The sequence below is a fragment of the Myxocyprinus asiaticus genome, chromosome 5 (genome assembly GCF_019703515.2).
Source record: "Myxocyprinus asiaticus isolate MX2 ecotype Aquarium Trade chromosome 5, UBuf_Myxa_2, whole genome shotgun sequence".
In the NCBI taxonomy this organism is placed as follows: Eukaryota; Metazoa; Chordata; class Actinopteri; order Cypriniformes; family Catostomidae; genus Myxocyprinus; species Myxocyprinus asiaticus.
In genome coordinates this window covers 7,445,468-7,507,100 of record NC_059348.1, presented here as the reverse complement: position 1 = coordinate 7,507,100, position 61,633 = coordinate 7,445,468, and the positions used below count along the sequence as shown (strand labels likewise).

Sequence of the window (61,633 nt, the reverse complement as noted above, 5' to 3'; positions counted from 1 at the left end):
AGTAATGCATTGGCCGGGAAATGGACCTGGGCCAACTGCTTGGAAGTAGGGCTGCCCAGATATATAAAAATTAAATCGGAAATAAAAAAAATAAGATGAAAAAATAAAAAAGCTGTTCTGTGCTTCACAACTCCATTTCGTCAAGTCAAATTTATTTGTATAGTGCTTTTCACAACAGGCATTGTTTGAAAGCAGCTGTACATGAAATTATGCTATAACAGAAAATGAATGAAAATAATACCAATATTAGTTATATATGTTTAGAACTATTAGTGGTTAAAATTGGTAAACTGAAATTGGTAAGTGTTGTGGGTCAATGGTTAAACAAATTGATTTTGTATGAACTATAAGTTTTAATGTTAATGTCCTCTAAGTCATCCTGAATTAATGGAGGAAATACACGTAGATGCATTGTCCTTTGATTTTGGCCGACGAAGGCTTTTGTTAGTGGTTAATTCATTTTCTATGTAGTTCTTTTTTCTTTTTTTTTTTAAGAGAGTGTTGTCCCTCCTTTGACCAAGTTAATATAGGTTTCATTCAGTGAGGAGCATCGCAGTCTGGCTGGAAGCTTATGGCAGGTCATTTTGGTGAACTCCACCCTGAGCCCATGCTTCAGACAATGGCTCATGTAGAATCCCATGTCTCTGAGTTTGCATCAATTCATCCTCTGTGAAGTCTGTCTTAGTAGATTGAAGTGAAGTCTGGCTGGCACATGCTGCAGTTGGTCATCATCACTCAGCGACACAGTGGGAGTTGGACATCAGGCAGGACCGGAGATGGACCTGGCAGGCTCTGGTAACCACAGGGAAACAGGGAGGATGAAACAGAATTAAATTAGCACCATTCACTTTAAAGCAGGGTTAAAGAATAGGAAAAGTGTTTCCGGTTCCGGCAGACCTAACTAAAGCAGCATAACTATGAACTGAGTGATAAATTAGGTGAATGCCTGGCTGAATAGATAAATCTAGATAGAGGGTGTCTGAGTTCCGAACACTGCTTGTAAGTCTCCCTCCTGAAGAGACTCTCCCAGCCACTTGGTGGCGCCATCGGCTATAGTCACCAATTATGTTATCTATTATGTTGATTTGTGTCACCTGTGTCTAGCCCTACTTAAGTGTGCCTGTTTGTTCCTTTTGTGTTCAGTCTTGAGCCTTTTTTGTATGGGCCACTTGAGTTACATAAGCCAATTCTCTAGTGCTTTCCTTTGCCTTTTGCTGACTTTGTTTTTTATGCCTAATTTCCTGTACCTGGTGCCTGCACTTTAAGATTATTTGATTCAGCATCCTAAAGCCTCCTTGTGTAACCTCTCCTGCGCGTGGGTCCAATAATTGTCTGCTATCCAGAGTATCTCAGGGGTAGGAGAACCATCACCTTAACTGGGAGACAAGGGTTTGATTTCCATCTGAGAAAACCTGTTATGCTGCTAGGAACACTATTCCATAGTTTAGGAGCCAAATATGAAAATTATCTCCCTCCTTTTGTGGATTTTGATATTCTAGGTATTGTAGCGTGATGGATCATAGCGTGATAGAAGGTCACTTAAGTACTTTGGCGCTAGACCATTTAAATCTTTGTGAGTAATTAACAGAATTTTAAAATGAATATGAAACTTAACAGGTAGCCAATGTAACAACGATAAAATGAGGCTGATAATGATCATATTTCTTGGTTCTAATTAGAACTCTAGCTGCTGATTTTTGAACCAACTGAAGTTTATTTATTAAACCTACAGGACATCCACCTAGTAATGCATTTCAATAATCTAGTCTTGAGGTCATGAACGCATGAATTAGTTTTTAGGCATCAGAAACCGAGAGCATGTGTTGTGTATATAATAATTAGTACCTCTGTTTTATTGGAATTGAGTAGAAGGACATTTCTAGCATTCCACACTTTGATATAATTTATACACTCTGTTAATTTGGAAAATTGTAAAATTTTGTCGGGTTTCGAAAAATATAAAGTTGGGTATCATCTGTATAACAGTTAATACCAAAAAAAATTAAATTCTCGTGCTCAGAATAACAGATGTGATCCACACTGTTCAATACCACACTGTTTTATGGCAGATATTTAAATGAACTCTTCATGTACGCCATTAGAATTACTTCATCCGATGTACATGGTTTAATTTAATGTTAACTCATGTCCATTAGAGAGAGTCAGTGGAATAGTGGCATCAGACAAACATAGCAAATCTGATTATTATTTATAATACATGCTCATATGAAATGAAGCCTGGCATCATCTTAACTTGTTTTATGATGGAAACATCACCCTATAACTTAATTTATTTTATAATTATTCTTGAATACACTATATTTTATGATGATACTACTAATTAAAAGACAAAATCTGTGGTCTATTAATTTGTTGTTATATATTATGTGAATTGTTATTTCAAAATATGAGCCTATATTTGTAATATAAATTATTCTCAAAAAACTCTTAGCCATGCAGTAGAAATAATTAGACAAATGAACTGATGTATGATGTAATCTTATTTTTCCTGATAACATGAGCAAATAACTGTATTATTACAAGTATTCTTAAATTAGTTTGTAATGGTTCAGACTAATGGCACTTTTCCACTGCACGTTACGGTTCGACTCGACTATGCTCGCTTTACTTTTCCGAGCTTGCTTTCCCACTGCAGTTTAGTGCAGCCTCACCATGGGTGGGATTATAGGCTGATCGTCATAGTTGCGTCGCCCCATCCAGCTCTCGTTGGATCCTCTCCTCGACTACTTAGGAGAGGAACGTCTGCACCTCGTTTATTGACCAAGGTGTGGTTTTGCACACAGCCATTTCTTATTACAATTCAAAAGTCATGTGAACAAATGACACTGCTATCGCTGTTGCTAACTTTAAAACTAGCGGGTTGATGTCCCGTGTCGCAAATCTAGTGACGCTGGTAGTGACGATTCTCTCTGACCAGTCAGCGATCTGCAGGGTTTTGACGTCACATTTAGTATAGGCTCGGCTCGCTTGGAACCTCTACCGAGGTGGTACTAAAAAAAGTACCAGGTACTATCCACAGTGGAAAACCCCCAAAAAGCGAGCAGAGTCGAGTTGAGTCGAGCCGTACCGCGCAGTGGAAAAGCCCCATAAGACTTCTCAAAAAGAAAAAAGCCATCATGTCATATCAATGCTGCTGCTAGACTTTTGACTGGTGTATGTAAAAGTGATCATATTTATCTGATTTTAATTTCTCTTTATTGGCTGCCACTCCCTTACAGAACTGATTTGAAAATATTACTTTTTTTTTTCAAGACTTTAAACACACTGGCACCTTCCTTTCCCTCTGTCTGACCTGTGTGTATACACAATCCTGTTAGATCTCTAAGGTCATCAGATCATAGACTTTTTTACTGTTCCCAGGTCTAGATTGAAACTGAGGGACAACTGTGCTTTTGCAGTACAGTGATGTGAAAAATAATTTGCTCCCTTCCTGATTTCTTCAATTTTTGTGTATTTTTCATACTAAATTGTTTTAGATCTTCAAATGAGATATAACATAAAACAAAACACAAAATACAGTTTTCATATATATATATATATATTGAAGCAAAAATTTATCCAACAATTATACCCATGTGAAACATTAACTTGTGGCAACTTTAATAGCAACAACTGCAACCAAACGCTTCCGATAAATGTATCGTAGGAAGCGTAGTTCTAGCGGGAAGACTAGCAGCTGTACATCATCATACCATTAGCTAGGTAGCTCCTAGCCAATCACATGTAAACCATTGCTATATAAGTCTGCTCACAATCTATCACATTGCTGTTTCAGTGTGCTAACACGGCAACATCATTCTATAGCACTGTCTGATGTCGAGTCCAAATCATTCCCCGACTAGCTAAAATTCAGCTATGGACACGGACATATTCACTGCTCCTCAGGGGTGGAAAGAGTACTGAAAAATCATACTCAGGTAGAAGTACTGTTACTTCCCAAAAAATGTAGTGTGAGTAGAGTAAAAGTAGCTGTCCTAAAAACTACTCATATAAGAGTAAAAGAGTAGCTCATTTAAAAGTACTCATGAGTAGTACGTATTGAGTACCGAGTTGCAAAACCTATGCCCCATTATAATGAACACTGTATGCCAACTTTTAAAATACATCACTTATCTATGATAAACACTACATGAATCTGATTCCAAAAAATAAAAGGGAGACATGATAACAAATGAAAATATTAAAAAGTTATTTTCAATACACTGATCACCATTTTAGATCGTAATGTATGAAACAATTACATTAAAATCAGTTTATGTGTAGGGTCTAAATTTCCCTTAATGCCGACAAAGCGGCATTATTGTTGAGCATAAAACATGTTCAAAACAATGCAAGGAATGCAAAAAAATGCTAAATAAGCAGGATCACTTGGCACGTCATGTCCTGCACAATAGAGGAGGTAGAACAGGCATGGGAAAATTGTTTGGTACAGGGGCTACATCATGCTTAGAAAGGAATAATTCACCCAAAAATGAAAATTCTCTCATAATTTACTCACCCTCATGCCATCCTGGATGTGTATGACTTTCTTTCTTCTTCTGAACACAAATTAAGATTTTTAGAATAATATCTCCGCTCTTTTGGTCCATACAATGAAAGTGAATCGGTGCTAAAATATTGAAGCTCCACAAATCACATAAATCAGCATAAAAGTAGTCTAATCCATGTGCCTCCAGTGGTTTAATCCATGTCTTCAGAAGCGATATGATAGATGTGGTGAGAAACAGATCAATATTTAATTCCTTTTTGACTATTAATTCTCCTCCCTGCTCAGTCAATCTCCACTTTAACTTTCACTTTCTTCTTGTGTTTTTGGTGATTCACATTCTTTATGCATATCGCCACCTACTGGGCAGAGAGAAGAATTTCTAGCAAAAATGGACTTAAATATTGATCTGTTTCTCACCCACACCTGTCATATCAATTCTGAAGTCATGGATTAAACCACTGGAGTTGTATGTATTACTTTTATGCTGCTTTGATGTGCTTTTTGGAGTGTCAAAATTTTGGCACCCCTTCACTTACGTTGAATGGACCTACAGAGCTTAAATATTCTTCTAAAAATCTTAATTTGTGTTCTGAAGAAAGAAAGTCATAAACAGATGGCATGAGGGTGAGTAAATTATAAGAGAATTTTCATTTTTGTGTGAACTATTTCTTTAAGTAGCACATGGGGGGCCACACTGTCCTCCTTTTGAGATACAGTGTTCAACATTGATTTAGTTCTTGTATCTTTTAAGCCCAGCAATAGTTGTGTTCTCATTCTAATGCATGATGCACAATTTTCTGAAGTTTGTGACTGGTGGAATGTTCTGTCTTAAGTATTGCTCTGCAAATGTTGATCTTTATAAAGGCTAAGCATAATTATAAATTATTTTATCATCTCTACTTTCCTGGTAATTTATTATAAATAATTAACACAATCTCTGCATCTGGGGTCGGTATTATTAAAAAACGAACAATATTTAAAAATACATATATTATTAAAAATGTCACTGTTTTATTCTATTACATTAATACTTTTAAAGCTACTCAAAAGTAGTGAGTGGTTTTCTCGTTTCCTTGTTATTGTTGTTTGATTAAAAGACTTTATATGACATAGCCTACTAGTGCTCAATTCGGTATGTACACTTCAAGTCCAACATTTTGATGCAAATACGCTTTTTGTCCCACTGTTTAAATTCACTTTAGACATAAACGACTGCGTTTACATTAAATCCTCACCAAGACGGGCACTGGCGGAATTATAAAGTGTATTTGACCATTTAGGCGCGAACCCGCAATAGTGCTCTTGGAACACATGCGCATGTAAAGCGTACAAACTAGTGATGGGCATTCTAGCTCTTTTCAGTGAGCCGGCTCGTTCGGCTCAGCTCACCAAAAAGAGCTGTCTCTTTTGGCTCCCAAACGGCTCTTTAAAAAAAAAGTCTTGTATATTTTCCAGGTCAAACAGCTTGCGATAGTTTGACTATGATTGGCGTTAAAAACAATTCTAATTATTAAATGAAATCATACTCTATCTTAACCACAATGTATTTAAAAATGCACTGGTTTGCATTTGCATTTAAAGTATAACTTTTTAATGTATATAAACAAAGTGCATATAAATCTAACCATTCAAAACGAATACAATCTGAACAGCATAATAGAATATTGCACCATGTCAAAGAAAAATAAATAACAATTTGCAAAACTGCAGCATCCCACAAACTGAAATACATTTTAAAAAGAAGGATGCTATTACACATGTGCATTTAAAGTATAACTTTTCTAATGTATGTAAACAAAGTGTATATAAATGTAACAATTCAAAACGAATACAATCTGAACAACATAATAAGTTGGCTCCGCCCTCCCTCAGGCATCTTTGGTTCATTGTTTGACACTGTGTGTCTGATTGACAGGAACAACAGGTGAGGCTGTTAGTCTGAGCAGACAGTTAGAACGAATGTGTGTGCGCTTGAGCATTTAGGCCTATCCCAGCTAACAAAAAAAGGTCCTCAGAACGTCCCCTAAATGGCCTCTACGAATGTCCCACGAACGTCCATGTGTAGGGTCCTCTTGCCGTCCTCCGGACGTTCAAGTGGACGTTCACAGGACGTCCATTCGGGACGTTTAGGAGACGTTCACAGGACGTCCATTCAGGACGTTTAGGGGACGTTCACAGAGGACATTTAGGGGACGTTCTGAGGACCTTTTTTGTTAGCTGGGACTTTCACTTAATGTCCTTTGAACGTCATTTATTTTTACTTCTCGGCTAACCAAAGAAAAAAGACATGTGAGAAATTGTAAGGAACAAAGTACGTTTATTTTATTTTGAACAATTGTAAAGGTGCTGTGCTCTTTCTGTGTGTGTGTGTCAGGCAAACACGCTTATAGCAGTTGTGTGTGTGTGTCTCTGGTTGTCAGCTGTGGGGTTATTCCGATGGCAATTCTTCCCGTTGGCTTCAAACCTAAAACAACGAAATGAACACATTCAGTAGTGTTATGATTTGATATGTCTAAAATGTTGTCTTGCAATAAAAGCCCTAACAATCTTTTTAAAGGTGAGGGAGACAAAATTCTGCGTTAAAACTGAAAGCATGCCCTCAAGTCTTTTTCAACCTAATATTTTAATTTGTTCTTGTTTATGTCATCATAATTGCCGTGAACAGTTCGCTTAAACGTTAAAGTGGGTAAACTTGGACAGCTTTTAACCATTGTGTATATGTGTAAATGCAAACATCATACTGCTCGATCTCATGAGCTCATAATGTAACTCATAAAGTAGCTTCGTTTCCATGGCGAATTTGTCACACCCATCTCAGATACAGCTAGAGAGATCATGTACTCAGCGTACCAAAAATAAGCTCTATGTTTTACTGTGACATCAAGTAAGTTGTCTTATGACATATATTGATTGTTTTTATTATGATCTGTGATATCATTGTGATATTATTGTTTGCAGCGTAAAGCGAAATAAACGTTTTGTTAATTAAGCGTGACTTTTGGTACTCGATTACGCGCACATTTGCGCTTTTCATCCTGATCAAACTGGTTAAACTTGTCCCCCGCCAATCAGTTTTATAGCCTATATTATATGTAAAGTGTTCTGCAGCTACTTGTTTAAGGTTGAAACAATTGTGTCACTGGCTTATGCAGTGTGTGTATAGTGTAAAAGCAAACGCTAAAATATATTGCTCGATCTCTTTAGAGACGAAGCTCAGCCATGTAGGCTTACAAATAAAAATAACTAGAGTAATTGAGCTAATAATCTAGTGTCGTTTCCAGTGCGACCTTGTCACAGGGGCATCTCAGTCACAGATCAGAGATCATCAGCTCAGCGCATGAAAATGGCCTCTATTCATGTTTTACTGTGACATCAAGTAATATAACTTGACATATGTTGATCTGTTTATGATCTTTGATATTGTTGTGATATTATTGCCCGCAGCGTAAAGCGAAAGAAACGTTTTGTTAATTACGCGCTACATTTGGAACTCCATTACGCATTTGATCATCCGGATCAAAGTGGATAAGTTTGCGACGCATGACCCAAAGCTATAATAACGACAAACAGATACAAATTATAATATATTGTGTAAAAAGTAGATCTCTTAGTGCAGTCTCCACTAAATGTTCACTGATATAAAATGTTGTTTGTGCCGGCTGCCTTTGAATGCAAGTACTTTTGTTTGATTAGTATTCCATATTAACCATTTTATAGACTATCATGTATGTACAGTGTTTTGCCATCCATCCATCCATAATGCACTCACCTGATTAGCTGTTTTTGCACGATCTGGTGCATGTTTTAGGGTCACAGCAATCATTTCCTCCACACACTGGGATTTTTGGTGTGGGTATGCCTTACTACAGGCACCTTGATTCAATACAGAGATCACAGTTATTAAAACTAGAACTCAGATGTAGAAAGTTCTATTCCAAAAGCGTCAAACATTAATATTGTTTTCAAAATAGACCATTAACTGCTATGAATATTTATGTACTGAGAACTAACAACTTTTACATTTACAATGTCATTCTAATTTACAACCTATTTACATTTCAAATAATTTTTGAGATCTTGGGGATTGACACAGACACATTATTAGTCATTAGTGGCAAGTTACGTATGACGACATCATTGATAAGGAGGTGCTGAAATTTAAGTTTTCCCTTTCTCCCTTTGTAACTGTACTGTCCCCATAAGGAGTTATCTCCAATTTTTTTCAGCATCCTCCTAATTCCACCTCCCAAGCTGCCTCCAGATAACGAATCTACAAACAAAAACAATCAGTAATTAAACACAAGAGTAAATGGTTTTTAAATTATTACAGGTTAACAATAATGTTGCTTGTGTTATGGCACATACCATCTTCTTTCGAAAGTCAGGATCTTTCAGCTTATTACACAGCTCTTCTAATTCCTCCACAGGAAAACATATGAAAGTAAATCATAGTGACCTTACCTTCATCAGTCTCCTCAGCTGAAAAAAAAAAAAAAAAACATTAACAGAAATTTGAATGTTTTTGACATTTCTAAATGTATAGGCCTTCCTAAATTAGGTCATTTTTGCACAGCATAGAAAGGGGGTTCTCTGTATTCTTTAGATTATCATCTTACATTTTGTTATAATAAAATATTCAACAGTTGAATAGTTTTTAACTTTCTACTTACACTCAGGTGCAATTGCTGTTGATCTTGACCTTTTATTTATTTTATTCGCTCTCAAACTGGAAATCTCATCTTCAGGGCCAAAAGAAATAGGGCAAGAAATAAGTATTTGATATCAGTTAGAAACCGATGCAAAATGGTCCTGTTCTGAATCATTTATACCCACTGTTTAACCTCATATTTAACAATGAATGCAATGAGTGACATAATAATAATTTCACCTTGAGGTGATTCACTGTCCTCTTGAACTGTAAAACAAAATGAGCATTTAAAGAAAATATGTATAGACAACATGCATTTTGGCTTTCCTTGATCATTCCATCTTCATTTGTTTTATATGAATACTTATAGTGTTGTGTCTGTTGTGCCCTTCTGGGCTTGCTGGGCTGGAATTCTTCTGCAAGAAACAAAAGTTAAAACTGCAATTGTCTTTCAATGTAAAGAACCTTACCTTATTTACAGTGTCAGCACAGATCTGATACCTCTAAATCGTCTTGGTGGGATGATCTTTCGTACACTATTTTCATCAACCTGAGAGGTTTCCAGTGCTTTTTGGGCCCGATATCTTGCCATGTTGTTACTGTCTGTTCTCAAAATAGCACAACTTTTGCTTAATATACATTATATAAACATTTATATTTTAGGAATGGTTGCCGGTATTTGTTGAGATTAAAAAGAACCTTGGTAGATGTTTGTCTGGAATGGCAAATTTTTTGACCGTGTTCCCAGCATTTGAATTAGGCCAATAGCAAAACAATATCTTTCAGACAGAAACAATAATGTTTGTTTAATTTTTTATATGCATGTAGTTGACCTTGTTTAATGTTTATCATTTGTTTTATAAAAAACATATGGACTAAATCCTACCCCATCATTCCACTCTAACCACAAGGATGGTGCCACCTCAACCTCATTTTGCTCAATGAAATGGAGCACAACATAGTGCAGATAAACCTGTAAGTAAAGTTCAGATAGATCTGTAAGTTCAGCTTGCAATACACACATGAATTGTACAAAATTACCTATTAATAGACAACCATTGGCTACTTTCTCTAACCTCATGCTTAAACTGTGTTTTCCAAATTTTATTTTATTTTATTTTTTTTAACTGGAAACATCTAGGTTGTTTTTGGCCTTGTTTTCTACATGCATGGTCCAATTTTCAAAAGGACATATGGCGCTGGAGAGCAAGTCACTAGAAGAAGGGAGAAAGCTGTAGGAGGCAGAGATTCATGGGGTAAAGCTTCAGGAGGCAGAGACTCAGGGAGCGAAAGGAATACTTCAAGGAATAGTTCAAGGTGAACTACTCCATTTATGTACATTTTGTCACACCCTAGAAAGTATGAAGTATGGACACCACAATTCTGATCCCATGGTTTTCCTCCACGATGAATGCCCTCCTCTGAAGTGACTTTCTGTCTAGACAAAGCATTTGAGAATGCCTAATGTTAGTCATGTATGTTCCATACAGACGGGAATCACATGGTGTCATCAGATATGGCTGTAAATTTGTGTACACCTTGCATAACACTGTGCTGTCCACTTCTTCTGACACCACCTCGCAACATTGTTCAGGGCTTAACACAAACACATTGTTTGGGCACTTGAATGACATCAACTTTTCCTTGTTTTCTATCTTCGACTTTGATGTTTCCTCCAGACGATTTGCAACTTGTGCTAAAACATTTTTCCCAGAGCGGACCAGTTTCTTCATCTGATGAAGATAGCTCTCAAACTTGAATGCACTGCAGTTGTCAAGGCTGCCAAAGTTTTGGGCATCTTCTGCAAGGTGCAGCAAGGAATGGACATTGTAAACTAAAAATGTCTCCCCATATAGCTCCCGTCCTCTCTCCACAAAATATTTCAGCAGCTGGTTTGCATAAGGCCCTTGTGCCTTTGTAAGATCTGGGCTCACTAAAATGCAAAGAGCTGTGCTGAAACACAAGAAATGTTCATACAGCTGATCTTGTAGAACTCCCTTCAGAACAATCTTCCCTGTGTACAGAGCAAACTGTCTGAACTCTGTTGCTTTCCAACGTTCAATTTCCTGCAAGCCCCTTGGTTTCCTGGCAAAGCAGTCAGGAATAGATTTCTTTAGTGTCACCAGCCTCTCGCTTACACGGGTCACATCTCCTGATGACATCCGGAAATCTCTTCTGCCTCTTGTCCACAACAGCAGCAACTTTTTCATTACCCCAAGACAGCTCTGGTGCATATAATCTATGGGGAATGATTTGATCATGTCAATTGGGAGGACAGAGAAGGGTGAGATCTGCTCTTCTTGATGGTGTTCAGGTAGCCAGCACTCCCTGAATGATTAATCTGTCCTCATGATCAGGTTATTTGTTTCAGGATATATCATCCGACCATACCAGGATCCCCTCTGGTTGCACCTATCACACCCATAGTATCCAGAAAACTGCTTTACACACTTGACCATAGCTTTTGCTGGAGCATCACAGGTAACACATCTTAGTTGGATGTTTAAGCATTTGCCTCCCCAGGTCAGACCATCCTGGATTAGTTCTGCCAATTCCTGAACAGTGTCATTGACAAAGTTTAGAGTTTTGGGTTTGGATGCAGCAGTAGATATGCACAGGGGGAAAATGCATTCTGGTGACAAGTTTATGGAACAGAGAACTGGCCAGAGGGATAGGTTTGAGCTTTTGAATAATGGCAGCCCATCAACGTTTATGGAGAGGTCAAGTGACTGCAGATGGTCTGTCACAGCTGCAGGATATTTGCTCAGATGTTTTGAGAGCTGATCTGCCACTTTAAACTGTACACTCTCAACACCATCTTTGGTAGTATGTTCATAATGGTTCTCGTTTCCAAAGAGTGTCCTTGCAGTATGGGGGAATTCTGCATGCCCATGTCTTTTAAGGATGTTTAAGAGAGCATCCAAAGCATTATGTTTAACTTGAAACATACATGCCCATTCTGAAAGTTCTTTCCTGAGCGTGGGTGTCATATCTTGTTCGCTCTCAGAACTTGACAAGGCTGGATCTGAAAACATGTTAAGATTATCCACCTCAAAGTGCTGGTTGTGATTAAGGCTGTCACTTTCAGCAATGCTGGCCATCTCAACTGAACTGATCATTTCTTTGTTGGCTGCCTTCTTTTGTGCCCTTGACACTCTAGCCCAGATTTTGTTGTACTGCCTCTTACGCTCTTTGGACGTCATCAAGCTACTGTACTGGTGTCTCTGCCAATAATTCAATAAATTACGTTTTTCAATACATTTCCAGATTTAATTTGTTTTTCTCAAACTACCAGTATCAACCATATAACATAATTTGATTTGGTGCTGAACTTACCTTTTTGGAGGACATATTTGCCAGAAGTATAAAGGCTGAGAAAACAGAAATAAACATAAGTTAATATATATACATCAAATTATTTAAAACAGGATAAATTAAGAAGCTGCTTAAATGTTGTTACTCAGTACCCCATACTGTTACAAGTGCTTTTGCTTTTATTAAAGATTAAGTTGGATGTTTACTTGAATATCGTGTTTATATTAAATGTAATAAATGACATTTTTTGTGACAAAGCATATAAAACTAAACTCGTAACACATGGTTTTGTTTTCAAGTAAACAATTTGTAAAATTTTCCTAGTAAGAATTTTTCATTTAAATATAAATTTAATTAATTTAAATTTGAATGTAGTATTGTATAAAGGTTTAAAGATAATTCCAAAATGAAATGTATTTATACATAAATCCAGGCTGAATCAACAGGCAACACAGGCTACACCCAACTGTGAAGAATAAGTTCATGAACTACATATTTCTACAAACACAGGTGAATTATTATTGAGATTTGCCCAAAAGTTACTTGCATTTACGATCCGCTTAAATGACTACTTTTCAGTGTGTTTGCCAGGGTATTCAAAACTATACTCCATTTTGATTAAACTCCAGTACAATAGGTGGCGGCATGCATATAGTGTGCTGCCCGCCAGTATACCCACAGGAGAACAGGAAGTTGGGCCATATCCGCCTATAATATGCACACAGCATGGCTGGCAGACTACGGGGACAGAAAACCATTTGAAAGGTAAGATTTTTTTTTGTTGTTGCATAATTTAAACGTTAAAATGTGTTTAATTGTCACGACAGTAAATGTTTGCTTTTCTATTATTTAAGACTCAATTCTTTCGACAGATTGTGCGTCAGGAGCTAGAAATATAACTTATCTCGTGCACTTCACCCGCAGCGTCTATAGCATATATATATATATATATATATATATATATATATATATATATATATATATATATATATCTAAAGGTTAATATATTAATACTTTTACTCACCACAAATGTAACTGTATTTGCCCAGTTGTCGTGGAGACAGTGGTGTAATCTAAAAATCTCTAATATACGAGAACTACAAACCTTAACCTACGATACCTAATGAACTACACTACGCAAACACTTAATCAAATATAGCAAGTAAATATAGCTACAAACCTTGTATAAACTAACAAATCTTATAAACAAACACTTAAGAATAGCTTATATATACACACACAATCTAACTGTACACTGAATAAACTACGTCCTTCAGTACGTGCACAGTACAGATGTCCCTTAACAGCCAGGCAGAGCTTAGCACAGAGAGGCCGAACTTCATCTGTCTGCTGGTTTTATTGACAAGATGACGTCATCGGTCGTAGGCCACTTTTGACCAATGGCGTTTGAGACTGGGTGGGACTTCGCATCCAGTTGTGAATTTGTGAAGGATCCTAGGAAACTGAGTTCAATGTCTCTCCTTTGATCATAGAACAAAGGGCCATGCGGTCTCTGCTGCCATTTTGAGTGGGCCAAGGCCCTACATCTACAAACAACATTCTCACATAAGTGTTCTTTTTTTCCAGGTGGGAGAGAGCAGTGTGTATTGTAGATGCAATGGCATCATCAGTGGAGCGGTTGTTGCAGTAAGCAAACTGCAATGGTCCAGTGATGGAGGCAGCACAGAGCAGATGTAATCTCTGATTAGTCTCTCAAAGCATTTGCTGATGATGGGGGTCAGAGCAACAGGATGCCAGTCATTAAGCAAGTGATTTTGGATTGCTTTGGAACAGGCACAATGGTGGACATTTTAAAGCATGTGGGGACTACAGACAAAGAGAGGGAAAGATTGAAAATATCCGTAAAAACACCAGCCAGTTGGTTCACACACGCTCTGATGACGCGGCCCGGAATGCCATCTGGACCCGCGGCTTTGCAGATATTCACCCGTCGGAAGGATCGGGTTACATCCGCTACAGAGACGGAGAGTGAACTAACCTCTGTAGCTTCGGCTGCGAGAGCTCTCTAGAGGACGGTGTTATTTCCCTCGAAACGAGCATAAGACATGTTCCGATCTCTCCAGGCCACAGGCGAACCAGTGCACAGAACATCTCTGGAAGCCCGCCTTCCCTTCCCAACGACACCGTCACTTCATCTCAACTTCTGCCCATATCATACAAACCCATGGGGAGTAAACAATCAGCAAACCTGGATCTTCATCCATATCTCATTCACTTTGGAGATCGCATCCACCTCAATCGGAATGTACGACCCGGCGTGGAAGGAGTGCGCTCCTCGCCAAGTCTGTCAAAATCATCGGCTCAGGCAGCAGCTGATTTCAATCAGAAATAAGCAAAATTCTCAATCATATCCATCAAATGCATTCAGATTATAGTCATAGGTCTAGGCCTTCTGTTGCCTATGCTGTCTGTTCATCATAACACATCTGCATCAAAATCAAAATCAAAAGGCAATATTTCAGGTCAACAGCGCATTCGCTGCGCTGCAAACTCTCATAGTAACGGCAGGCAATCACGCGTTCACAGCGTGATCGCCATGAGGGTAACTTGGTTAAGGTTCACTCGCATATCATTCAACGTGTTGCATGCCCGAGTGTTCCCCATCGGGGAATTAAGATCATTATTCAGGCATGTCATGATGTACAGTTCTCATTGTACAGGGTCTCATCACTCCATTCAGTAAGATATCCCTGTTTTATAGGACGCTCTTCGCTCTAAATCACATAGCAGGCGAATTCCAATACAAGGTATCATCCCTATCTATGCCCTACTCACTATGAAAGACAGAGCTCACGATGTGGGCACTCTGAAGGGAGCATGGCATCACAGTTTAAATGTAGCCTTCACTAAATTCTTGTGAAAGAGTCCTTTGTGAAATGATTAACTTCTTCTTTTGTTCAGAACAACATTTCGAGCAGTGTCCCCTTCCCGAGCACCTTCAAGAGCACATTAATGCCGCTTTGGAAAATGCAGTGTTTTCTTACTTTATACATCTACTTCCACGTTCTCCATCGGAAGCACCACTGTTGTGGCACGCCTCTGACACCTAGCGGTAGGCTCTGCACTGCATTCCCTTATTCATCAGATAATTTCATTACCAGCGTAATGCATTTTGCGCCTTATATGATCAGGTCATACAGGGGGGTGATTCCTATTTCACAGCATATTTACATTTTATTTCTCATTCAGGCATCATTAAAGTGCAGAAATTTGTATCGTATGTGTCTTCATAAATCATTCACGTTGTTCACCTTTCGGCAAAGATATTCCAAACAACGCCGCCCTCGTCGGAGGGTTCATAATCAAATGTTTTTTATCTTCAACAAAGATACTGCACAACAATGCTGGCCTAACGTAGGGCCTCATACCATGTTGTTCAGCAAAGATTCTGCACAACCAGGAGCTCCTCGACGGAGGTCCAAAAACTGTACTTGAGGACAAGGACAAAAAAATTGCACTTAAGGACAAAATAAAACTCAAGGACCCCCCCCCCCAAAAAAAAATCTATCATACCTTCTTTCATAAAAGCCAACAGTAAATGCAAGCAAGGCTTTTCCTACTACAAAGGTATTGCGCAACTATGCCAGGGATACGGAATATTTCATGCCAAGTGTCAATTCTAGATATTCACATCACATTTCTCGTCTCTAGATTGAACGCCAAACACAAGACCTGTTTCATAACCTGACCGGATCTTCTCTTTTGGGGTAGGTTCCTAGCCCCTGCCTCCTATCTCCGGCAGGATCTTATGGTTCCGAGTACAACTTTTTCGGACCACCAGATGGGACTTATGCCAAAGAGAGACATTCAATTCCTTTTTTTTTTTTAAATGTTTTTACAATGAATTGTAAACACACACATATATATATATATATATATATATATATATATATATATATATATATATATATATATATAAAATCAACATTTAAACCCCACAAACCCCCTCCCTGACCCCGCCCCCCCAAAAAATATATACACACATACATACATACATACACACGTAATAATCATACAAACTATAATACACTACTCTCTCCACACCCCACCCGAGAGCCCTCCAAAAACTCCAAATACCTGCCCCATTTCCGAACAAACTTATCCAAGCCACCCTGTCTTCCAGATGACACCTCCTCATAAGCTGCCACCCTCCCCACCTCCGTGTACCACTCCGGATATGGGGGCGCACCAGCTGACCTCCAACACCTCAAAATAACCTGCCTGGCGATCATCACACATGTCAGAACCCAATTCCCTATATGGCCATCCCCCACATCGATGACCGCCCCATCGCCCAGAACACAAAGTCTGGGGCAAAATGAAACCTGAGTGCCCACCACGTCGCACACAAAATTCTGAACCTTCGACCAGAAGTTTTGGATCTCGACACACCACCAAAAAACATGGGCCATATCTCCATCCTCCAATTGGCATCTCCAGCAGGTGGGTGTGTCTTTAAGACCGAGCCTATACAGTCTAGAGGGGGTCCAATAAAATCTATGCAAAATTTTGAATTGTATAAGACGCACCCTTGCATCACTAGATGCAGACTTAACGTTTTTAAGAATCTTAGCCCACACTCCTTCCTCCAATGCCAAGTTGAAATCTTTCTCCCATACTCTCTTGAGAGAAGTTAAGGCTCCGTCCCCCATACTCTGAATTAATAGGGAGTAGTACACTGATGCCTCATGACCTTTTCCAAAAGCCGAATTCACCACTCCCAAAGCATCTGCCTCCTTAGGGGGGTGTGTGCTACTCCCAAAAATAGTGCAAAGCAGGTGGCGCAGTTGTAAATACCTATAAAACTGAGGTCTGGGGATCCCAAAATGTTGGACCAAGTTTTCAAATGATCTCAACACACCACCTTCATATAGGTCACCGAGTGTAGCAACCCCCCTCACAATCCACTCCGGCCAGCAGAAAGGAGACTTGCCAATACACAGTCTTGGGTTCTGCCATATGCTCGAGGCAGCATTTAAATAAGTGTCCAATTTAAACAATCTGGACACTTTAGTCCATACCGAGTGTAAATGCGAAATAACAGGGTGTAACTTAACTTTTCCGATTAGTTTGATAGAGATGCTTTGTAATGGTGAAATAGGGGCAAGAACTGCCTGTTCAATAACAAACCAGGGAGGGGCTCTCTCAGGTGGAAGTGACCAATGAGCCAAATGTCTGAGACTGAATGCATAGTAATAAAATAAAATCTTGGGTAGGCCTAGCCCTCCTTTGTCTATCGGCCTATGTAACTTATTAAAATGCAATCTGGGATGTTTACCATTCCAAATGAAGGACTTCGCTATGCTATCAAATTCCTTGAAATAAGAGAGGGGGACATCTACAGGGAGAGATTGTTGCAGGTAGTTAAATTTTGGAATACAATTCATTTTAATAAGATTAACCTTCCCAATCATCGATAAATGTAATGAAGCCCACCTGCCCACATCGCTCGAAAACTTTATTTTAAAACTTTAATTATTTAAAAAACTTTATTTATTAAAGGGTCAAAATGAACACTAACTATGAGACGCCTGATGTTATCAGAAGAGCTGCGGCCCCGAATAAACCCCACCTGATCTATATGTATAAGAGATGTCATAACTTTACTTAATCGATTAGCCAAAATTTTTGACAATATTTTTACATCTAGTTGGATCAGGGAAATTGGACGGTAACTTTTACACTCGCTTGGATCTTTGTCCTTTTTAAGAATCAGACTGATCTGGGCTTGTGTCATGGTTGGAGGAAGCTTTCCATTCTTTAATGATTCAGTATAAACTTCTAACAAAAGTGGAGCCAGTTCTGTAGCATAAGATCTAAAAAAATTCTGCAGCAAAACCATCTGGCCCCGGAGCCTTGCTAGTAGGTAGGGACTTAATTACCTCGTCAAGCTCCTCCAAGGTTATCTCAGAGTTTTTTTGCTCAATCGTCAGTTTAGGAAGATCTAATGGTTCCACAAAGTTTCTAATATCTTCATCAGTAGACAAAGATGTGGAACTATAAAGATCAATATAGAACTCTTTAAAGGCATTATTAATATCAGTGGCTAAGGTAAATATTTCACCACCAGCAGATTTCACTGAGGGAATGGTAGAAAAAGACTCTCTCTGCTTTATATATCTAGCCAAAAGCTTCCCTGCTTTGTCACCCGACTCAAAGTATGACTGTCTTGCCCTGAATAACCAAAACTCCACTTTCCACGACAAAATAGTATTATATCTATATTTCAATCGGGTCAATTCTCTGAGGCCATCAGCTGACATACGGTGCTTCAGCTCTGCCTCTGCACTTTTAATATTTCCTTCCAACTCTATAAGTTCTCGTGCTTTGGAATTTTTGATGAATGAGGCATACTGTATGATCCGGCCCCTAAGAACTGCTTTAAGTTCCTCCCAAGCCACGCCCACAGAGGATACTGATGTTGGGCCTCATGTATTCAGATAGAAGACAAAGGCAGGCCTAACACAGTCATAAAAACCTAACTCAAGCCCCCAACTTCCAAGTCGTAAATCTTACTGAAAAAAATCGCGCCAAAATCAAACAAAGGGAGTCCAAAACAGACTACAAATCCATGAAGCCTTGCTTACTAAAGGATCGAACTCTCAACTCCTATTGGATGAGGCACACAACAGAACGTCACCTCAAACCATGACATCATCAGGAGTTGAAATACCTCTGAAATGCTTTCGTGAGTTGCTTCCAGCAACTTTGTTTGCAGCGTGTGGACGCAGCTCTTCGCTGCTCTCCTGTGCAACCTCGTGAAACTGTGGCCATACAATCTCCATCTCGCTGGACGAGTTGAGATTACTCTGTGTTCAACCGAACACTCTAACAGATCCGAAGACCGCCGAGCAATTCGCATCTTCATCCGTTTGCCTACAGAAGTGAAGAGATTAAAGATTTCTCTTCCATCTTCAATCAAGTCGACATTTCTGAGTTCTCCGCCAGCCCGCCGAGAATCAACAGCCGTACCGCCCGCCGACAGAGCGAGGAAATGGCCTCCTGTCATCACCCGAGCCTCAAGGAACCGGGTCAGAGTTAAAGGATGGAGGAAAACACATTCTACCTGTGTCCTCATGCGATTCAAGTAAGAGGTTTACGTCTGGGCAGAGATAGAATATTATAGTGTGTTATTCTTGTGTTTCAAGGTTTTTGCTTGTACAATTTACGGACTGCCATGTCCGCTCATTATTAATACTCAGGGTATTAATTATCACATTTGTTTTGCTGTATTGTGGTCCAACCAAATTGGATTGTTGTGCAATTTCGCCATCGCGAGTGAAACAGCAACTGAGTTCATCCATTAAAGAGTCAAATAACGCGGGACTTTTACGAGCCGTCCACCGCGTCTCTGAGTAATAAACTGACAGCTGTTTTCTCTCCCACTATTGCGAAATCGGCTTTAGGGCTGTCACTTAATCATCTCTCTCTCTCTCTCTCATACTAACCACACACCCACACCCACACACACACACCTTATGTGTTATAGGATTATATTTATTTCCATATCTAATCATATCACTGTTTAGTTTGTAGTTGTAAGTCGGAAGTTTCTTGACTGTATTGTATTAATTATTAATTGATATTACTGCATAAATAAACTTTGTTTATATTACAAAGAGAAGTGTTTTGGTTTGTTTTGCATACACCTGTGTCATGCTGACAGGATGTCAGTGCTCGGATTCAAACCTTCATTCATTGTTTTTTCCCCGAAAATCGATATTCTTCTGATGTCGATTTTCCTAAGAAAACATCTAATATTGAGACTGTTTTACTATTTGGTTATTAGTCCCTGATTCCAGGGTGGTGCCCCATCAATGTTAATCCTTATTAATATTCTATCGATTTTTGATAATTGATAATTATCTTTGATGGTTGTTGAATTTGAATGATCAATAAGCTAGTGTTAATTTTAATTAATGTTTCATTGATGTTAACAATTAACGATTATCTTTGATAATTGTTGATTTAAAGGATTAAAAAAAAGCTAACATTGATTCTCATCAATGTTCTATTGATTTTAGTAATTAATAATTATCTTTGATAATTATTAATTATTGCTAATAACCAAACTTGCTCCTAAACGTAGCACACTACATTTACTGGAGCCCCATATGAGGTTTTAATGAGTTAGATTCAATTGATTAATTTTAATATTAATTAATAACTACAAAAATAATTATTAATTATTTCTGATAGTAACACTGATCTAAACAACCAGTAAAGCCCTACACTGAGGACCAGTTGGTCTCCATATAAACATTGATTTCAGTCTTTAACATTTGTTGGAAATCAGGATTTTGCAGAAGGGATACATTAAGGCGCCAACTATATGATTTCTTTTTCTCTATATGTGGCATCACCTCTAAACTCACCAGGGCATGATCTGAGACTAAAATGTTTCCAACTGAGCAATCAACAACAAATGAAATTAGGGATTTGGATATTAAAAAAAAAAATCTATTCTAGAATAAATCTTATGGACTGATGAAAAAAATGTATAGTCCCTACCAGATGGGTTCAAAAGTCTCCAAATATCCGAAAGACCAAGATTTTTACACATCCTGTGAAGCGTCAGTGTTGCTCTAGGGGGCTTACACACTTTTGCTTCACTATGATCAAGGACTGAATCCATCAAAAGATTAAAGTCTCCTCCCAATATTATATCATGAGGGGTGCCAGCAGTTTGCAACATCCCTTCAAGATCTATAAAAAAGCCCTGATCATCAGAGTTAGGTGCGTAAATATTAGCCAAAATCAACCTTTGCCCTTGAATTTCAGCTAAAACAATAATTACTCTTCCTAATTTATCTTTAATCTGTTTGAGACATTTGAATTGTAAATGTTTATTAATCAATATAATGACTCCCTTGCTCTTACTTGTGCCAGCACTAAAGAAAGCATGTCCACCCAATATCTTCCCAAAATTTTCAGCTTCCTGCGGGGAGAGATGTGTTTCTTGAAGAAACACTATATCATATTTCTTACGTTTAAGAAAAGAAATAACCTTCCTTCTTTTTATGGGGTGCCCCATCCCATTTACATTCCATGTGGATTGAGATAGTACACTTATATTAACAACTGACACATTGATATAATAGAAAAAATAAATTGTGTGCCAAAAACAAAATTATGAACACCACATTCCCCATTAGTGAAACAATCAACCCCCAAACATCCCCGCGAACAAAACAAACAGAAAAAAGACTGGTGACAATCTGGCAACTGGCGACAATCTCTCTAAACTCAAAAGGTCCATGAATGCCCATGAGTCCCCACGACAACTTTGCCATCGGATTGCTCAATTTAATTACATAACAGAAAATACTTTGTGAAATAAACCCAGTCAATAGGAAGAATGAACACAAAGAACATGTAAATTCATTCACAGAACTGTCTCAAAGGTGTGATCTTCCACAAAACAAATTTCAGCTGATATAAAAACCATTCAGATTCCTCGGACAGACAAATTAATGTTCAGTGAGCTGGCTGTTATGAGTTCAACGGATGACGTAATCATTCCAATGTCTCGTAAAAAAAAAAAAAAAAAAAACCTTAACAAAACAAACCACAGCCAGCAGGAGGAATAAGCACGAAAAACGAACAGATGAATCAACAGCTGTTCCAAAGGAATGTTATTCAACAGAACAATCTCCAGCCGCTAGGCGGAACCAATACAAAAAGAAACAAAACCGGCATCCCGGTTCCCCCGGATGATCGAGTCAATTCACTCAGAGGCTGCATAAAAGTATACCATGACTTACACAATCCGTCAGATTTATAAATGACGTCCTTTGTGTGAGCATGTAGATATTTTGCAGTCATCCATAGTGTCCACTCTCAATCTGTCCGGGAACTTCAATGCAAATTTTTCTTTAAGGAAAGTGTTATTCACAAAACAAGCTCCAGCCACACGGCGGAGCCAACGCAAAAAACCTCAAATGTCACCCAGCTTCCTCAAGAGTAAGTACAGTGAGTCAGGCCCACTCACATGAGAAACATCCAATGGTTTACTCAGACATTGATTCTATAAAAGACATTGCCAGATTTGGACATGTGAATACTTTGCCACCGACCTTCATTTCTATTCTCAGTTTGGCCAGGAACATCAGAGCAAACGAGATCTTTTTCTGATGTAAGAGTTTCTTGCATTCCTTGAACCGATCGCGCTTCTCTCTTGTCGAACTCGCAAAGTCCGGGAACAAGAAAATATTATGGTTCTTCCAAGAAAGCTTCCCCTTGCTCCTCGCCTGGCGCAACACAAGATCTTTATCGGATGATCTCAGAAATCTGGCCAGAATCGATCTGGGCCTGTCTCCCTCAGCAGATCTCCGAGCCGGCACTCTGTGAGCTTGCTCGATTTCCAGCTTGTGGCCTGTTATGTCGAGCAGACTCGGGAAAAACTTGTCTAGGAATTTCACCATATCTCTGCCCTCCTCATGCTCAGGAATTCCAACAATTCGAACGTTATTCCTGCAGTTTCTATTCTCAAGATCTTCAATCTTGTCAAGGAGATGTTCCAAATCAACTTTGGTCACGGGCGGATTAGCGGTTAATTCCCTCTCTGAAGATTCCAGAAAATCGATTCGTTTTTCAACATCAGTCACTCTTGTAGCTAACTCAGAGAAGTTTGTTTCCATCGCCATAATCGATCGACGTATTACAGCGAGATCCTCCAAGTCAGCAAGAATCTTCGTCAACATCACCGACATGTTGGACAACTGATGCTGGATCTCCTCTCCCGCCGCTCCAACCAGATCGAGTCCCCGGTCTGTAGGCCTGTCGGGTCTTTCATCCTGAACACGCAAGTGTCTTTTAATGTCTCCAGAGCCCGAGGATTTTGACTTCTTTGCCATGTTTTGCAACAAAGGGCAAATAAGTAACTGGGTGTATAAAATTTCACCAGATTATAACATAAGAATAATCGAAAATTCAGCAAAGTGCGCAGAGCTCGTCGCTTACACGTCCGCTCCTTGCATGGCGTCACGTGACCTCCCAATTCCTGTTTTTATATTCATCAAATAAATGTAATCTAAAACTTTACTCAAATCTGCAAGTCTTCCTGATAAAAATGTAAGCGCAGTGTAGTTCTAGCGGGAAGACTAGCAGCTGTACATCATTGTGCCATTAGCTAGGTAACACCTAGCCAATCACATTGATTTATAAGTCTGCTCACAATCTGTCACATTGCTGTTTCAGTGTGCTAACACAGCAACCTCCATTACCCCACCGCCACCAGTTGAGTCCCGTCCTGCATGGGGGTAGACTCCTCGCCCCTGCCTCCTATCTCCGGCAGGATCTGATGGTTCCAAGTATAACTTCTTCGGACCACCAGACAGGTCTTACACCAAAGAGAGACATTACATTCCTGTTTTTATATTCATCAAATAAATGTAATCTAAAACTTAACTCAAATCTGCGAGTCTTCCTGATAGAACTGGTGTTACGGTCCTGTCAGTCTGTCCCCTGCTGGCATCTCTTTTTCTTTTGTTGTGTATGTGTGTGTGTTTTTGTGTCATGTTCGCAGGTGAAAGCTGGGCTGATGAGTGATTGGTAACACCGGCGCACAGTTTTCCAGTCTATATAACCCGCTTCCTTTCTGGTGATTGTTGAGTCTCTTTCCACTCTGGGCTCCATTTAACGTGCACTACTTGTACTAGTTTATTACGATTCCCTTTTGCTCAAGCAATTTTTGTGGTTTGGCAAGGTGTGTGTTGTCTAATAAAAATGTCGCTATTTTTGTAATTGTACTCGTCTCCTCCATTTTTTTGTTGTGTGGCTGAACACTGGAGATCAGTCTTTCACAGTGCTGTGGTGGACATTTTTCCCACTCTTCTTTGCAGAACTGCTTTAGTTCAGCCACATTGAAGGATTTTCCATCATGAACTGCTCGTTTAAGGTCCTGCCACAGCATCCCAATAGGGTTCAAGTCAGGACTTTGACTAGGCCTTTCCAAAAATTTTATTTTGTTTCTTTTTAGCCATTCAGAGGTGGACTTACTCCTATGCTTTGGATCATTGTCATGTTGCATAATCCAGTTGCACTTGAACTTCAACTCACGGACTGATAGAGAGAGCAGAATTCATGTTTCCCTCAATTATTGCAAGTCGCACTGGCCCTGAAGCAGCAAAGCATCCCCACACCAACACACTACCACCACCATGCTTGGCCATAGGTATATTGTTCTTTTTGTGGAATACTGTGTTTGATTTTTGCCAGATGTAACGGGACCCCTGTCTTCCAAACAGTTCCACTTTTGACTTATCAGTCCACAGAAAATTCTCCCGAAAGCTTTGAGGATCATCAAGGTGTGTTTTGGCAAAATTCAGGCGAGCCTTAATCTTCTTCTGGGTTAGCAGTGGTTTTTGCCTCACCACTCTTCCATGGATGGTATTTTGGCCAGTGTCTTTTTAATAGTGGAGTCATGAACAGTGACCTTTATTGATGCGAGAGAGGCCTGCAGTTCCTTGGATGTTGTCCTTGGCTTTTTTGTGACTTCCTGGATGAGTCATCGCCGAATTTTGGAAGGTCGGCCACTTCTTGGAAGGTTCACTACTGTGCCAAATTTTCTCCATTTGGAGATAATGGCTCTCACAGTGTTCTTTGGAGTACCAGAGCCTTTGAAATAGCTTTGTAACCCTTCCCAGACTGATGTATTTAAGTCACCTTTTTACACAATTTCTGGAACTTCTTTCGAACTTGGCATAGTGTGCTACTGGGTGAAACATTTTAGTCATCTTTGTGCTGCTGAATAAGTTCTATTTAGTTGTTGATTTGATTGAACAGGGCTGGCAGTAATCAGGGCTGGGTGTGTCTAGTGCAGCTGAACCCTATTATGAATGCAGTTTCATATATTTGGGGATTTTGTAATTAAGGGTGCAAATGTTTTTCACACAGGCCCAGTTGGTATTGGATAACTTTTTTGCTTCAATAAATAACATTAACATTTAAAAACAGTATTTTTTGTCAACTCAGATTGCATTTATTTTAGATTTTGTTTGAATCTTTGAAAAAATTTAGTATGAGAGATACACAAAAACAGAAGAATTCAGTATGGTGGAAAATACTTTTTACAAATTTAAAGATGTATCTCTTTTCCCTGGCTTACAATCAACCTTACAGTTGTATTGTGTGTTTTTGTTTTTAAAATTGCTTATTGTCAAATTATCTTTGTATTCTTTTTGTATGTGTGGTTGCACAGCATAATGGTCAACTATTGTTGTTTTTAGTTGTGCTTTATAAATAAATTTGACATTGACATTGAGATTGACTAATATTTTTATGATTTAAATATGAGCTCCTGAGCTTTTCTACACAGATATATCATATAAGACAGATGCACTATTTTCAAATAACTTGTAACTTGGACATTTCAAATATTCTCTTCAATCTGACAGGGTAGAGTGATAGATTACATACTATTCTAACCACATATATAGTTTCATCGTCTTAAACCATGACATTATTTAAATATGGGCATGAGAAATTTGCTATGCAGACATACTATTTCTGCCTTTTTCTTGAAAGCCAATAACTTGGACATTTAAAATATTCTCTTCAATCGGACAGGGTAGCGTGATAGATTACATACTATTCTAACCACATATATACTTTAATCTTCTTAAACCATGTCATATGTCAAATATGGGCTTTAAAGCCTGTTCACACCAAGTCCGTTTTTGTTTTTCCGGTACGAATGTTCGTTGTGAACTAGCTTTTGTACGGTAATGTATTGCTATGACGCTATGCACATCGGGCCCAACAAATCGTTCGCCGACAATCCGAAGGTTTTTTTTTATGGAGAGTGTTCATAATTTTATTTTATTTTTTTTCTCATCGGACTGCGATGAAAACTGACTGCCCAATGGGATTAGAGTTTTGTGTCATTCACTGCATCTGCTCAATCCAGCGCATTGGTGGCGCTAATCAACTGGCAAACACAGACATACATGCAGCTGACACACAACCCCGAAAATTATATAACTAAAAATAAATAGTTGCTGTTCATGAACCCTTTGTACTGCAAACATAAACCCGTTCTGTTTTTGAAAGTCTGCTTATGTTTTTTTTGTATTTACATTTTTAATATGTATATCACTGTACCTGTTATATTCTCATGGCATTAAAATAGCAGCGAGGTTCAGAAATTCGTTTGCACTGAGCTCGTAGAAAATCCCCGAAAAAGATTCTTTACATGCTATATTTTACTGTACACAAACGAATCGCAGAATACTATGGTATTAGAATATATTTTATAATATACATCTTATTTTATAATATACCTGTTATTGTACATCATTCCATGTGTATTTACCTTGTGTTATATTATACAGACATGAATACAGGCATTATAAAAAGAGAAGTTGGCTTCAGGTGTCCGTTTGTAATATAGCCTACTCGTAGCAAAATACATGTGCAAATAAATATCCAACAGCGCTCAAATTTACTCCTCTCACTCGCATAAAAAACACAGATTATACTCCTCAAAATGCATCAACACCATCGAAACAACATAATGAAACAGTTATACCAAATTAGGTAAATAAATGCTTTAACAGCGTTCATTATATTAATCTCTAAAGCCCAAAGCATACTTCGCCTGTCTGCGTACTGCGACGGTCCGCGCACAGTCCGCGTGACGTAATTTTCCTCATCAATAGTGTCCTGATAGAAGTTGAGATAGAAGAGTCCAGTAGGTGGCAATACGCACAGTTGGGCTGTACTGTCAAGCAGTAGTCAACGGACATATACTTCTCCATTGTTCTGTTGTTGTTGTTCTTGCTTCCTCTAATGGTGGATCACCTTTTTCTTCTTCCCAGATAGCACACGTACATCGTGGAGACGTCTGTGAAAGAGCGGATGATCTGGAAATGATCGCATTCTGTTTTTATGGTCTTAATTTGATCGTCTGAAGATCTCATTTAACGGCCGTTTTTAGTTGTTAAATGAGCCGTCTGTCCTACCTCTAAATAGGGCCGGAGTGGGATTCATATTCAGCCCGGGATGTCATATCCAAGTCAGCCCACACCCAAAAGGGGGGTTGGAGGTGAAGATGATAACAATAAAACAAGATCACTCAAAAATATGCAATATATGTAATTACTTGAAAATTATTTAAGCTTTCCATGTCATTATACCACATACGGCATTCACTAAGATTTTCACTTTGTCGTAAGACATCATTGTATGTGTTGTAAAAATAAGTGAATGTTAAAGGGATATTTGATCATTTCCTCACCCTCATGCCATCCCAGATGTGTATGACTTTCTTTTGCAGAACATGAATGAAGATGTTTAGAAGAACTGTTGGTCCATTCAATGCAAGTAAATGAGAAGTGGTGAGAAACAGATCAATAATTAAGTCATTTTTTACTATAAATCTCCACTTTCACTTTCATAAGCACTCTTCTCTCTTAAGAGTTCTTCTTCTGTTTTTGGTGATTTACCTAAGCATATCGCCCCCTACTGGACGGAGGAGAATTTATAGTAAAAAAACAAAAAAACAAACTTAAATATTGATCTGTTTCTCACCCACACCTATCATATCGCTTCTGAAGACATAGATTAAACCACTGGAGTTGAATGTTTTACTTTTATGCTGCATTTATGTGATTTTTGTACCTTCTGAGTTCTGATCACCATTCACTTGCATTGAAAGTACCAACAGAACTGAGAAATTCTTCTAAAAAGCTTCATTTGTGTTCAGCAGAAGACAGAAAGTCATACACATCTGGGATGGCATGAGTAAATGATGAGAGAAATTTCATTTTGGGGTAAACTAATTTTATTTTAAAGACTATCTAGGCACATAATAACACTATAGAACTGTAAATGTTTATAACTCTTTCAAGATGTACAGGCTCACACTTTAAATGGTCAGTGCTTTGTATTTTAGATAATTAAAATAGCAACAGATCCAGTGAAACAATTAAGTTTGTGTGTGTTGTGTGTGTGAGTGATTGTTTTTACATTTTTACATGCCATTCAAAAACGTGCCATTTTACAATGATAAGCGTGAAATAAAAGACTAAAAATAACACAGTTGTACTTTTCTTTTACTTGGAATGTAAATGTTCAGGACAAAGGTAAAATGGTTACTGTCTCTTTAAGAGGGTTTTAATGGCATGATACAACATTGAAGGCACTCTGTGCAGTTTGTTTCGTTGAGTTTAATCTTTTGAGAGCTGTAAAGTCTCATTATTTTCGTACCGTGTCGTGCTGTTGCATCTGTATTCATTTACTTTAAGTATTCTGTTATTTTGTGACAAAAAATAATTTTGCTATTATCATACTGCACTGCTAGGGAAGAGGATTTCAGAGATTAATTAACTGAGATTGTGAGACTGCAGTCAGTATTAAACTTGTGATGATCTTGTACCTGAAGCACGTTCATCCATTCAGCTATTAGTAGCCTATCTGTTCTCGATGGATCTTCCGTGATCCTTCCCGCGCTGTCAAGTGAAGCAGCGCCACATCAGTTTCGTCTCTCACAGGCTACTCTCTCATTTGTTTGGGTGTGAGATGATAAAATACAGACCGCGTCCGCTATAATAGGGAACGCAATTCTGATCCTTTAAATACCGGATGTTACGGACTGTTGGCAATTGTTATGCGACATATGATGAATGTTTGTCAATCAACATGCGAGACCTAACCTGCCCAATTTTTGACCGGCCCAGCGGGAATTCTCCCGATCTTCCCGATTGCCACTCCGGACCTGCCTCTAAACGACGTCTGTTCGATGAAGTTGACATCGGTCTTGAAATCCAGTTTTGTGCCGCGATCGCTGCTGGCTGCCACACAAGCCACATACAGACCATGCTTTATGCATGAGGTTGTGACCTCCGTACTAAACTTCAGCAACTGTATATGAGTTACCAATTTATTTTAAACGAAAATGTATAAAAACATATATCAACTGCATACATGATTAAAACATGGATAATTTGTTCACAGTTCATTGGCTTTTTTTTAATTTTATTTATTTATTTATTTTATTTTATTTTTTTTACCAATTTGGAAAGCACTGAATAAAAGCCATCATAGTATGGTGAGTTTGGCTTTTTTTTTAAACCCCATGTATGTGTAAAACAAAAACAGTAATTTCTAAATAACCCTTCTTTTCCATGCAAATAACTCCTCTAATTGAATCAAATCAAGATATTACCAAAGTTGTAACCTGAACTGTTGGGAAAATACAAAATACAATTATTTTTAATAAAAGCACATTCACACAGAAAGGTCAAAATGGCTGTATGAGTTAAAGTATGTGATATTGCTTTTCAATGCCACTTTATTTAAAAGCCATACCTTTATTTTAGAGATATTGCTAATTATTTTTACTCCAACACTAATCTCTCTCTGTCACACACACGTGTGAGAGAATGGGTTGGTTTTGTGGGTGTTAAGAGTAAAAATTAGCATTTATTCAACCAAAGAGATGTAGAGCATCTGATCCAATATCTATAAAGATGTTTTTGTTGTTGTTTTTTCTTTTTTTTTTGTTTTTTTTGTTTTTGTTTTTTTTTGGTCCAGTTTCATTGGCTCATTTGATCTTATTACAGTTGTATTGATAAGGGGGACACAAACACTAAATTGCTTTAATTAGTTTACACACAAAATTACAGAAGACATCTGATTAAACACAAAGGCTACTCAGAGAAAACAAATTATGAATATACATTTTAATAATGCTCTAAATGATTTGCCAAAAGGTGGAATGATTTCCCTGACTTTACCATAATCTTACTTGAAATAAATGAGAACATATAAACTGAAAAACAAACACATGAACACTTTTTATCCACAGCGTAACCCATCTTGCACAGCTGTCTTCAAATCTGTATTTTTTTTTTTTTTTTTTTGTCATCCAGTGTGATCCACCCCTCTGTAATACAGAAAACAGTTAAATGTAACATTTTTAGGATCAATAACTGCAATTCTACCGGCTTATTATATTTCTAGGTGTGGTTCACAATTGTTGTCTTGTCATGTTATTCTGCAGAGAGCATAATAAATTAGACCCTTATCTTTAGTCTACCATGCTTGACTACTGCTTAGCATTTCAAATGTAGAACATTTACAATATTTAGAAAGAGTTGTAGCTTGCTGATTGGAGTAACAATTCAATTTATACCATGGTTTATATAAGTAAGGGGCTTCGCGTCAGGTGGTTCTTTGTCTCCAGGTCATGCATAAAAATTGTGTAATGCACACCAAGCCATGGGCTAGGTGAGATGATCTGTTGGCAGATCATCTCATATTAAAAAGGCCATCAAATCAATGACACTAAACATCAAGTACAATGCAACAACATGCACACAACTCTGTCAACACCCCTACTATATACTATATTAGGGCTATGCCAATTAAATTATTGATATATTGTGATTCTCACAATATTTATGAATACTTTAAGTTATTTTATTGATATTTCACATTTATTCAAGTTCATTCATATGACTTAATATAATTCAGGTAATAAGCAGGTATAAACTCTAAACAGCATTCATCTGTGTGGTAATAGCTGCACCGGGTGATGAGACTAAAACATATCCCATGTGCTTAGTGCAATTTAATTGCCCATATATCTAAACTCTTTTTTTACATCCATGCACTGATTTGACTTTAGTGAAAATAAAGTTCACCAGACACATGGTTTCCACTTGTGAAAAAGGCACTTCCCACTGGATTTTATGTCAACTAAAGATCTGACATTGTCTATGATGACCGCATATGATGCTGGTTCAAGCACTGGATTTTGCTGCATGAGGTAAGAAAGGGGTTATTTACTATTCATGCTGGTTGTCATGCAGATGAAAAAACAAAAAAACAGGCATATGTTTGCTTGTGCCGTTTAATTAATATGATGCGATTAGGCCTACTGATTGTGTAAATATTTTTTTTTTATAATAGTTTTATATGGATTTAGTTTTAAATCATGATACTTGTGAATGTTAGATCTTTTGAACAGAATGTCTCCACAAGCAGAAAAAAATCTGTCTCTATCTGAACGATCTGATTTAATTTTCTTCAGATTTCATGTGGTTTTTCTTCATGCGACATGAATAGTAATGTCAGGGTGTTGTGACAATAAAAAACAACAACGAATGCGCTTCAACAAGTATTGAATGTGTCTTGATGGGCAAGCCTAGGGTGTAAAAGACCACAAAGCACGTTGAATGTTTCCCTTCACATCCTGAAGTTAGCATGCGCACAACTCCGAGTCCAATTGTAGTCTTATTAATCTGTATACATCTTGGATGCTACAATTGCATTATCTGACTAGTAGGATTTCACTCGGACTAACGCATTTACATGACATTTTAACAAGGCGAATTATTGCTTTATCTCAACTGAAACCCAACTTTTAAAGTGCATGTAAACGTATTAATGTGGACAAGCCAGCAAAAGTGACTGCAGTCTGAAAAATGAGATCTGGCCACATATAACTTGCAGTTTGAACAATCTAAAGAATCAGATTTAAGAAAAAGTTCAATGCACTTTTTGAAGTATTAAAATCATTTGGTTATTGCAAGCCCTTGAAATAATTGTATTAACAGTTGTTTGTTTTATAATGTAGTATTTATATTTTAAACCTTTTTTGTGACCAATTTATAGCATTGCCTACATCCATACATTTCTATTTGTTCTCATAGCCTTCAATTTGCAGGTTGTTTGGTGGTGAAATTTGGGCATGAAGTTTTTCAAATATATACAGAAAATAAAATGTGCCTTTTTTATCCAATTAATCGGAAAAATTACCGACAGATTACTTATTTAAATAAACGTTAGTTGCAGCCCTAATTAAATCAACCAATCATTCAGCTAACAGTGTGCTAAACTATTCATTACCTTGTCTACAAGCCAGAAGAAGTTTGGTGGTGGAAGTGGAGGAGAGGTCCTCACCCAAGGATTTGCCTGCACTTTTTCCACAGCTGGTGTACCTGAGGTTTGTAGGGGGGTTGATGCCAGAATAAAGGAGACCACTTCAAAATCTGCTTTACAACATTAAACTCAGTCACATTTACCCTTGCACAGCAAATTTCCCAAAATAGTCACCTCAATGGGATCCTGAGTGATCAGGTATTTTGCCTGATGGACTTCCAGTGGCAGAGCAATTTCTTGCGCAGGTTTCCTTTGCATCAGGTTCTAATTTAGTGAACTATCACTCAACACACAAATACAGCGCTGACCATTAGCAAGGTGGCTGTTTTGGCAGTGACCTCTTGTGCCACAAAAAAGCCCGGTTACAATATGCCTGACAACACATTGACACGCCTCACAGCTTCTGGCACACTGTAATTTGGAGAGACGAGACCAAAACAGAGCTTTATGGTCACAACCATAAGAGCTATGTTTGGAGAGGGGTCAACAAGGTCTATAGTGAAAAGAATACCATCCCCACTGTGAAGCATGGTGGTGGCTCACTGATGTGTGAGCTCTAAAGGCACAGGGAATCTTGTGAAAATTGATGGCAAGATGAATGCAGCATGTTATCAGAAAATACTGGCAGACAATTTGCATTCTTCTGCACGAAAGCTGCGCATGGGATGTTCTTGGACTTTCCAGCAGGACAGTGACCCTAAGCACAAGGCCAAGTTGACCCTCCAGTGGTTACAGCAGAAAAATGTGAAGGTTCTGGAGTGGCCATCACAGTCTCCTGACCTTAATATCATCGAGCCACTCTGGGGAGATCTCAAACGTGCGGTTCATGCAAGACGACCAAAGACTTTGCATGACCTGGAGGCATTTTGCCAAGACTAATGGGCAGCTATACCACCTGCAAGAATTTGGGGCCTCATAGACAACTATTACAAAAGACTACATGCTGTCATTGATGCTAAAGGGGGCAATACACAGTATTAAGAACTAAGGGCATGCATACTTTTGAACAGGGGTCATTTCATTTTTTTCTTTGTTGCCATGTTTTGTTTTATGATTGTGCCGTTCTGTTATAACCTACAGTTGAATATGAATCCCATAAGAAATAAAAGCAATGTGTTTTGCCTGCTCACTCATGTGTAGGGCTTTACTGGTTGTTTAGATCAGTGTTACTATCAGAAATAATTAATAATTATTCCTTTAGCTATTAATTAATATTTAAATTAATTAATTGAATCTAACTCATTAAAACCTCATATGGGTCTCCAGTAAATGTAGTGCGCTACGTTTAGGAGCGGGTTTAGCAATAATTAATAATTATCAAAGATAATTATTAAAATCAATAGAACATTGATGAGAATCAATGTTATCTTTTTTTAATCCTTTAAATCAACAATTATCAAAGATAATCACTAATCATTAACATCGATGAAACATTAATTAAAATTAACACTAGCTTATTGATCATTCAAATTCAACAATCATCAAAGATAATGATCAATTATCAAAAATCAATAGAATATTAATAAGGATTAACATTGACAGGGCACCACCCTGGAATCAGGGACTAATAACCAGATAGTATAACAGTCTCAATATTAGATTGTTTTCTTAGGAAAATAGACATCCGAAGAATATCGATTTTCGGGAAAAAAACAATGAATGAAGGCTTGAATCCGAGCACTGACATCCCGTCAGCCTGACACAGGTGTATGCAAAACAGACCAAAACACTTCTCTTTGTAATATAACAAAGTTTATTTATGCAGTAATATCAATTAATAATTAATACAATGCAGTCAATAAACTTCCGACTTACAACTACAAACTAAACAGTGATATGATTAGATATGGAAATCAAAATAATCCTATAACACATGAGGGTGTGTGTGTGAGAGTGTGTGTGTGTGTGTGTAAGGAGGGACACGCACAAAATGGTGGACGTGACTCTCGTGGAGAGTATGTCAAGCGAGACTTCCGGCCAGGGAATATGACCGCGAATGTGGGCGGAGAGAAACCAGTCAATGGTAGCTTAGGGACAAAGCTGAGCTGTATCACGAAGCTATCTACTAGCCAAAAATGTGTGCCAGAATGTTTGTGAGGGGTCGCGTGTGTGTGTGTGGTTAGTACGAGAGAGAGAGAGAAAATTAAGTGACGGCCCCAAAGCCGATTTCGCGATCGTGGGAGAGAAAACAGCTGTTAGTTTATCACTCAGAGACGCGGCGGACGGCTCGTAAACAGTCCCGCATTCTTTGATTCTTTAATGGATAAACTCAGTTTGCCGGTCTCACCCGCGATGGCGAAAATGCACAACAGTCCAATTTGGTTGGACCACAATACAGCAAATCAAATTCGTTATAATTAATACCCTGAGTATTAATAATGAGCGGACATGGCGGCCCGTAAACTGTACAGGCAAAAACCTTGAAACACAAGAATAACACACTATAATATTCTATCTCTGCCCAGACGTAAACCTCTTACTTGAATCACATGAGGATGCAGGTGGAATGTGTGTTCATCCGACCTTTAACTCAGACTCGGTTCCTCGAGGCTTGGGTGATGACGGGAGGCCGTTTCCTCGCTCTGTCGGCAGGCAGTATGGCTGCTGATTCTCGGCGGGCTGGCGGAGAAATCAGAAACGTCGACTTGATTGAAGATGGAAGAGAAATCTTTAATCTCTTCACTTCTGCAGGCAAACGGATGAAGATGCGGATTGCTCGGCAGTCTCCTTCGGATCCGTTAGAGTGTTCGGTTGAACACAGAGTAATCTCAACTCGTCCAGCGAGATGGAGATTGTATGGCCACAGTTTCAAGTCGGACGTTACTTCCTTGTGCCACGAGGCTGCACCTGAGAGCAGCGATGAGCTGCGTCTACACACGGCAAGCAAAGTTGCTGGAAGCAAATCCCGGAAGCATTTCAGAGGAATTTCTACTCCTGATGATGTCATGGTTGAGGTGCGTTCTGTTGTGTGCCTCATCCAATAGGAGTTGAGAGTTTGATCCTTTAGTGAGCAAGGCTTCATGGGATTTGTAGTCTGTTTTGGACTCCCTTTGTTTGATTTTGGCGCGGTTTTCATCAGTAAGATTTACGACTTGGTATGTGGGGGCCTGAGTTAGGTTTTACAACTGTGTTAGGCCTGCCTTTGTCCTCTAACTGACTACATGAGGCCCAACACATGTTTTCTTTAAAAATGGTACATATATTACCAATTCTCCAAGGGTATGTAAACTTTTGAGCACAACTGTATATATATATATATATATATATATATATATATATATATATATATATATATATATATATATAGTATTTTTGTTTGTTTAGGATTGGTTTGTTAGCTAGCCGGTAAGCTTTACATCCAGTCCTGTCTTCGCTTGCAAAAATTTTTGCCATGCAAGAGTAAATGTGACCAAGCCTTTAAAGTTGCCACATTTTAAATATTAATTTGTGTACAATATTAATAAACTTACCCAAGTAAAACAAGAAAAACCACACTGCTTTCATCTCAAGTCTTGCTAATCCATGCCTGCAATCAAAACAGAACAGGTTTTCATTTAATTTATTTTTAGTTAGTAAATTATGATGAAATCGGACATCATGCATTCGGTGTTGCTTTCTGACAACAACTCTTTCTATACTTTATTATAATTCACATTTCATTTTCTTATATATACACTTCACGAACAGTAATATTCAGTAACATTGGTCACATTTACTGGCGCCCCCCAGGATGCATACTCTCTCCACTACTCTTCTCCCTGCACACATTAATATCAATCTGAAAAGAAATCCATGTTAAACAAAAAAAAAAAAAAAAAAAAAGCATTTTCTTTTTTTTTTATCTATTAAAATGGTTAAAAACTATTTTATATAAACTCTGCAAAAAAAAAGAAATGTCCTCTCACTTTCAACTGCTTTGATTTTCAGCAAACTTAATGTGTAAATATTTGTATGAACATAAAAAGATTCAACAACTAAGACATAAACTGAACAAGTTTCACAGACATGTGACTAACAGAAATGGAATAATGTGTCGCTGAACAAGTCCCACGCGTCACGTGGAGGAGGAGTCAGGAAGCACGTCATTGTTTACAAGAGAAACTTGTGCCATTCACAAACCAAAACAGTCCAAAACAATTTCAAAACAATATATATATATATATATATATATAAAATCATTTCCAAATAATAATTAATAAAAAAAAAAAAACGATGTAAACTATGACGCGCTTCCTGACTCCTCCTCCACGTGACGAGTGACCTTACCAACGAGCTTACGTCATCCCTCTCATGAGCGCAGTCACAGAGATGTACGGAAGCGAACATTTGTAGTTAAAAAGTATATAAGTATTGTTTTGTTTCTAAATATAATCAATCGTTTACATTCAGAAGAACTTTATTTGTCGACTGGAGTCCTGTGGATTATTTTGATGCACCCTAAATATGCATTTTGGACCGTCAACAAATGGAGGATATTCACTTGCATTGTTTAGAGGAGGAGGCCTGAAATGAAATCCTAAAAGTCTTAAATTCTGTTTTGATGAAGAAAGAAACTCAGATACATCTTGGATGGCCTGAGGGTGAGTAAATTATCAGCAAATTTTCATTTTTGGGTGAACTATTCCTTTAACACACCTTTAGACGCACATGCGCAGTTTGTCTGATCAGTGACCTCATGTATAAACTTCCTGATGACTTTTATTCTTTTTTGTTATCCTTGTCCGAGTTATTCAGAAGCACCAGGCGTAGAAAGAAATACTTGATGTTATTTTCAATGTAAGTGGAAAAGAGTTGGTTTGTTTCCTGATTAACTTATTGTAATTGTATCTTTTAACATGCAGCTGCAGCTATAAAGAATCCTGTCCCTCTTTCTCCCACTGAAGCAGAGGCAGAGAAATATATTAAAAATTTCCTACGTTTGGCCCCAGGGAGGGTGTAATTAGTTTTATTTGAATGTTTTTAATGTTTTGTTTATAAAAGTATGTTGTAAGTTGTTTCATAGTGTTATGTTAATATAGCATTTTTAGAATTAATTGATGTATTTCTTTGTATATTGTTAATAAATGTATTTGATCAACTGTTGCCTGTTCTGTATTTTCTAAGTTTAGAGTATTGTGGTTTATTTATTAAATAACGATGATTATTCCAAATTTGGAAATTGTGCGTTTATGGAAGATTATATTTAGTGGCTGTATTTTAGAGCAATAAATTATTTTTGTCAGATGGCAATAATGGGAGGGATGTCATAAAAAACAACATCTGGGCTTCATACATCAGATGTCTCGCAGCTGTTTGAACATCTGCTAAACATCTTTTAAAGAGCGGATCGCTAACTTTCTAAATCATAAACGTCGGGAATACATCTGCTAGACGTCACTCTGACAGCTAGGCGACGTATGGACGATGAGCAAATGCTCTAATATATACATCTTCCAGATGAAAATGACAACATCGCACAGACGTCTCCGCGATGTACGTGTGCTATCTGGGTTCCTTATCCTTCAGAGCGGATGTCCTGTAAATGACACAACTCGGAGCTGCCCTCTAACGTCTGGTAGCGTATAACAAAGCTATTGTGCTGCGCATGTGTCTAACGCGTCCATTCGCACTTATCCGCGTGAGGTATACTTTCAAAGTTGTGTGCACACAACTGTGCGCGAGACGGAACGGAACGCGCAAATTGAAGTATACCTGGGCCTTAACAGCTGAAGGTGCAGACAGGAGACTGGTACAACAACAATAGCACAACCTACTTTACAGGAGTAAAAAAGATTTTAGTTGAATTTTGAAAATCTGTCAGAGTTCGTCTCGCAAAATCATCACGGATTTGGCATGGACAGGCCTTTAGAACTTTACTGTACAAACATCATATGATCCATTTTCTCTTTTTCGAAAGCTAATAACTTGGACATTTCAAATATTCTCTTCAACCGGACAGTGTAGTGTAATAGACTACATTCTATTCTAACCACATACACTACCGTTCAAATGTTTTGGGTCACTTGCCTGAAATGTTTCTCATGATCTTAAAAACCTTTTGATCTGAAGGCGTATGCTTAAAAGTTTGAAATGAGTTTTGTAGACAAAAATATAATTGTGGATAATGGATGACTTGGACCAAATAATTAAGAAAGGCAGCCACTAAGTGCCCAGCATATAGGTGGGAACTCCTTCAAAACTTTTTAAAAAGCATCCCAGGGTGATACCTCAAGAAGTTGGTTGAGAAAATGTCAAGAGTACATTTCTGCAAAATCTAGGCAAAGTGTGGCCACTTTGAAGATGCTAAAATATAACAGAGTTATATGTCACAACATACAGATGCTAAAATATAACAAGTCACAACATACAGTGCATCCGGAAAGTATTCACAGCGCTTCACTTTTTCCACATTTTGTTATGTTACAGCCTTATTCCAAAATGGATTAAATTCATTATTTTCCTCAAAATTCTACAAACAATACCCCATAATGACAACGTGAAAGAAGTTTGTTTGAAATCTTTGCAAATTTATTACAAATAAAAAACGAAAAAAAAAAAAAATCACATGTACATAAGTATTCACAGCCTTTGCTCAATACTTTGTTGAAGCACCTTTGGCACCAATTACAGCCTCAAGTCTTTTTGAGTATGATGCTACAAGCTTGGCACACCTATTTTTGGGCAGTTTCTCCCATTCTTCTTTGCAGGACCTCTCAAGCTCCATCAGGTTGGATGGGGAGCATCAGTGCACAGCCATTTTCAGATCTCTCCAGAGATGTTCAATTGGGTTCAAGTCTGGGCTCTGGCTGGGCCACTCAAGGACATTCACAGAGTTGTCCCGGAGCCACTCCTTTGTTATCTTGACTGTGTGCTTAGGGTCGTTGTCCTGTTGGAAGATGAACCTTCACCCCAGTCTGAGGTCCAGAGCGCTCTTTTCATCAAGGATGTCTCTGTACATTGCTGCATTTATCTTTCCCTCGATCCCGACTAGTCTCCCAGTTCCTGCCGCTGAAAAACATCCCCACAGCATGATGCTGCCACCACCATGCTTCACTGTAGGGATGTTATTGGCCAGGTGATGAGCGGTGCCTGGTTTCCTCCAGACATGATGCTTGCCATTCAGGCCAAAGAGTTCAATCTTTGTTTCTCATGGTCTGAGAGTCCTTCAGGTGCCTTTTGGCAAACTCCAGGCAGGCTGTCATGTGCCTTTTACTGAGGAGTGGCTTCTGTCTGGTCACTCTACCATACAGGCCTGATTGGTGGAGTGCTGCAAAGATGGTTGTTCTTCTGGAAGGTTCTCCTCTCGCCACAGATAAATGCTGGAGCTCTGTCAGAGTGACCATCGGGTTCTTGGTCACCTCCCTGACTAAGGCCCTTCTCCCCCGATTGCTCAGTTTGGCCAGGCGGCCAGCTCTAGGAAGAGTCCTGGTGGTCCCAAACTTCTTCCATTTACGGATGATGGAGGCCACTGTGCTCATTGGGACCTTCAATGCTGCAGAAATTTTTCTGTACCCTTCCCCAGATCTGTGCCTCGATACAATCCTGTCTCAGAGGTCTACAGACAATTCCTTGGACTTCATGGGTTGGTTTGTGCTCTGACATGCACTCTTAACTGTGGGACCTTATATAGACAAGTGTGTGCCTTTCCAAATCATGTCCAATCAACTGAATTTACCACAGGTGGAAACATCTCAAGGATGATCAGTGGAAACAGGATGCACCTGAGCTCAATTTTGAGTGTCATGACAAAGGCTGTGAATACTTATGTACATGTGATTTTTTTCGTTTTTTATTTTTAATAAATTTGCAAAGATTTCAAACAAACTTCTTTCACATTGTCATTATGGGGTATTGTTTGTAGAATTTTGAGGAAAACAATGAATTTAAATCCATTTTGGAATAAGGCTGTAACATAACAAAATGCGGAAAAAGTGAAGCGCTGTGAATACTTTCCGGATGCACTGTAATTCCCATATTTTAATTTCTATTATTCCTTAGTTACTATTATTCTAAAATGTGAAAAAAAAAAAAAAATAATGAATGAGTAAGTGACCCTAAACTTTTAAATGATAGTGTACATAGTTTCATAATCTTAAACCATGTCATTATTGAAATATGGGCCTGAGAACGTTGCTATACAGGCATATCATATGAGCCCTTTTCTTTATTTCGAAAGCTAATAACTTGGACATTTCAAATATTTTCTTCAATCGGACAGCGTAGCGTGATAGATTACATCCTATTCTAACCACACATCAATGGTAGGTCTCATCACTAATAATGATGAATCAGCCTACAGAGTGGTGCAGCTTGCTGTAAGGCCAATAACATATCCTTAATGTGGAAAAGACTAAGGAGATGGTTAAAGACCTCAGAAGGTCATGGCCTACCCACACCCCCTTGAACACTGAAGGCTCAGTAGTGGAATCAGAGTATAGTTTCAAGTTTCTGAGAGTACACATCACCTCAAATCTTTCTTGGACTCATAACAACTTATACAACAACTACACCATTTCTTGAGGAGACTTAAAAGAGTTGGACTTTATTTTGTACTCCCTTGCAAACCATGTTTGAGTAATGAATGACAATAAACAACAAACTTGAAACTTTAAAGCAACACAATGGCCTTGTTCAGACTGCCACTAAAAATCATCTTTTTTGCATATCCAGATTGTATCCAGATGAGTTTTTGATAGTCTGGACAGCAAAAAACCACATGGAAATTCAAATGGTCTTTTGCGTCACTCTTAACACGACACACAACAATGATGTCAAAAATCGGTGACTGCTGCACAGAACATCACAATATTTACCAGTCTCCTCCGTCGCTGAGTTTTTCTTGTGCGACGGAGGAGTTCTGCACCGCGACTGGACAAGACGCATATTTGGAGAGCGAGATGATGCACCTCAATTTTTCCCGCATCTGTTTTGAAAGTATCATCACGTGGGTACGCCTACGTCGTTACCAAAGCAACCCATGCAGATAGGTTGGTTATGTCTGAACGTGCAAATCTGATTTGATCACTTGCAATTAATAGTGCGGACAGTCTGCCTGAAAAGATCTGATTTGAGAAAAGATCTGATTTGAGAAAAAATCTGATTTGCCTGCAGTCTGAACATAGCCTATGTAACATAGCCTATGTAACTCAACCCTCTAGTGGTTGAAGCATAAAACTGCAAGCTACTTGCGGAGGAACAGCAGTTGTGATTCAACACTGCTCTTCTGTGTGGATTAATCTAATGGTTTGAAGACTCAGAGATTACCTTTAATAATGACACTTTAATAATACTTTATTGAACATGAAAATAATACACAGAAACATAACAAATACAATAATAAATGTTTAATAGTTTATTTGGAAGTAAACTTACAACAGAGAGATGGTTACAAGCTAAACAAATAAATATACATAACTGTGTTATAAAATCGCTACATCATAAACTTGAGATGAGCATTCATTCATTGTATCTATACTGGCTTTAAGATCTGTTTAAACAAGCTATCTGCTTAAAGGAAAAAATGGCAAGTGTCCGTCCACTGATTTATTGCTCCAAAAATACTTTATTGGCTTACACTTGCTTGCAATGTTTAGATCATTAGGTCTTCGTCAGGCAAAAAGAAAAGCAAACAAAAACAAATCACTTAAAGACACACAATCTGGGAATCTCGAAATGGCAGCAATGTTTTAAAATACTCAGAAGTCATGGATGTTAATAACATGTAACAGTAACTTCACTGAAAAAAAACAACTTATAAACACATGCTTATAAACAACAAAATAGTGATCAGTACACATGAGTAATATTTGATTAATTAAAGCATGACAACCAATATAAGCTTTAACAACCCTACAAGAAAACACATGCAAGCATTATAGCAGTTTAACAACTTTGCCAAACAGTTAAATCCATTTGAAGAGTGATTTCACTCCGCTGCTGTCCTGACTACTAAAACCACGACTGGACTGGCTGAACAGCTCTCACTCGCTTCCCGGATCCTCTTTTTAGGTTTACGGACAAGACGTAAAGACACAAGGATGAATGACATATAAAAATATTTATTGTAGACTTACCGTATGGAATTGGAATAAGACAAGGACAGAGTTTTGACATGGATTTATTTAAACACTCAATAATGAACTTTTGTTGAGGTGGTCGCGTGGCGCCATGCAAGGAGCGGACGTGTGAACAGCGAGCTCTGCGCACTTTGCTAGTTTTATTACTATTTATGTCATAAATCGTTGAGATTTGATACACCCTGATTCTTAACTGTTCTATGAAGACAGTATGTCAAAGAATTCAAAATCATAGGGCTCTGGAGATTTTAAAAGACACTTACATGCTCAAGCTGATACCCCAGACAGGGCCGCAGACCAGGGACCAGGGACTCGGTTAGGATGGTGCGGTGGGAGAAATTCAGCATCAACTGTCCAGTATATCGGTGATGCTGATGATGGTCATAGCAAACTTGGAGGATCTTGCTGTAATACGTCAATTGTTTACGGCCATGGAGTTGAAATTCACTGAGTTGGTTACAAGAATGGGGGACGTCGAGAAACGGATAGATTATCTGGAGTCATCGGAGAGGGAATTAGCTGCTAACCCACTAGCGACCAAGATAGATTTGCAATGCGTTTGGGAAAAACTGGAAGATTTGGAGAATTGTAATTGACGAAACAACGTCCGAATTGTTGGAATTCCTGAGCATGAGGAAGGCCGAGATATGGTAAAATTCCTAGACGGGCTCTTCCCGAGTCTGCTTGACATAACAGGCCATAAGCTGGAAATCAAGCGAGCTCAAAGAGTTTCGGTTTGGAGATCCGCAGAGGGAGACAGGCCCCGATCAATACTGGACAAATTTCTGAGATCATCCAATAAAGATCTTGTGTTACACTTTTGCACTGATGTTTCCGGCCAAACTGAGAATAGATACTAAGGATGGCCATAGAGAATTTACATGCCCACAGCAAGCATTGTCCTTCATAAAGACAATCGAGTGAGTAAGCCATTGGGTGATTTTCATGTTGCTGCTTAGTGGGCCTGACTCACCGAACATACACTTGACTGTCTAAGGAAGTTGGGCGCCTTTTTCGTTTCTTTTTGTGCTGGTTCCGCATAGCGGCTGGAGTTTGTTTTGTGTAATATCATTTCTTCGGGACAGCTTGTGGATAAATCTGGACATTTTTGGTGCTTATGCCTCCTGTGGCCTGGAGTTTATTTTGTGGAATATGTCTTGCAGGACATTGGAGTGAATGGGTCTTGTGTTGCACTCATGTATCGGCCGAATGGGCCAGCTTCCTGAACATTCATTTGACTACCCGAAGAACTGAACAGCCCCCCTTTTATTGGCTAGGATGAATCTATATGTTTTTTGTGTTTATTCCGTTTATTGGCTGGAGTTTGTTTTATAGACAATTTTTTGCTGTGTAATTCTGTCTCACAAAATTTGTATAGAAGCACTGGACTTGACAATCCGACGGCAGAGTTGTCGCAGGGACTCTCGTAGGTGTACATGGATTGTTTGAGTTTAGAGGGATGGACTCTGGTCAAGAAATGCATCTTTCCCGCAGGATCTGAAAAATTTGGGAAGATATGGGGTGGACATGTTTTCTTTAGTGCTGGCTCAAGTATGAGCAGGGGAGTCATTACATTGATACGTAAACATCTACAATTAAAATGTCTCAAACAGAGTAAAGATAAATTAGGAAAAGTCATTATTGTTTTAGCAGAAATTCAGGGGCAAAGGTTGATTTTGGCTAATATTTACGCACCTAAGGCTGATGATCAGGGCTTTTTTATAGATCTTGAAGGGATGTTGCAAGCCGCTGGCACCCCTCATGATATAATATTGGGAGGAGACTTTAATCTTTTGATGGACTCAGTCCTTGATCATAGCAAAGCAAAAGTGTTTAAACCCCCTAGAGCAACAATGACACTTCATAGGATGTGTAAAAATCTTGGTCTTACAGATATTTGGAGACATTTGAACCCATCTGATAGGGACTAAAAATCTATAAGATTTTTTTTATTTTTTATATCTAAGTCCCTTATTTCATGCAGCTGCATGTTCATCTCAATTGGAAACATTTTAATCTCAGATCACGCCCTAGTGAGTTTAGAGGTGCTGCCACATACGGAGAAAAAGAAATCATATTTTTGGTGCTTTAATGTATCCCTTTTGCAAAATCCTGAACTCCAACAAATGTTAAAGGCTGAAATCAATGTTTCTATGGAGATCAACTGGTCCACAGTATCCTCTGTGGGTGTGGCTTGGGAGGCACTTAAGGTGGTTCTCAGGGGTCGGATCATACAGTATGCCTCATTCATCAAAAAATCCTAGCACGAAAACTCATGGAGTTGAAAGGGATTATTAAAAGTGCCGAGGCAGAGCTGAAGTGCAGTATGTCATCTGATGACCTCAGAGAATTGACCCGATTGAAATACAGATATAATACTATTTTGTCGCAGAAGGTGGAGTTTTGGCTATTCAGGGCAAGACAGTCATACTTTGAGTCAGGGGACAAAGCAGGGAAGCTTTTGGCTAGATATATAAAGCTAAGAGAGTCTTTTTCTACCATTCCCTCAGTGAAATCTGCTGGTGGTGAAATATTTACCTCAGCCATTGATATTAATAATGCTTTTAAAGAATTCTATCTTGATCTCTATAATTCCACGTCTTCATCTACTGATGAAAATATTAGAAACATTAGAACTCCCTAAACTGACGACTGAGCAAAAAAAATGTCTTGATTGTGAGATAAACTTGGAGGAGCTTGACGAGGTAATTAAGACCTTGCCTACAGGCAAATCTCCAGTGCCAGATGGCTTTGCCGCTGAATTTTTTAGATTTTATGCTACAGAACTGGCTCCACTTTTGTTAGAAGTTTATATGGAATCATTAAAGAATGGAAAGTTTCCGCCAATCATGACACAAGCCAAGATCAGTCTGATTCTTAAAAAGGACAAAGATCCAAGTGAGTGTAAGAGTTACTGTCCAATTTCCCTGATCCAGCTAGATGTAAAAATATTGTCAAAACTTTTGGCCAACTGATTAAGTTATGACATCTCTTATACATATAGATCAGGTGGGGTTTATTCAGGGCCGCAGCTCTTCTGATAACATCAGGCGTCTCATCAATATCATGTGGTCAGTGGCGAATGATCAGACTTCGGTCGCTGCCATCTCACTTGACATCGAAAAGGCATTTGGCATGGTAGAATGGGATTATCTTTTTAAGATTTTGGAAATATACGGGTTCGGGAATACTTTTATTGCATGGATTAAGTTACTTTATAGACACCCGGTAGCGGCGGTACAAACAAATGGATTAATTTCAGATTATTTTACTCTGGACAGGGGCACCTGGCAGGGTTGCCCTCTTTCCACATTATTGTTCTGTCTTGCCCTGGAACCATTAGCAGCCACGATAAGAAAGGAAGATGATTTTCCAGGGGTGGTGGTAGGAGGTTTGGCGCATAAACTTTTGCTTTACGCAGATTATATTTTATTATTCATCTCCGATCCCACTAGTTCTATGATTGCCTTCACAGAATTATTAATCCGAAGCTTTAGCTCTGACAGCGTACTGCCCAATAACGGCTTTTCAGCCAGGCGCCTTCCAGTGGCCCAAACAGGGCATTAATATTTGGGCATTTTATTCCCAGCAAATTTGTGTGATTTAGTTAATTTTGACCCCTTAATAAAAAGGTTTTCAAGCGATTTGGGCAGGTGGGCTTCATTACATTTATCTATGATTGGGAAGGTTAATGTTATTCAAGTTAATTGTATTCCAAAATTCAACTACCTGCTACAGGTACCTGTAGACACCCTGTAGATGTCCCCTTCTCTTATTTCAAGCAATTTGATAGAATAGCGATGTCCTTCATTTGAAATGGTAAGCATCCCAGATTACATTTCAATATGTTACATAGGCCGATTGACAAAGGTGGGCTAGGCCTACCCAAGATTTTGTTTTATTATGCATTCGGTCTCAGACATTTTGCTCATTGGTTGCTTCCACCTGAGAGAGCCCCTCCCTGGTTTTGTATTAAACTGGACATTTTTTTTAGTATTGCCCCTAATTTGCTATTGCAAAGCCTTTCTATTAAACTAACTGGAGATGTTAAGTTACACCCCGTTATCTCGCATTTGCGAGTGTTTAATTCAGACATTTATTTAAATGTTGCCTCAGAATTACGTATTAATAAGTCCCCTTTCTGCTGGTCAGAGTGGATTGTGAGGGACGTTAATATGCTCGGTGACATATATGAGAGTGTAGTGTTGAGATCTTTTGAAAATATGGTTCAACATTTTAGGATTCCCAGATCTCAGTTCTTCAGGTATTTATAGCTGCGCCACCTGCTCTGTACTATTTTTGGGGGTAGCATACACCCCCCTAAAGCGGCAGATACTCTGGAAGTGGCGATTACTGCTTTTGGAAAAGGTGATGAGGTATCAGTGTATTACTCCCTATTAGTTCAGAGTCTAGGGAATGGGGCTTCAACTTCTCTCAAGAGATTATGGGAGAAAGATTTAAACTTGGTATTGGAGGAGGGAGTGTGGGCTAGGATTCTAAAAAATGTCTAGAGATGCAAGTGTGCATCTGATGCAATTTAAGATTTTGCATCGATTCTATTGGACCCTCTCTAGATTGTATAGGCTTGGTCTTAATGACACACCCACCTGCTGGCAATGCCACTCATATAAATATTTCATATAAAGGGTTATAAGCTGATTCCGTATGGATAATTCTGTGGTTAAATTTATTCTTGTCTTTGTTGGAATTCATAAAAAATGTTAATAACAAAAATTTTTTTTAAAATAAATATTGCATTTTTGTTAATTTGTCAGCTGTTAATCTGGTCGCAGGAGTGGTGTTATTTAATTCAAAGCGAGCGTAGAAGGTACTGAGCTCATCTAGTAGTGAGGCAGATGAGTAGAGAATGCACCTTTTACTCCCTTTATAGTCTGTGATGGTGCATAGACAGCACCACAATAATATGTTTGTAGAACAGCACTGCATAGTGTACAAGGTTAAAATAGATTTCCATTTAATTTGTTTTGGTCTCGATGTGAACAGATCTTTCGTAGGCAGTTGTCTCAGATTTGGTCTGAACAGGCCTTAAACGCCCATAAAGCAGACAATAAACTCCAGCCAGGGGCGTAGAATCCGGGGGGATAGGGGGAGGTAATCCCCCCAATAATCAAAACAAGCAAGCACAACCATATTCAACCACATTGGTTACATGGACATAGTAGTCTCTGAGTGATTTCAATGTAATAGGATCTTTTCTTTCCTTAGTGCATCACTGCAAACAGCACACTATCAACTACATTTTAGTGACCTTAGAAATAGGGTTTCCACACTTTTGAACAATTACTTTCCATACCTTTTCTAGTCGTTATAGATTATTGCATAATTGTTTTATAAATAAATAAAATAAATCAATATAAAAATGGCTGGGGTTACTAAGTCTCCATGCACAGCAACTTACATTCACTATAGAGATTTTCATAAATTTAACAATTTATTGCAAGCCACAATTTTGAAATTCCCTGATAATTCCAGGTTTTCCTTGATACAATCGTGGATACAATAAAAGACAAATACATTTTCAACCATGCCAAAGTTAGACTTGGTTTTACAAAGCAAAAATGTAATAGGAATACTGGAATAACCAAAATTCATTTCCATGTTTTTTTTTTTCATCCACAAAGTTAACTGTTATTAGTTGACTGGTTAAAATGGTTATTTCACCCAAAAATGAAAATACTCTCCTCATTTACTCACCCTCATGCCATCCCAGATGTGTATGACTTTCTTTTTTCAGCAGAACACATTTGAAGAAAAATAGAAAAATATCTTAGCGCTCAGTAGGTTCTTAAAATGCAAGTGGATGATGATCAGACATTTGAAGCTCTAAAAACAACAGATAGTCAGCATAAACTTCAACCATACAACTCCAGCAGATAAAATTAATGTCTTCTAAAGTGAGATGATTGCTTTTGGTGCAAAAAAGATAAATATTTAAGTACTTTTTAACTATAAACCATTGCTTCCGGTCAGCAGCAGTATGCACTTGTGACACAATAGCGTTTGCATGTTCACACGAGAACAGAAGCATGTGCGACACACCCGGAAACACCCTTCAAGTGAGGATGAACACTGTACAGAAGCTTCATTGGTTTTGGTTTAGATCTGCATTTGTACCTGTTTCTTTACTCACAATGGTGTGTTTGTGCCTTTCCTGGATGTCTCAACCGAGAGAAAAATGAGATTATGTCAGTAATATGCCAACGCAAATTCGTCACAAGAGAGACCGTGTGAACTCGGCGCTCTAGTGCATGTGTATACTGCTGCTGACTGGAAGTGATTGTTTATAGTTATAAAGTATTATACTGAGCTTTTTTAACACCAAAAGCGATCATATCATTTTAGAAGGCATTAATTTAACTGCTGGAGTCATATGGATGACGTTTATGCTGACTGTTTGTGATCTTTGGTGTTTCAAAGGTCTGATCACTTTCATTTTAAGCAATGCGAGATTTTAGGACCAACTGAGCTAAGATATTTTTCTGTTTTTCTTCAAATGTGTTCTGCTTAAGAAAATAAGTCATAAACACCTGGGATTGCATGAGGGTGAGTAAATGATGAGAGAATTTTCATTTTTGGGTGAACTAACCCTTTAAGCCTCTTTAATCTTGAAAGATTAAATGAAAGTCTGTTCCATTCTCAAATTTCTGAATTCATCAGCACCTTTCAACAGTAAATTTGTTTTTCATTGTATGTGAAAATGAACCTGAAAGAGAGCTCATTGAGACACAATTTTTTTTTTATGTTTTGAAATTAGCTGATTGGGCACACGATGTGGTGAAACTCTAAAAACTCTTAAACTCTTCTATACACATTGTAAACAGTTGTAAGGTTTTTCTTTAATATGAATTCTTTGGTGCAACTTCAAGTTGCCAGCTCTTGAAAAGGCATCGCCACACTCAGGGCACACATGAGCTTTCCCACTAGTATGAATTTTCTGGTGCTCTTTGAAACGGTGCGGGCATGAAAAACTCTCTCTACAAAAAGAGCACAAATGGGGGTCCTTGTGAATTTTCAGGTGTGTCTTTAGGTCTGATTCCAAGATAAAACTTGTATCACACTGATCACAGTTAAAGGAATTTACTCCATTGTGCTGAGAGTGAATATGATATTGAAGATTATTTAAATATTTGAATCTCTGTCCACACAGATTGCATGAGAAAGGCCTCTCTCCAGTGTGAACTCTCATGTGAATTTTAAGGTGTTGTTTCCGTGAGAAACTCTTTGCACACTGAGGGCATGTGAAAGGCTTCTCTCCAGAGTGAGTTCTTTTATGGGTATTAAGGCTTGTTTTCTGTCTGAAACTCTTTCCACACTGAGGACATGTGAAAGGATTCTCTCCAGTGTGTATTCTTATGTGTTCCTTTAGGGTTACTCTACGTGTAAAACTCTTTCCACAATGAGGGCAGATTAAAGAATCTGCGGCTTCTGTGCTTTGAGTTGTTTGTTGTGAGGAATTATTTTCAGTCTGTGAGCAACTAAATAATTTCTTTCCAGTTACAAACTCATGAGGCTTCGGATAGAGATGTTTCTCCTCCTCTTCATTCAGTTCATTACTATCTTCTTTCACTTCCATCAGGCCTAAAAGAAACAAATGGTAAAAAAATAAATAAAAATAATTAAGGGCAACAAATGTGAAATGAAAAGTCCAGCGATATGTCAGACAAAGGTTGTGTTAATATGTGATCGGCAAAGGACAAAAAAGCAAGAAAATATACAGAGCAAGGACTGCAGCACAGCGACAAATATACAAACAAAACACATACACTTCACACATTTTCTTGTTTCCAGAAATGTACCAGACTAATAAAGAATGCAGGCAAAATGTTTCACTAATTTCACTGACGTTTAAACAGAAATTTTGTAGTTGGCTAGTCAAAAGTAAGAAACCGTCCTTAAACAGTAAAAATAATGATAATAAAAAAATATATTGTGTGTATATGTGACCCCCTAATAGCTTGGTAAAAAAAAGTTTAAAAAAGAAAAAAGAGCTAGGACGGAAAAACAGGCCTATGAGAAATGTAAACCTAATTCATTGTCCTAAAACATGACATCCTCTCATAAATAAAAAGATATTTAACAGCCTACAATAGCCATTTACTACTTAGACCTGAAATAAACATGTCAACTGAACGCTTTAGTGCTGTTTTTGCAGATAATTGGCAACTGAGTGGATAGTGCTTCAGTCCTGTCCGGGATGCATCAGGACGGACAAGAGTTTGCGCCTCAGATGTGATGTGGTCACGTGTTTTTGTCCACCTCCGTATGTGGTAGATTGTGACTTAATCACAGAATGTGTTGGACCCATTTTGTACTTTTTTTTTTTAGTGCTGACCACTGGTGATCAGATCACCTGAACGCATTTTAATACCAGATGTAAACGGGGTCATCAATGAAGAACCAAGAATGGACACAAACCTATTTGTTCCTCAGTTTCTTCATCTTTCACTCTGTGTGGTTCTGGATAACCCATGTCCTCTCTCTCCTCTTTAATACAATCCATCTTTGCAGTAGTATGTCAGAAATGGTTGACACACTTGAAGTTTGTCCTGCTCTTCTGGAAACTCTTCTTCAGTTCAAAGATGACAGGAATATTCAGAGCATTTATTGGTGAATTGCTTTGGGAGTGGATTCACAATCACTGTGTGGTAGTGATGACCAGTCCTGTCAACATTAAAAATAAATGTCAGAATTTAAACATTTCTGTATTAACACCTTTAAGCTTTTTTGCATTTATCCTCATATTTACTTATTTTAATCCTTTACTGATCCTTTTAATCCTTTACTCTGTTCTGTCTGTAGCGTATTTAAAATTTTCTGAACACACATGAGGCTCATGATAATGTGTTTTCAGCGGTCTCAGAGCGGTTCTTTGAACAGATCTCCTCCGAGTTTGGTGCAGCTGGTTCGCTAATGTGTGCTAACCGTGCTGTATTTAAAGCTCTTCAGATCTTCAAACAGTAATATGTCTGGCCTCCACATGATTCTAAACAAATCTAAAGTAACTCCATGACACCAGGCTTTTGTGGACTGAGGAGGAGAAAAGAGCATTTCATCATGTTTAAAATGAGGCGAACAAAGCAGGAGTCAACTCCACACAGAAACGCAAAGGTTTTCCTTTAGTTTTCTGTTAGGGCTGCACGATTTGGAAAAAATAAATAAATTATATTGCGATTGTTTTGAAAAATACTGCGATTTCACTAGTAAGTGATTGGGTACTGTTTTCCCCACATAATAAAAATTATTGCGCTACTAAAAAGACTTATGATCTTCTTAAAGGGTTCACACATGATTCTGCTTAAAAAGAAACAAACTCAGACCTTTTCACTTCAGCCACAAACAAATAATTAAAACAGTGAAGAAAAAAAAAACCAAACAAACAAACAAAAAAAACTCTGTCTTCTTCATATTCAAATTGTTCCTGTCCACAGTATAGTTATTTTTGTCCACTTTGTGATTGGGTCTCAGCCCACAATTGATCATTATTATCAGCTCCGGAAGAGCATGTGAACTGCATCATGAAAAATGAGGGCTCGAGGGGTTTAATCAAAGACCATTAAAATAATGTGTGAAAGTGAAGAAATTAGGACAGCAATATTTTACTATTGCAGAATATAATATAAATATTAAAACAAATTATCTATTTTATTTTTTATAAAAAAATATAGCCTATAATATAAAATACAGGAGTTCCAAAACAACAGTGTAAATGTAAAACTGACCAAAACTAAAGTTGACCAAAACAAGAGACATATTTTAAGTATTCAGAAATATTTTGATATTTAAAATATAATTTTTCGTGTAATTCATAAGTTTTTAAAGCCTTAAAAGGAAATCATATATCCCTGTTTTATTTATATGTTTGAAGTTAAATATTAAATATCAAAATGTATTTGACAATTAATCGTGAAACAATTAATCATCATAATCGCAATTATTTCTTTGACAATTAATCGTCAGCCAAATTTAATTATCGTGACAGCCCTAGTTGACTGGATTCCAAAAATAATGAAAGTTGAGTGAGACCCTTAAACAAAGTTTTTCTGTATTTCACCATTTCATTTATTTTTCATTTTCTTATTATGATTTGGGCAAACATGAAAGTGTAATAAAGAATGACAGAATAATTATTAATAATTGTGATTATAATTTTAAGAATAATCATAACTATTAACGTGCAGCCCTAATGATAATATTATTTCTTTTAACATAAATAATATTAACAGAGTTGACTTCCAGGTCCAGAGCAGCGTGTAACATTCAAAATATCTTTATGCATATAAATATCATTGTGTGTGTGTGTGTGTGTGTGTGTATGAGTGTGTGTGTTTTAAAGCCAAGTAACATTATAGGATTTAAACATTATAAATACAGAAACTTTTAGTAGAGACTGAACCGCAGAAGTGACCCAGAAACATCCTCACATGAACCTCCAGCAGTCTGATACACAACATACATAAATATAAGGAGAAAATGTGTTCATGTAACTCTGTATGTAACCAGATCTCTGCTAAACTGACACTCTGAACACATTAATCCAAGTAATCTCAACATTTACTGAACGGAATGTAAAAGCAAAGTCTCTAAATGCGCTTTACACAAACATTTACAAATATCAGCACTTCATAAAACAACGCAAAATTATTTCTATAACATTTGCTTGTAGTTGGAACACGTTTGTAAAGCTTTGCAGCAATTTTGAACGTTCTTCATAATTTTATTCGCATTAAAAAGCTCAAGACAAACCTGAAACAGAACAGACCGATTAATCGTGGCGCAGTTTGATGACGTCACAATACCGCTTCTTCTTCTTGTTTTTTAATGGCGGTTCCCATTTTTAGATAATGCATTACCTATTATCTACTGTGGGTAATGGATCAGAGACTTTAATACTTTTTTTATTTTATTATTATTTTTTTAAATTTTATTTTTATTGAACTTTAATAAGAACAAAACATAATTTACATACAAGAGTACATATAACCATACATGTCAGGGGTAAAAAAAAAAATAAAATAAAAAAAAACGGAAGAAAGAAAAAATAAATAAAGAAAGGCATTTTACAGAAAAAAACTTTTACCTATTAAACAACTGTAAAGTTTTCCTTGCTTTTAAGTTTCTACTTTTGGATATTGTTTCTAAATATATTTTAACATCGATTTTAAATTGTTCAAAATTTGGCATTTTTTCATTCCATTTGACTTTATGAATATAATAACGGGCAATTATAATAATTAAATCAAATATAAACAAAATATTTTTATCACCATCAAATGAAAAACATTTTAGCATAACATCAACTTCTTCAAAGTTAACAAGAATCATAGCTTTTCTTTGTAAGTAATTATTGAGTTCTTTCCTAAACATTTGGACCTTGCGACACTCCCAAAATAGATGATTAATAGTCTCAGGGGAAATTTTACAAAAAACACAAATATCTTCCATGTTCACTTTAAAACGCTGTACTACAAGTGACTTAACTGGGTAAACCCGATGGAAATTTTTTAATGAAACCTCTTTCACTTTATTTGTGATGCAATACTTATGAGGCGTCATCCAAATTTTACTCCAATCAAGATGTTTTTAAATAGAGAATTCCAGTGAGTAGTAACAGCAAGTATATTTTTAGACTGAAGAAGGGAATGCAAGAAAATATTATTACATCCAGAACTTGTGAAATCATTGCTGTGCAACTTGATACAAGCAGTAAATTCTTCAACTGTTTGTAAAGAATAATGATTATTACATTCTAATAGCCTCAAAATTTCCTTGGGAATTGCATGTAAAACCAAAAAAATATTGGATAGGATCAACTGAAAAGTTATAAATATGAACAAATTCAGGATAATTGTATAAGATACCATCCTTATTGATCAACTGTTTAACCCAAATAATTCCCTTTTCAAACCAGTTCTCAAAAAATATTGATTTGTTTCTAACCCTTATGGGTATTTTATTAATATAATAATCACATTTCAGTATGAACTCTATACCACCTACTTTTTGAAATATAAAGTTAGGTACTGTATACCATATACTTTGCTTATTTTTAAAATAATTTTGGAGCCATTTTATTTTAAATATCATGTTAGATGTCTTAAAATCCAAAACATTCAATCCTCTTTCAATTTTTGACCTACAAATATTTTCTTTTTTAATATAGTGTGATTTGTTCTTCCAAATAAATCAAAAAAGTTTGGTGTCTATCATTTTATTTAATGAGGGGGGTATATCTAACACTTGAGCAGTATAAACCAACCTAGATAAACCCTCAGCTTTAACCAGTAACACACGACCAGTAAAAGAGACATCTCTCATCAGCCAAGAATTCAGTTTATTTTCAAATGATTGAATAATAGGAGCGAAGTTTAACTCATTTCTGACTTCCATATTTTTAGATATCTTGATACCCAAATATTTGACAACTTCTTTCACGGGACTATTGATTACTGCTGTAAAGTTACAGGAACCTAGAGCCATAAGCTCACATTTATTAATATTCAGGGAAAGACCAGATACAGATGAAAATAACTGCAGACACTTAATTGCTTTTTCAATTTCAGTATAGTCTCTTAAGAAAAGAGTAGTGTCATCGGCTAATTGTGTGCATTTAATTTCTGTATCTTCTATTTTGATACCTCGAAAAATATCTTTCTTAATATGAATGGCCATAACTTGTGTAACCAACAAAAAAAGCAACTGACTAATAGGGCAGCCCTGTCGAATCCCCCTTTTGATTTAGAATCTATGAGAATTTCCGTATGCCAATTTTACAGAGCTATTAATCTTATTATATAGGGTTCTGATTACTTTTTGAAATTTGTCCCCAAAACCAAAAAATTCAAGGGTTTTAAAAATAAAGTCATGTTCGATTGTATCGAAGGCCTCGTAAAAATCGACAAACAGAATAAAACTATTTTCATTGATAATTTCATTATAATCTATAAGATCTAATACAAGTCTAATATTATTGCAAATATGTCTTCCTTTTATAAAACCTGATTGCACCTCATCAATAATAGATTCTAATCCTGATTTTAACCTTTCAGCGAATATGGAAGCAATAATTTTACTATCATTATTAATTAAGGTGATAGGTCGCCAATTATCTAGTAATAATAGGTCTTTATCAGGCTTTGGAATTAAGGATATTAGACCTTGTGTCATGGAGGGTGGCAAAACATCCTGATCAATAGATTCTTTAAAGACCATTAACAGAAATTCAACTAGATCATCTTGAAATATTTAAAAAAAATTCAGCAGTTAAGCCATCATTACTGGGGGGACTTTGTTTAATTTAAGTTTATTTACAGCTGTTCTAATCTCTAAAATGGATACTTCCTTATCACAAAGGGCTTTAAATTCTTCATCGATACTATCTATGTTATGTTTTAGGGGCTTTAAAAATCATCTATTTTGTCTATGGAACATGCATTGCTGGAATATAATTTACCATAAAAATTTGAGACATATTTTGAAATAATAATAAGGTCCTGTGTTTCATGGCCATTAATATTAAGCTTTCTAATAGATGTATCAAGTATCTGAAATTAGTTTCCCCTTCTTCTAACCAATGTCTTCGTGATCTAACAAATGTTCTTTTGCCTTGATTATATATAATTTATCTAACTCAGCCTGCAGATTCATTAACAAATTAGAATTCCTGTCAGTATTATTATCAGTGATGTTACAAATAGCTCTAATAATTTCCTCTTCCTTTGACCTATTAGATTTTGCAACTTCTTTGCCTTTATTAACTGCACTAAATCTAATCTGAAACTTCATAAGCTCCCAATTTTTACAGTATAAATTTGTTTGCTTAGCTTGATTCCAGTATGTTTGTATTATCTTCTTAATTTCATGTTTAAAACTATCAATTTCCAATAATCTATTGTTAAGTTTCCAATACGTCTTAGAGCCTTTACATGAAGATACGTTATTCCATTTAATGAGAAGATAAATAATTTTGTGATCAGACAATATTGATGGTTCAATGGACACTCTGTTTGTATTTTGTTCTAACGAATTAGAAATTAACCAAAAATCGATTCTTGACTGTTTAGATTTATCTTACTATTACTTACTATTATATTACTCCATGTGTACTCTTTCAAAAGTGGGTGTTTATATCTCCATATATCAATTACCCCTAAGCTTTCACAAAATCCAGATAGCTCTGAATCAGTTGTAGATGGTCTAATTGGAATAGGAATTCTATCCATCTTAACATCTGGGACAATATTAAAGTCCCCACCTAGAATAATTTAAATATCATGAAATCTTTCTCTTACCTTATTAATCTCATTTTCAATATCAGAGAACAAATCAACATTATATTATTGAATATTTGATGCATATACAGTACCTAACAAAAACATTTTCCCATCAATGGATACTGTTAGAATTACCCACCTACCCCCACTGTGGACTTTGCTACTAACAATTTTACCTTTAAATGAACCCTTTAAAATTGCAACTCCTGCTGAGTGATTACTTCCAAAAGAATGCCAAATTTCACTGCCCCATTGAGACTTCCAAAAATTCACATCTGAAGAAAAAGCATGAGTCTCTTGTAAGAAATAAAAATCTACATTAAATCTCTTGCAATACAAACAAACAAACAAACAAAAAAAAAAACAGCCTTTCGTTTAGTTAAATCTCAAATACCCCTGACATTAAAGGAACAAAATGATAATGACATGAACTTTTAACAATCATAATTACAGAAGAAAAAAAAACTCTTAAGAGCTAAGGTATATGTAACTCAAAGGGTGCATAATTCCTATTAATTTACAATTTAACCTGGGAGATTATTATTTTTTATTTTTTATTTGTTTTCTTATTTATTTTTTCCTCACTCCCCCTCGACCATTCTCTTTCAATTAGTATTGCTTATTCTTTGGTCAGAAACCATCAGAACCAAACTTTTATTTGGGGAAAATTTCAACGCCATCAACAAAGGTTCTAATCCCCATAAAAAAAGCTTTATGACCTTTCTCTCAAGAGTTGGGCCACAAGAGTTTTCATCTCTCCATGTCCAGTCCTCTGTAAACCACAAATGCTATGCTTGAAGGAATTCACAGTTCTTTTTCAATTTTATTTATTTATCACACATTATACATTTGCACATATACAGTGAAATTATTTTTTTTTTCACATATCCCAGCTAAGCTGGGGTCAGAGTGCAGGGTCAGCCATGATACAGCACCCCTGGAGCAGATAGGGTCAAGGGCCTTGCTCAAGGGCCCAACACTGCCCCTTGTTTTTGCATATCCCAGCCAAGCTTAGCCCTTTTCCAGAGTAGCTCTCGAGTAGACCTGTCCGTGAACTGAGTTATCGTTGCTCTTGGGCTTCTGCCCTGTTCTTTCCGACCCAGTCTATGAACAATGTCCACATCAACCTGGCATCTATCCTTTAGCTCTGGAGCAACTGAACCGCAGATTCCAATCACCAGATGCTTGAGATCTTCATCCGTTTTCTCGGGAACACCGTGCAGCCTCAAGTTCCCCGCTGATATCTTTCAGCTTCATTGACTTTTCGTTCAAGCTCAGCAAATTTTTGCTCGTATGATTTAGTGATTTCTTTCACCACTTTCATTTCGTCTTTTAAGTCCTTAACTTCATTCAGCGTGAAGTCAATTGACTTTTACAGGGTTCCAATGCTGAGTGTATTTTCTCGAATCAGATTCTCCAGGTGCCCCGAACTCTCATTAATTTTCTTGGACAAGAGAGTTACAATGTTCTCTTGCATCTCAAGAAGCGACAGCTCGTCTTTCACTTTTTTGGAACAAGGTTTTTCTGGCATGTCATCCATATCTGGCATAGCCGAAGATCTTTCTCGAAGGTGTATGAGTACGAGTTTTTTGTGTCTCCACTGATTTCGATGTTTTAGAGGCAGGCTTCTCTTTTCGTTTAATGGCACCACCAGAGCTGTTGACCGTACTCGGTTTCATTTTGTGAGAGGAAATCGATATATGACCGAGAGGGAACGATTCCAAAACCTATCGTCTGGTTAACAATCCAAGTAAAATACATGTAGTCCATAAAGTATGACAATTAATTTCTCCGTTCACAAATATTTGGAAAAAATACCCCTAAGACGTCCGCAATTAAGAAAGATCATCCACCTTGGCCGCCATCTTGCCGTCCTCTTGACTTTCCTACTATATACTTCCCCGGGCTTATCAGGACTAAAAGCTTCCAATGGCGCTGCGTGTTCAGCTCCTCCATTTTTAACTCTGAGCCCCTCATATCCCAGAAAGAGAGAGAGAGAGAGAGAGGCACTCAGGAATTATAAAAATACAATATGCCACAAAAAGCAACAACACCTAAACCACACTCTTAATGAAATCGAAGACTCAATTAATAATCAGTTCTGGGAAAAATAGAACAGTCTGAATAAACAACACAGCCAGGACATAGCCATACAAAATGGAGAATTATCTATTTTTAAAACTTATTCAAAGGAATTTCTCCAGAAAATCTCACACCTGACCAGAAAAACATGCAAAATAAGCTGAGTCAATTGGAATCTACAATATAAAATAACCGAAACCCTTTAGACTATCAGATTAGCAGAGAAGAATTGACAGATGCACTTAAGAAACTAAAACCCAGAAAGGCAGGTGGTTTAGACAACATTAGAACAGAAATGCTGAAGCACAGCCCTGCAGTAATGCAGGAGGCCTTGTTAAAACTGTTCAGTTTGGTTCTGCAAACTGGCTACTTTCCTGATACCTGGAGTATGGGCTTAATACACCCATTATATAAGAGTGGAGACAAATTAGACCCCAATAACTACTGAGGCATTTGTGTGAGCAGTAATCTGGGGAAGACTTTCTGTTGTATCCTGAATGCCTGGATACAGGCCTTCCTTACCAAGCACAATGCCTTGAGTAAGAGTCAGATTGGATTCCTACCAAACCACCGCACCACTGACCACAGGCAAAATGTATGCATGTTTTGTTAATTAAAAAAAAAAACATTTGATTCCATCTGGCATGATGGTCTATATTATAAAATTCTGCAATCCGGCATTGGGGGTAAAATGTACGACACTATCAAATCTATGTATTCGGACAACAGGTGTGGAGTTAAAATTGGCAATAAAAGAACAGAATACTTCACTCAAGGGCGTGAAGTGAGACAGGGCTGCAGTTTGAGTCCAACTCTGTTCAACTTTTACATTAATGAGTTAGCAGTGCTACTGGAACAATCTGAAACACCCGGTCTTACTCTAAATAATTCTAAAGTTACATTTCTTCTCTATGCAGATGATCTGGTGCTGCTGTCAGCTACTGTACAAGGGCTACAGCAGCACCTGGACCTGCTGGAGAACTATTGTCAGAACTGGGCCCTGACAGTCAATTTGAAAAAAAAAAAAACTAAAATTATGATCTTCCAGAAAAAAGCCAGATTGCAGGAAACCAGATACACATTCACTCTGGGAAACACTGCAATAGAACACACCCTACACTATGACTACCTCGGTCTAAAAATCAGCGCTTCAGGGGGTTTTGGTCTGGCAGTGAATGCACTAAAAGAGAAAGCTAGAAGAGCATTCTATGCTATTAAGGGCAAATGTACCCATATAGACATTCCCGTAACAATTTGATGTAAAATCTTTGATAGTATTATTATGCCTATTGCTCTGTATGGATGTGAGGTTTGGGGTCCACTCTGTCTGGCAGATTACTCTAGATGGGACAAACACCCCATAGAATCCCTGCATGCAGAATTCTGTAGAAACATTCTAAGAGTTCAGAGAAGAACACCTACTAATGCATGCCGGGCCAAACTAGGCATATACCCCCTAATTATACATATTGAAAAACGATCCCTTAAATTTTGGACACACCTAATTTCAAGTTCCCCTAACACACTGCAACATGAAGCCCTTAAAACCCAAGAGCTGAAGCCTAAAACCAGTCCCCTTTGTCAGCTGGCTCTGAAACTCACAAACCCACTAACAACTAACAAACACCAGTTTCAGACCAGCACTGCTGAACAAAACCAAATCACAATAAACCAAATCATAAAAGAAAGCAAAAATTCATATTTGGACCAATGGGAAAATGAAAGTAAAAACCAAAGCAAATTGGAATGTTTTCGGACCCTAAACAGAATGTATAATCTAGCAGAATATCTCTACACTGTAAGAGATCCAAAACAGAGATGGATCCTCACCAAATACAGGCTCAGTGATCACAGTTTGGCCATAGAAAAAGGCAGACACACACAAACATGAACGAGTCTGTGCTCACTGTGACACTGGTGAGGTCGAGACAGAGACACACTTCTCCTTCACTGTGAGAAATTTACAGAGGTGAGAGAGAAATACTTTGACAAACTCTCAAACCTCATGCCACAGTTTTCCAGTTCAGCAGAAACAGATCAAATGCAGGTGTTACTGGGGGAGGACAATCATGCATCAGTTGCAGCTAAATTCATTTTTGAGCTGCACACCCTCAGAAACCAATCACTGCCTTAATGTACTTCATTCACAGTATTTTTATTTCCTTATGTTCATAATGTCTTGTTAAATGCTTATTTTATTTTACATTGTATAGTGTATATTGTTATTATAGTTTTTATTTTATTTATTACCTGGCACCTTATTTTAATTCTATTTTTATTGTTATTTGTTACTGTTTTATTATTATTATTTGACTTGTCATTATCTGTTTTGTGTATTAATGCTTTGGCAATATTGTATGCAAACACAATCATGCCAATAAAGTACTTTAAAATTGAAATTGAGAGAGAGAGAGAGAGAGAGAGAGAGAGAGAGAGAGAGAATTTGAATTTTAAAAAGACTTTTATTACAATTCAAATTCATTCTTCAATTATAAACTTCCAAACTAAACAACCATACATACCCCCCCCCCCCCCAAAAAAAAAAAAAATTATTAAAAAAATAATTAAAAATTAATAATAATTAGATAAATTGTGCAAAATAAAGCTCATCATCAACGACAAAGCACAATGCCCCCCTATGACACCAAATGTCTTCAAATGTTGTTAAACAAGCAATAGTTTTATAAAAACGAAAAACAGTTACAACACTGAAATCATGATCTTGTTCAACTTTGTCTTTTCTGGTCATATATATTTCCATTTTAGCTTTGCCTAAAACAAAATTTAACAACTGACATTCCCTCTGTCGTCTCTGTATATACTT

The 61,633-nt window shown here is 37.5% G+C and overlaps 1 protein-coding gene across 3 annotated transcripts; it reads right to left on the bottom strand.

The window, feature by feature from the left end:
• Positions 1-6,855: 6,855 nt before the first annotated feature.
• Positions 6,856-28,999, bottom strand: LOC127440871 (uncharacterized). 3 transcript variants are annotated; one of them, XM_051697915.1, is made up of 8 exons: positions 28,873-28,999; positions 12,495-12,529; positions 9,858-12,382; positions 9,660-9,761; positions 9,399-9,574; positions 9,181-9,249; positions 8,280-8,989; positions 6,856-6,974 (listed from the first exon to the last, which is right to left on the bottom strand). In XM_051697915.1, the coding sequence occupies exons 1-3, from the start codon at positions 28,889-28,891 to the stop codon at positions 11,495-11,497; spliced, it is 942 nt and encodes a 313-aa protein (XP_051553875.1). In that variant the 5' UTR covers positions 28,892-28,999; the 3' UTR covers positions 6,856-6,974; positions 8,280-8,989; positions 9,181-9,249; positions 9,399-9,574; positions 9,660-9,761; positions 9,858-11,494. The 3 variants fall into 2 exon arrangements, with proteins under 3 accessions (XP_051553875.1, XP_051553876.1, XP_051553877.1); XM_051697916.1 differs by lacking the exon at positions 28,873-28,999 and adding an exon at positions 27,089-28,392 and having other exon boundaries at positions 9,399-12,382.
• Between the last annotated feature and the right edge of the window lie 32,634 nt (positions 29,000-61,633).

Bases quoted from the DNA above. Each gene is read 5' to 3' on its own strand.
- LOC127440871 (XM_051697915.1), bottom strand. The intron at 12,383-12,494 runs GTAAGTTCAGCA...AATTATTGGCAG, and splicing joins CAAATATGTCCTCCAAAAAG to AGACACCAGTACAGTAGCTT.